Source organism: Grammomys surdaster, unplaced genomic scaffold (genome assembly GCF_004785775.1).
Source record: "Grammomys surdaster isolate TR1022 unplaced genomic scaffold, NIH_TR_1.0 126153, whole genome shotgun sequence".
Taxonomy (NCBI): Eukaryota; Metazoa; Chordata; class Mammalia; order Rodentia; family Muridae; genus Grammomys; species Grammomys surdaster.
The window spans coordinates 5,153,751-5,225,839 of NW_021620961.1; the positions used below are offsets into that span (position 1 = coordinate 5,153,751).

General features: G+C 34.7%; 1 protein-coding gene across 1 annotated transcript; it reads right to left on the minus strand.

The window, feature by feature from the left end:
- Positions 1 to 20,576: 20,576 nt before the first annotated feature.
- LOC114612265 (60S ribosomal protein L9) lies at positions 20,577 to 21,250 on the minus strand. The gene has a single exon (XM_028757234.1). It carries the CDS (start codon positions 21,238 to 21,240, stop codon positions 20,662 to 20,664), a length of 579 nt encoding a protein of 192 aa, XP_028613067.1. The 5' UTR covers positions 21,241 to 21,250; the 3' UTR covers positions 20,577 to 20,661.
- Positions 21,251 to 72,089: the final 50,839 nt, after the last annotated feature.

The following is a 72,089-nucleotide window of genomic DNA, read 5'->3' on the forward strand; positions in this document are numbered from 1 at the left end:
TCTCCTTCCCTCCCCTTTCCTCCCTCTCATCTACACCCCCCCACACACACCTCAAGGCCCATCCTCCTGTCTTCCAGTTTCTATTCAGAAAACCCGAGGCCTCCCATGCATATCAACTGTACTTGGCACATCAACTTACAGTATGCCTAGGCATATCGTCTCCTATTTTGGCGAGACAAGGCAGTGCAGTTAGGTGAAAGAGAGCCAAAGGCGAGTAACAGAGTCAGAGGCAGCTCCCTGCCCTGCTGATAGGAGTCCCACCGGAAGACCGAGCTGCACAATTGAAGCACTTATTTTATATACTAAAATAATATAAGCTTCTACCTTTTCCATGTCATTTTTCTAGGCCCGTGAAAGCACACATATATCCCAGTTAGCCACATGCCCCTGACTGCTAAGCACTGCTTTTCCTTGCATATACTCTGATGCAGATCCATTTTTTTACACGCCCTCCCCCTCGTCATTTCTTCCAGTGTGAATGATCCATTGGCCTGACAGAACTTGTCATCAAAGGGAAAAAAATCTGAGTTATTTCAAATTTCACAGTATTGTCCTCTAGTCTCACCCCCCCCCCACACACACACACACACTGTTCTCACCATGTTGGCGATCAATCCTTTCTTCAAATATCTAACCGTTACTTCAATATCAGAGCATGGTGGTCTTCACTCTTCCAGTAATATCTTTTACCCCTAGCCGTTACACAGCTGAAAACGTTTAAACCTGCAGGACAACCTGATGGTTAACTCAGAAATCTAACCCCTTTTCTTTTCTCTTCATCTAAATTCCAATTAAATTACTTTAGTAATTTTCTTTAGTATTGATTTTTCTCTGAAATTAGTTCACTGATCATAGTACTCATTGGGTAAACTTGTAATTAACATCTTATCTGTTTATTACTACATTCAAAAACTTAACATAACATGATAGTGACACTCTATTAAATACAGAATGGACTAATACATATTTTTCATTGAAAGAAATAATTGAGTCACCACATGGTGTTGCAAGCCTAATCCATGTCTACTGCAAGAATAGTAAGTGCTCTTAACCACAGAGTCATCTTTTCATGCCTCAAATATAAGTTTTAAAACTCAAAATGTCTAATGTTTCAGGATATAGTCATATTATTATTTCTCAGATAAAGTCTGTGATGGCTAATTTTATGCCTTTGGAGTGAAATGAGCCTCAATTGAGAAAATTACTGCCTAAACTGGGCTGCAGGTAATCATGAGGGGCATTTCCTTAAATAGTGATTGACGTGGGAAGGCCCAAGCCATTGTGAGTGGGGCCACCATTTGGCTATTTGTTCTGTTCTTGGTTCTACAAAAAAAAAAAAAAAAAAAAAAAAAAAGCCTCTAAAGAGGCTGCTGAGCAAGCCACGTAAAAAAAACAAGCCAGGAAGCAGCACCCCTCCGTGAGCTCTGCATCAGCTCCTGCCTCCAGGTTCCAGCCTTGTTTGGTTCCTGTCCTGATTTCTTCTCCAAGTTGTCTTAGTCACTGTATTGTACACAGTCCTTAGCAAGTAGAGAAAGAGAGAGACAGAGATATGGAGACACACAGAGACACAGAGAGAAACAGAGACAGAAAGAGACAGAGAGACAGAGATGTAGAGACACACAGAGACACTGAGACACATAGAATGAGTATGTCTATATGAGTCAGAGAGAAAGAGAGCGGTAAAGAAACAGAGCAGAATAACTTTATTCTGTAATAATTCTGATAAACATGACATTAGCATGTACAAAAATAACCGGTTGAATAATTAACTAGTTCTAAGAGATTTGGAAGCAAAGAAATAAAGACATATAACAATACAGATGAATTTAACAAAAAGCAACAGGCCAGCAACAATGTTGTGTTAAGCTAAAAAAAATAACAAAACAAAACAAACAAAAAATACAGCAATTTAAATTCTCTATTCTGCTCCATACTTCTAAAAACATTATTCCAATAAAGAAACATTTAAATAAAGCTTTTATAATAATTAAATTGAAAATTTTATTACTTTCTAATTTACAGAGATTAAGCTGTGCTAGTCTCTAAATAAATAAAATAATGAGTGATTACATTATGTTTATAAATTTGTTCAATTGTTTTTTTAATTGGACAAGATAACTTTTTTCAAAATATCTGTTCATTTTACAATTTTAAAGTCAATTTAAATTTTCTTAATTTAAAATTTCTCATAATATTTTATTAAAGTATAAATAATAGACAATTTTTGTGAAACATTCACAGCTCTCCATTTATATGAAAGGAAAATTCCAACTTAAATTAACATGCAACTGTTTAATAATATACTCATTAAATTATTAACTCAAAATTCAAATTTATTTTACATATTTTTCTCAGGAAAAAAATCAAGACACTATTTTAAAATGTCATTGATTTTTGGTTTCTAATTGAAACAATCTCAAGGTTTAGGGTTTATTTAAGAACTATATGTAGTTTTGAGTAGTAGACACTTTACTATACTGAAAGTATATCTTAGTCAATGTTGTGCTACTTCATAAATATTTTAGTAATTTATAAATACACTTTCTAAAAAATAACATGGACACTCAAATATCTGTCATTTTTAATATTTAAAAATATATGCCATACATTTATGTGTAATATGTTACATAATATATAAACAAATATAATTAAATATAAGACATTTTATATTTTGATATATATTAAAATGACACATATGCAATTATTACAAAGCCAGTATATTTATGTTGTGCCATGTTATTGAATTCACATGTCATACTTGTCTACTGAATGCTAATAGAAACATTCTGGAGGTGCTTGCCTTTAATATAACAGGGTCTACTCTGACTTGCTTCAGCCTTCATGCTCTCTGGATTTGCCAAGGTAATGACTTTAAGCTCTTGTTTGGTATTGCTTACATTAAGACTCTGTAACTCATGTTTTATGGGGATTGGTGCCTGTAACAGATGCTTTGTAAAATGCCAAGGTAGTTTTCTGCTGCAATCATTGAGTCAGAGTTTAAATCCAACATCTGGCATGATTTGTCAGCACCTGAGGTAAATAACGCTCAGTGATTCAGTTGTCTGGCCCAATAAACATACTCATTTGAAAGTGTCATTGAGAGATGTCATGATTTATTACAATTCATGTGTCTTCAAATCGCAAGGTCACCCAGTTTTCAATAGAATGTTTATGCCGAGAACAATGCTAGCAATTCTCACATCATGTTTCTTGTAATCCAAGTACTGGAAAGGCAGACAAGGACATATGGAGTTGAGTAATGAAGGGATACAGAAGAAGAGTGGTTACTTAATGACAGAGAGAAATAAAGTGTCAATCAAGCCAGACTGCTGCTTCCTTGCTTCTCAACTTCCTTCGAATTTCAGTGTGGACCAAGTGACTGGGTCTGACTTAAGTGACAGGTTATAAACCAGTTTACCAGCAATCCTCTTGTAAAAACCTGTATCTTTGAGGTGTGTAATAGGAAAATTCCTTCCAGTGGCATGTTGGATAGAGTACAAAGCATTCAAATGAAGCAGTTTGGTGAAATTGTTAGAATGGAACTCACTTTCATAAGCCAAATAGAAAAAATAGCCAAATAAATGACAATGAAAAGACAATTTCTTCTTAAAAGTAGAGAATATTTATGCCAATAAGTTATTGTAGTGTTTTTATTCTGTAATAATGAATGAAAAAATTTAAAACACTTTACATCACCATGTTGTATAATGGCTATTTTCTCAAGGATACAGGTTGGGACGCACCTGATAGATTATTTAGGTCAATTTCATTGGGATTGTGAAAACGTAGCATTTCTTTGTTCATGTGACTGTTTTATGATCTACAGATAAAACTCCTTCATGGACAAATTTTGGAAGATAAATTCTATTAGTAGTTAAATATTTTTTGACAATCATCTCTCTTCGAAATGGCTATCTTTATTATAATTATCAAAATACTTCTAGGGTTGTCTATGGAGAAATGTTCTCCATGGTTTGAAAATGCAGGTTCAAAACATGCAGTATTTTTATGCAAATTTCTGTCCTGTTGAAACAGTACAGGCTGCAGCTATCTATCACATACTTGCACCAAATTGACACAAATTACAGTAATAAATGCTAAACGTACTTAATATGTATAATGACTATTGTACTTATTGAATGAAAACCATTTTTTACTTCCGCACAGCAAATTATTATTCATGCAAAATGAGCAGATGTTTAGCATGACTCCATCAAACTATTGGGCAGTTCACATACATATACACACTTGTTATGATATTTATTAGTGAATAACTGAATATTTCTATTCCACCAGCAAAATAAACCCCTAGCAGTAAAAGAATAGATTTTCCAATTAAAACTACTTCTGAACTGTTAAATACATAGCGTGTTTAACTATGACTAGTGAGCTTAATAGTAACATAGTTGTCATTTAAGTTGAGTGTTATTAATGGTGCATGTGTGTATGTGTGTGTGTGTGTGTGTGTGTGTGTGTGTGTGTGCACGAGCGCATGAGCGCGCGCGCACGTGTGTGTGTGTGTGTGTGTGTGTGTGTGTGTGTCTGCTGAAACTATTAATTAGTAATCAATTTTAAGCTGCATGCATGAAGTTTTAATTTAATGATACTTGTTTTGATGTTGAATAGAATTTCAAAATTCCCTGGTCTCAATTCTTTATATTTAAATCATTTCTTTAGTCTTGATGAGCATTGAAAGAAGACATTTATTTAATCAATGATAATCCATTAAAAACTATTAACATTTATGATCAGCTATGTTTTCTTGGAAGAGCTCACAATAATTTTATATATAGAAAATTGTTGCAAATTTACCTAAGGGCCAGATAGCTTTGTTTTTTTTTTTCTCCAATATATACCATGTGGCTTTAATGCTACAAGTCAGTAAAGAAACACAAGGAGTCATGAAAGGTTTACCCTATTCCATGATCACTTATAAATCTACCACTGTTCAAAGTCAAGCATCCCTCAGGGGGTAATGACTCTGAAATAGAACTTTGATTTTCAAATCAGTATGTTAGAAACTCTGTAGGCTTCAACCGGAAAATGCTCAATCCTGGAACTAATGCTCTTCTACATTAACAATGGATTACTTTTTATAATCAGCATTAGCATTTCTCAGTTATGAAGTTGAAAGTATAGACCATTCTTCCTGCTACTTAAGCCATTTGCCTACTGTGGATGATAAGAACTAATACTTTCCCAAAATATTTAACACGATACCCTATCATTACAGAAATAAAAAGGTCTAGCAGTTTTGTTGCTTACGTTATTTTTATATAATGAAACTGCTTAGTATTGGAAATTAGCAGCATTAAATATGCACTAGCAGTAAAGACCTCCATTGTTTATTAACTTTGTTAGCATTTTGTCTAGCCTCTGCACCACAGTTACCTGGCAACAGCCAGGTGTGTCTGACTCACTATAAAAGGGGCTGCTGGCCCCCTCCTCTCTCTCCTGCCTTCTTGCTCTAGCTCTGTCATCTCCTTTCTACTCCTCCCTCTCTCCTGATTCCCTTTCCTCCTCCCTCTCAATGTGCTCATGGCCAGCATCTACTCCTCTGCTCTCTCTCTCTGTTTTTCTCTGTCTCTACTACCCTCTCAACTTTCCTCCCCATTCTCTGAGTGAACTCTATGCTATGCTATGCTATGCTATGCTATGCTATGCTATGCTATGCTATGCTATGCTATGCTATGCTATGCTATGCTACGCTATGCTATACTATCTTGTGGCTGGTCCCTCAGGTAGAAGGGATTCTTCAGTATGGGCCTGCAGAAGCACCCCGTTCCTTCACACCTGACTTCACGTCCACCAAACATAGCCTTTCTCTCTCTTTATTTTTATAAAACACAACCAACTTGTTAAGGTTGGACTGCAGAATTTTGAATGTCCACTGATCTTCACTTTCTGGAAGGATATGTGATCCCAGACTCCTAGTAAATGTTCAACATTAGAAATAGCAAATCTTCTATTTATGTTGGATTCTAGGGCCTGTGTCCCTGAAATACTGAAATATAACATTTGAGCTCATCTCTTTTCCTCTTTTAGGACTTGTAGTGTCATTATTCTCCCAACTCACCATGCCACCATTCTTAAATAAATTACGTAGTTCTGAAACTCCTTGCTGAAATATAACAGTAGAAGTGATATTAGAGAAAGCTAGTTAGTGACAAATGAAAGGGTAGTAATACTCAGAATGACATACACAATAAAATGTATAATTATTTGAAAATTTCTGTAAAGGTAAATTGTATTGTATTTGCCTGTTGGAATTGTCTTCTCCAAGGCTTATTGCCTCTGTCTGCTAACCTAGGCCTAGTCCTGGAAGCTTCTGGCCTCCAAACCATCAAACCTAGGCCTAGAATATTTTCAGCCTCTGTGACATGCTACGGAATAAACTCATCCCTTCTTCCATTTACCTCTGATCTCCGGCTAGAGATACACCCTTTCCCTCTCCCTCTCCCTCTCCCTCTCCCTCTCCCTCTCCCTCTTCCTCTCCCCCTCCTCCTTCTCTCTCTGTCTCTCTCTGTATGTGTGTGTGTGTGTGTGTGTCTGTCTGTTTCACTCTCTGCCTCTTCTGAATTGCTCTGTTTGAACGCAAACTAATTCTAGAAATCTGTTCCAATCATCTGGCTCCTTCTCATTCTCTGGATCATTCTCTTTTCTTCCTCTACAACCTTTCTCTGTAAAACTTTCCAGGTAAAACTGCCTCCTCTTTCCTTCCTTCTCTCTCTCTCTCTCTCTCTCTCTCTCTCTCTCTCTCTCTCTCTCTGTTTCTGTAGTTTCCCTTTCCCCTGTCTTCTATTGATACTTGCTCATATCCTATTCTGTCAAATCTTTCTCTAATTCATCACTTTGTCAGCCACTCAATTAGACAAAACATTCAAACACGAGTGATTCCTTCTATAAACTAACTTTATGTTCATTGTTTGGGATAAATGTGTGTACTAAGGGTAAGTCTGCATTCCAGACAGAGGGATTAAATTTGTATGCTAAGGGGTGGGCAACATCAGAACTAGAAACAGGTGGTGTTAGGTTTTTTTTGTTTTTTTGTTTGTTTTGTTTTTTTGTAAACAGCACAATCATGGGGTTCACAGTGTGATAAAATCCTCCAACAAAAATTCATTAAGATTTTCAGACAAGAATTTATCACAAGCAAATGACACTATAATAAACAACTCTATGGAGAACAACTTGCTTACTGAATACCTGTGCTAAAATTATATGTAGATGAAGTTTCATTGATCCTGAAACTTCTTGCTCAAGAAGGAATAAACAGATGATCAAATTATGTCATCTAAAAGATTATTAGCTGCATACTATTTATCACAATCTGTAAAAAATATAAAATAAAATAAATATATTTTTTTAATTTAAATGTTTTACCTGGTAGCAAAGATTGCCTTTCTGTTGACAATTTTTCTAACCAATATTATCAGCCCAATCTTATTCTCTTCTTTACTGGATGAAATTCCACATTCTGCAATTTTATAAAGTAAATTATATATGGTTAATTACTCCAGGTCTCAGATTTTGTGTGTTAGTGTGTGTGTGTATTTCTGTGTGTGAACTTTTCATTCTAAATTACAATCATTGGAAATTCAACAAAATTTGAATTTCCTGAACTTGTAGGAGTTGGTTAATATAAACCTTCACTGTCATCTCACAAGACCTGTACAACAATTGACAGGAGAGTAAGATACCAGACTCATATACAAGAAAGAAACTAGATGTCAGATCACCTACAGATAATAATATGGCAAAAGAGAGACTTCTGCAGTATTGAATAAGGTGCTACAAATAATAACCAGTAAAAGAAGGACCGTTTGGCAATGCTGTAGAATCTAACTTTATTTAGAACACCACTTTCATATTTGAGCAAATGTCCCTACATGGATTCTTACTCCTCCGGGTAGAATGAGAAGTGGCCACGGTAGTCCCCTCTACATCCAGGTTAAAAGCATGGATCATTTAGGAGCTTTCATTACAAGGCCTATAATCAAAATTATAGTTCAGCACAAGGAAGTTTGAAAAAATATATTTTTTGCTAATATTGTTTTTATTTTTTAATTATAATATAATTACATCATTTCTTTTTCTTCCTCTGCTGAGAGCCTCCTGGCCAGGAGAGGGTAGTTGTGTGTGTTGGGGGGGGGTGCACAGTGTAGGACTCTGGTGAAGGCTTTAAAGTCTGAGAGTCTTAGGGCTTTCTAGCTCTCTAATTGTATTGAAATGCTGATGATAAAGTTCTGAAAACTCTTTTCCTCTTTCTGAGGGTAATATACTGCTAGCTTAGGTGATTAACACCTGTAGCTTAACAATGAAGGATTAAGCAATGCAGCCTTTGTTCTACCTCAGAAGGAAAGCTCAGCTCTAATTTTCAACCTGCTAGTCAGAAGTCTTAGGAAGAAAAAAAAGGACACTTAGAGAGGTGATTTTAGAGTTTATTACCAAGTTGTAAAAAGTTTCCTATGAAATATAAGAAAGATCCTAAGCAGCAGAAAGGGAAAATTTCTTCTAAGTGGGGAAAGGGAAAAAATTCTATTCTATCTTTCTCATTTCTTTGTCCTTAGTACTTATACATCTTTTAGAATATATGATCACATGTTACAAAGTTCATCAAAAGTTCTCTCTCTCACACACACACACACACACACACACAAATCAAATCATTAATTGAAATAGAAGTTTACAACAAAGAATGTTTACATGCAGATCTACTAGGAGTAATTATCTGGCTAAACATTCATCACCTGTCTCAGCTCCACAGGTTCATTGTAAATTGAAAACCATAACTAAGTTATTAGTGAAGTTTTGTATAGATAAACTCGGTCAATATTTTATCTTCTGTCCTAGAACCTATAATAAATAGTTAGTTCCCTTTTATGACCTTTGGTTAATTGTTTTTACAACTTTTTGGAATGTACTCTCAGTAGGAAAAAGTCTGGTTACTGTCTAAGAGCAATTTAACTGGTGACACTTGGAAGACTGGCAGAGTTCTCAGTGCAGTTTTTTCACTATCTGAAAAGGACCTAATAGCAGTTCCACTGTAAAACAGCTTAATAACCACAGATATAATTTTAGGAATTCTTATAGGATCATCATTAAATTTAAGAAGTCATCTATATGTCTATATAGAGTCACACTACAAAACAGTACATCATCATGAACCTGCAGAGATCTGCTTCAAAGGGCTGTGCTATTACTTAGTGATTCTCACATAAGTTTAATAATAACAGGAAAAGCATATTAGTAGCAGGAATCTTTCCCAAAATGAATCCCTTAAAACCTTGCTTAATAAGGACACACCTGTCGCAGATTATATAATAATTTGAAGCAGGACATTTTAGGATGATCACCTGCTAGTTATTAGCTTGTCCCATTATGGCTCCTGACATTCCTTTCTTTAAATCCCACCTATAAGTCTCTCCTTGTGCTTTTTCAAATTCATGGACTCTCTTGAATTAATCATGTCTACACATATATTCAACATATATTTTTAACACACACATATAAATATATAATAGAGCCTGCTCTATCTGTATAATATTATTTGCATGTAAGTTTTCAGGGCTGATCATACAATTTTGGATAGCACAGGTATGCTCTTTGTTATAGGAGACTATTTCTCTCACTCTTAGCAATAGTCAGTTGTCTGAAGTTCGTAGTTGCTTGATGAGTTACGTTGAGGGCTTTTGGAGTTTCTATTGTCCACATATATTGCTGTTGTACTCATGTTTAGGAGGTTATGTTAATGAGACATTATGGGTACATATTCTAAAACTGCTAAAAGACACATTCTCACGATACCCTTTTCCTCTGGATCTTCCTACCACTTTGTTCCTTCTGCAATAATTCTCAAACCTTAGATTTGGGAGATTTTTTTGAAAATGTATCCATTGGGAATGAACTCAATTCTTTATTTTGATTAGTTGTGGTTGTCTGTAATGGTTTCTATGTATTGCAAAGAGTTTTCTTGGTGAGGGTAAAGATCATTCTGATCTGTGACTATAAGGATAAATATTTAGATTATTATTAGGGATTATGCTGTTTTATTAAGTGGTAGTTGTACTTTGTCTTCTGAGAACATTAACTGCACTACCTTAGGTAGCTGGATAGATATCTAGTACTAGGCATGATTCCATTCTTTTACAATGGGTTTTAAGCCCAATTAGGGAGGTGTTGATTATTTTAGTTCATAGGCACCAGAGGTGAGTTCCATCCCTCTCTTGGGAAGGAAGCTTGCAAGGGGTCTTCTGGTATCATAAAACCTGGTCCTCTTAGATGAGATATTCCAGACATTCAGGGAAATAGGCCTTCTGTTTGACATGCAAAGTGTCTTCAGCAAGTGGCACATACATTTCACTTCTGCAGGAAAATCAAGGACAATGATATTAGCCTATAGTGTTTCACAAGTCTCTTAGATAACCCTGACCTACAACTCAAAAGCAGGTTCCTCATGCCTGAAGATTTCACTTGCTTTATATTCTTTGTCTTGAGTAAGACCTATGAATGATAGTAACAGAAACCTTTGAATACATTGTCCAATTTTCTGTGACCACAGTAGTACAGAGCAAAAACAAAGTCAGTTCTGTAAAGCTAGTGTTTGTATCTGCTTGAAACTCTTTAAACTGCCAAATAACCTTTAACAAATTGCTTTTTGGATTAGGTTAAGTAAACACAATTATAGTTTTTCCACTAAAGAATATTCTTCACCACAGAAGACACACAGATGGTGAATAAGTATAGTAAAAGATACCCCCTGTTTAATACCATCATGGAAAAAGCAAATTAAAGCAATATCACCACACAGCCATTAGTATGGTTAAAATCCAACTGATAACACCAAATGCTTATGATCATGTAGAACAAGAACACTCATTATTTGCTTGTAGGATGCAAAATTATACCATTATTTGGAAGGGTACTTGGCAAAGATTTTTAACAAAACAAAACCTGACTATACTTTCCAGTAATTTTATTCCCTGGTATTTACCTCAAGGAGTTGAAAGTGTATCTTCATACACAGACTGTATAAACATGGTTAGAGAAGACTTTATTCACAATTGCAATTATCCTAACCTTTGTGGATAATTAAGTTGTGGTATAATAAACAGATAAGTATTATTCTGTGGTAAAAATGCAGTCCTGTCCAATCATTTGACCATGTAAAGGAAATGTAAAGCCATATCACTAGGAAAAAAACTAATCTTAAAGAGAGGAATATTACATGATTTCAGCTATTTTCAGAGCTAGCTTCACAGTGCTCCATGCTAACCTCTAATTCAGGACTCTTCTGTCTCAGTTACTGAAAGCTAAAATTGTAAATATGCAGTAAGCCTAGGAGAAGTATTTTTATCTGTTCTTCAAACACACTTCATCTGTTCTTCAAGCACATGAAGACTTACAGCTGTGAAAATGAGTCTGAGTCTGACAATAGTCCAGACTTACCTCCAAGCATTTGGAATGGTCTTAACTTACAGATGTTTGATCCAACATAAAGAAAATAACCCAAGACTTTAAATTTCAAAGAAAACAAGGTATAACTATAGATTAGTTAAAACCTCTCCAGGCAAAATGAAAGTAACCCAGTAAATCAGAGGCAATAAAAATGTCATTCCTCAGTCTCTTGTTAAAACTGAGTCTCCTGTTATACTGAAGAGAATGGGACACAGTAGCAGAGCTCTGCATGCCATACTTAACATCCTGGGTTCCAGACTCAGCTTGGGAAAAATATCTCATAAGTTTAGTTATAATATTAATGCAGCTCAGTTTACTTTCTTCATATTTCTATAATTGCTTGTTGCCTTATGACAACAAAGGCAAGAATAAATAAATCATGAATTTCGACAGAAAACACAGAGCAGAACAAAATAATAGAAGAAAATTTCCCAAGTCTAAAGAAGGAGATGCATATCAAGGTGTAAAAATCATACATAACTTCCAATATACTGGACCAGAAACCTCTCCATAGCACATAGTAATCAAAACACAAAAAATAAAAGAACAAAGAAAGGCAATTAATGGCTTCAAGGAAAAGAAAGATCAAGTAATATATAAAGGCAGACCTATTAGAATAATACCTGACACTTCAATAGAGAATCTAAAAGCCAGAAGGGTCAGGACAAATGTTTTACTTATGAAATGTTTTCTAAGAAACCACAGATTACAGCACAGATAACTACACCCAGAAAAATTTTCAATCATAATAGATGGATGAAGAAAAACATTCTGTGATTGAAACAAGACAAAACAGTAAAAACCAAGCATTATCTACCTACAAGTTCAGCCCTACTTCTGTAGGAAGCTGATCAAACAAAATCTTCAACCCAAAGGGGTTAATTCTCAAAGAAACCCTTCCCTCCCCAACACACACACACACACACACACACACACACACACACACACACACACATGGAATAATATACACCAGCATATAAGAAGAGGGGAAAGTAAAGACACACCAAAACAAACACTGCTCGTTGATAATTCTCAACATCAATGGTCTCAGTTCCCCCAATAAAAGGGGAGAGATTAACAGAATGTATGTGAAAAAAGAATCTATCCTTCTTCTGGGTCCAGAAACACACATCAAAATCCAGAAAAGATATCATCTCAGGTTAAAAAGATGGACAAAGTAATTGCAAGATAAGGGATCTAAAAAGTAAGTAAGTGCTGATACTAAGGGCAATGTTGATATGAGTTGCCTGAGCTGTCACCTGAGGACATATTGATGTCTGTGGTCTGTACTCTGACAAGAGCCCTGTCTAGGTCCATGGTCCTACTGCATCTACTAGCTGTGTTGATGTCCATGACCATGCTATAACTGAAGGCCATGTGGATATCTGCAAACAAGGTATAAGGGCTATGATGGTGGCCATGGCCTAGGCAATATGTTTATGTATATTATTAGTACTGCCACCAGAAACCATGTTGATGTCCATGGCATATGCTGACACCAGACAGTGAGAATGGCTGTGGTCCATGCTGGAGACAGAAATCATGGGGAAGTCCATAATCTGTTACCACTGACTATAAAGGCCAAGGAAGATAAGGGCTCAATTATCTTTAAGAGGATGGACACTGAGAGTTTGACCATGCTCCAGTCAGTATATGTACAACACAAATACCTCAAGTTGGACCCCCTTTACTTCCTCCTCCTCTTGCTCCTCCTCCTCCTCTTTCTCCTCCTCCTCCTCCTCTTCCTCCTTCTTGTCTTCATCTTTCAGGTGGGAGGATACAAAGGGGCAGGAGCAGACATGATGTGAAATGCCCAAATAGCCAAAAAAAATTATGAAAATAAAGAAGCCAGAAAGTTTAGCCATTTTAATTTCTGACAAAATACACTTCAAACCAAAACTAATCAGAAAATAAATACAAGAAAGCATAGTACATGGAAAGTACATAATCACCTAATAAAAAAAAAATCCACCAAGAGGATATTGTAATTCTTAGCATTACAGACCAGACACTCATGTTCATAAAACAAATACTAGAGCATCTTAAATCATATATTTATTCTTACACAATAATAGTGAATAACTTCAATATTCTACTCTCATAAACAGATAGGCCATCAAGACAAAACCTAAAGAGGGAAATACTGGACCCTTGAGGTCATAAGTCAAATGAATCTAACAAGTATTTAGGAGACATTTCACATAAACCAAAAGAATATATCTTTTTTTACATCACCTAATGGAACTTTCTCCAAAACTGAACACATGCTTGAACACAAGGAAGCCTCACCAGAAAAAAGAAAATTAAAACAACATCATGCTTTCTATTTAACCATCACAAAGGAAATATGATTATAAACAATAACATAAACAACATCATATTTACAAACTCATGCAAACTTACCAACAGAGTACTGAATGAAAGATGAACCTATATAAAATTAATGACTTATTATAGGATATTGATCCTATGAACTACAGTCATATCCTACCTGTAAGATACTGTTCTACAATAGTGGCACAAAGTTAATGTAAATGTTCAATTAATATCTGATTTGGTTTAAATACCACTATATAAGATCACACATATACCTGACATTGCTTGGTTTGCCAATATCATGTGACTGGATAGACAGATCATAGATATAGGGGAAACCAAATAATACTGATATGTTAATGGAATTTTTAAGTAACATGATTCTTAATGACATTCTGCTATACTAATAGGTAAGTGTGTTGGTCATCCACTATCAGAAAAGCTTTCTCCTGCAGTAAGATGGAACAAATATTGAGACCCAATACAATATTGTGATACAATATACAGAGAGTGAGATACTTTAGAACACTCAGCTATGAATGAAATACTTCACTCAAATCCTTCCCCTAATGGATTAGGAAACTCAGCAGAAGAGAGTGTCGAAACAGCCAGCTAAGAGGGAGAATACCTAGGAAATAGGCCTTACCACAGCACAATGCACATATAAACTTAAGAGAGAATGTGACAGCATGCTCAAGACCTGCACAGGAGGCAGTCCTAGAATTGAGAAGAGATGGGTACACATGTTCCCATCTCTAACCGAGAAGCTATCTCTACTTGATAACAACTTGAAAATGAAAGATTAATTTTCTCTAAGGAAGTCTGGCTGCAGAAACACAGCACTCTTAAGGGTAAGTTCAATTCCCAGAAGTAGATGTCTAACACAAAATGAACCCATAGCATCTTAGAAAGTTTATTGTTTCAAAGTGTTACATATTGGCATTTTCTTTCTTGTCTTTTACTGTACAGTTACTCTGTGTAAATGTTTCCAGCTTTGTATCTTATAGAAGGAACCCTTGTACATGAGAATAAGTATGTCTCTCAATTTGTGCCTTTTATTCTGCTGTTTTTGTTTAGTTTTTCTGATTTGTTTTATCTGGTGTTATCTTATCATTATTCCTTCTTAGATATTTGTTTTCTAAAGAGACACAGAAACAGTACAAATGTGGATGGGAAAAAAGGTCTGGGGGAGCTGGGAGGAGTAGAGAAGGGAAAACATTGAAATAAATATATGGTATGATAAAAAACATGCTTTCAATAAAAGAGAAAAAAATAATCATTACAGATTCCCAAGAATAAAATCAATCAATGTAGATACTACAGATTTTGTGCTTTTCTTAAGTATCTGTTATTACTCTCATGGTTGTTCTATTTTAATGAAAGAAAATTATAATTTCAGTAATATTCTATCCTATTAATATTGATGAGAAGTGATAGAATATGTAAATCTCATTCATACTTGTGCTCTAAAATGGCAACTTTAATTAACTCATGGACTGAAAATCCTTATGTGCCCTGCAGCACTTTTCCTTGCAAAGATTATTGTAGAGTCTGTCTACTCTTAATTGCACAGTAACACAGAGTACAGATGGCTGACCAACACTTTAATTTCATATGGTGCAGTGTCTGTCTGAGGAATTTATTACAAATGAGTAAATGAATGAACAAAATGAAGTATGAGGAGGAGGGCATGACTACTCCTAACGTATGGAGATTTTTATTGTAGATATAGGGCAGAAAGTGGTCATAGGGAGGAGTCCAGGCTGAACATGGAGAGCAGACTAAATAGGAAAATGAGAGAAGGGAAAAGGAGAGAGAACAAGAGAGGACCTGCTGACCTAGAAGCATCCAGGGCTGAGAGGCTAAGACATCAGTGTAAACAAAATGGCTGGGTTATACTGGGATTAGGTTGAGGGGCAGTCCTAGAAGTGAGAGGTTTAGGGTAGAGTGCAGAATGAGAAGGGCTGAGAGGAAACACAGGTAATGAAGGATACTGGGAGAGCTGGCCAGCATCCACTTTGTTATGTTAATAGAAATTTTAGTCAGCCACTTGCTAAGACCTAACAGTAAACTGTTCCTAATATTTGTTGTGGACTTTTAGGTCATCTTTAAGAAATAATATGCTATGTTTATGAAATGCATAATTTTTGCAAACCTTATTTTTTTTTAGAAGTAATTAAAAATCTCAGTGTAGGAGCCATTGAGATTCCTCAATGGATAAAGACACTTGTTCATCTGAATTGGAGACTGGAACTCAAGTCACAGAACATGAGTGAAGATGGATAGAGAAGGCAACCTTGTAAGGTTGCCCCCTGAACTCAGCTCTGATAAAATAAATAAATAAAATAAAGTATACTTTTAGAATAAAAGCATGGTGTAATTTTAAATATATATGTATGTATGTATGTATGTATGTATGTATGTATGTATGTATATGGATTCCTGTGTCTAGTATAAACTTTACCTGGAAGAGATTTAGTTTAAGATGAGGTATCCTTTGAGGGAGAGATGGATCAATGGATAAGGAGGGAACTGGGTGGAGGAAGGGATGGGGTGGACATCATATGTAAGGAGAGCAGGGAAGAGAGAAGGGAGATTGACTGGGAGACATGGGCAATCTCTAGGACTTCTCAGAGACCTGGGATAGGGAGAGACCCAAGAGGGCTAATGGGACGACTCTAGCTAAAATTCCTAGCAGTGGAAGATATGGATCCTGAAGTGGCCACCTGCTGTAGCAGGAAGTAATTCCACTGGCATGATAAGGACAGCAACCCACCCACAAAGTTTTTGATCCAAAATGTGTCCTTCTTACAAGATGCGTAGTGACAAAGATAAAGAAGAGTCTGAGGGAATGGTCAGCCAATGACTGCCCCAAATTTTGACCCATCCCATTGGCAAGAACCAATCCATGATATCGTTAATGTAACTCCGTTATTCTTGCAGACAAGGAGCTAGTTAACTGTCCTCTGAAAGGCTTTACACAGCAGCCGATGGAAAGAGATGCAGAGCCTCACACCTGAACAGTAGATGGAACTCGGGGAGTCTTACAGAAGAATTGGGAAAGAGATTGAAGGAAACAAAGAGGACAGGAATTCCACAGGAAGACCGACAGAATCACCTAGCCTGGACCCTTGGAGGCTCCCAGAGACTGAATCACCAACTCCTACACATATGTACCAGATAAGAAACTTAATCATCATAGGTGTCCCTCAAACAACTGGAGCAGGGGTGCCCCTGAGCCTGTTGTCTCCCTGCCTGCCTGTGGATCCTTTCTACCCCTAAACAGACATCTCATCTAGCATCAGTGGGAGAGGGGTGGGGAACACAGGAGGTTGACACTCAGACGGGCCTTCTCTTTCTAAGGAGAATGGGGGCAGGACTTGTCTTAGGGGGTACTGGGAGGTAAGGAAGGGCTGATATTGGGTTATGAAGTGACTAGATAAATTTATTTATTTATGTTTTTAAGAAAAGAAAGAACTCCTATGCTCTTCTCAGAGGACCTAAGTTCAATTTTCTCTACTGCTATTGGGTGACTCAAATTCACATGTATCTCCAGGTGCAGGTGATCTATTTCCTTTGAGTTCTGCAGGTATCTATAAGCAAATGAATATGCCCCTAAATTGACACATATACATCTTTTTAAAACATGAGGTATCAGGTTGAAATTATCACAAATTTTTTTTCAATAATTAATCAAGAAAATATCTTACCTATGTGACTACAGCTCAATCTGATACAAGGGTTTTATCAATTGATGTCCTTTTTTCCCAAATCACTTCAGCTTGTGGGTGGTAAGAATGTGACAGAAGTAAACAAATTTCTCAGACAAAAAAAAAAAACAAAATAATTCCTCCAAAGAAATAAGTAACCAGCAGAAATCATCCATTGACAGCTTTATACTCAAGTATTTCACTTTTAAATCCTAATTTTCCCTTGCTCTTTAATTTCCAAGTTGTTAATTTTAATGTTGCATCATAAAACAGAATAAACATGAAAAATCACACAATATTTTAAAAACTCCAAATTTGAAAAGACTAAGTTCTCTTTAAATATTCAATAATACTTTAAAAGTCAAAGTCTCTTAACAAGGGGCTTCTTGAATGTCAAAATCAATTAAAAATGTTTTCATATTTTAAGAGTGATGAACAAGGGCGATCAAATTACTTTGAAAGCCAAATCTAACCATAAAAATTTGAGTCGAATGTGTGTTATCCACTTAATTGTCAAAGGACTTGAGAAGCTTCTCTCTTCTGGCTGCTGTCCTGACATTTTTATCTTGTTCTCTAGACTTAGGTCAGCTCACTCTACACCTGCTGGTGTCCTTGGTAGACACACTTTGATCTTAATGTCTTCAATACACTGCTCTCTGTAATTAAGGCTGCACTTTCACTGATGGCCTCTTGATAACTCTACATTGTCTCCAACATCACCAATGGTTACAACTCTCAGCTTCTTTCTATAATCTCTTAAGTTCTGAGGTTTCTACTGAAACCAAAGTGCGTTTGCACCAGAGATCAATCCTCAGCTTCACACTGCTTTCCACAACTCTGTTAGTATACAGCTTTCATGTCTTCAAAATCAGCAGCACATGGGAGACTCTTACATATTCGTAAGTTCAGCTATGAGCCTGAGATGCAGCCTTGGATGCCCTCTGGACCATAGCTTCTGTGTACTCACCCTCAGTAAATATTCCCAGACAATTTTACTTCAGTGATGCTGGTATCTTAATATCAGCTGATTTCTCAGAAGCAGCAAATTACCTTCACTTGTCTGGCTAAAATAAATATTTTACTTCAGTGGTGTTGGCTTCCTATTAATCATAACTAATTCTTCAATTCAAGACCAGAAAATCCAAATTCTCAATCCAATGAACGGTACTAATACAGAATTTGAGACTCTCAAACATTAAACATTCCTCTGAAGTATCACAGATCAGGCTTCCAGAATCTGCATTGTTCTCAGAATTATCTTTCGAGTGCTAACACCAGCTCATTAATCTCTAATTACTCAATGGATTTTCAAGTCTAAAGATGCAAATACTTACACAAAACTCAGAAACAACATGCTCTGCTGTTACAACAATATCTTTGCTTCTGTGATTCAAGTTTTTTTTTTTTTTTGACAGAAGGCAGAGAGATGGGGATTTCGCAAAGCCCCAGATTCCAACGAGCCTGGTCTACACAGCAGTGCATAGCAAGAGATCCTTCCTCAAGGTGAAATAAAACCCAAACCTCAGGATATCTTCTGACCTTCTCATGTGCACTGTTCGATGTGCATACACATTGGGGTAGGGGGAATGGAGAGGGAGACAGACAGACAGACAGGCAGACAGGAAGAAAAGACAGACAGACAGAGACAAAAAGACACAGACAGAATGAAAAGCATTATTTTTATTCCTAAAAGTACTCTCACCATGGTTTTCATCTGGAAAATTTATTGAATGAGTTTGTATTGCTGGATTTCTTACCTGTGTAAAAATGTATACTTATACTAATATATGATTTTACATGACTACATAGTTTATATCACTTCAGAAATTTAAAAGGTAATTTTGTTTCATGTTTCTTATCAAAAAGAAAACAAATCTTTAATGAAAAATTTCATCCTCATCTTATAATTATTTTTTATTTTTTTGGCAGTAAATGAATGATATATGTGTGTGTGTATGTGTGTGTGTGTGTATGTATATATGTATATATTCAGATAAACTTTATTTCGTAAATTAAAATTAATGTATTGTTTTAGTACTCATTTTTTATTTTACTTATAAAACCATGTCTCTCTCAAAGAAAGCAAAACCACCAACAGTTTAGATATTTTATAAAAGATACTTTATCTTCTGAATACACTTTGCCCTGGCTACACTTCCACTGGGCATCTAAATGACTACTGTTCATGTTATATAGATTGAATACATTGACAAAGGTCGTGTTCAAGCATTTCTTTCATTACACACCTCATTAATCGGGGAATTGCTGCCTAGTTCTACTTGAAAGCTTTTGATGTTTTGTTCCTTTTTTTCTTTTAAGTAGGAACTTCTGCCTCATCTTCTTTTTGTTTGTTTGTTGTTATTTTAATACTTCTAGTCTCATCAGTTCTCGATGCCCTTAACTCAACTGACACCATCAGTTTGAGTGGTAATTCTTCTCACGATTATGGTGCTAAATTATTATATTTGTTATATAATATTATGGTATGCTGTGTTTGTTATGGAATTTGATCAGTGCCTATGCATGTAAATCCTCATATTTTTTCCTACCATATCTATATGTCTTCAGAAAATTGCAACCAGAAACACAAACCAGTTAGCAACTAGAATGCTTGAGCAACAATTTATCATTCTGTGAATATAATATTGGGAGAAATTATTGGTATTGAAGTCTAGCTAATTTATGATTTTTACCTTGATGTACAATTTTATTTTTAACCTTGATGAAAATTATTTAAAAATTTTTATTTTTAACCTTGATTTAAAATTATTTAAAAATTTTTATTTTTAACCTTGATTTTTCTTTAACCTTGATGTTACTTTTTAACTCTTTTGTTTAATTTGTCAGTTTTAAAGATAAAGATATGACAATTAATGATACATTAGACTCTTTCATAAAACCATGGCCACAGAGAGTTATGTAAAATAAATAAGTCATTGTTTTCTCTGCATTTTCATTCTAGAGTCTTGTTTTTAATCTGCTTTTCTTCAAAGTGATGCTACATAATCTAATTTTATCTCACATAGCAATGTACATGTGTTCCTAAAATAAACCTTGTAGTGCCTCAAGAACTGTTCTGTGAATATTACCTTATTTTTTTTTTCAATATATAAGTCCTTTATTGCCCAAACTGTACTTGTGATCAGGATCTTGTTTCTGGAGCTAGGAATCTGAGGCCTCACTCGTCAGCCTGCTGCACGGTTCCCTTCTCAGACACATAGATGCCATCCAAAAACTTTCTGATATCTTTGTTTTTAACTGTTGTAGCTTGCTGAATCAGAGCCGCTGAATTTGAAACAAGCTCAATATCATTTCCTTCAAGGATTAATTCATCCTTCTGGGCTTGGGAGACAGAACAAGCAACACCTGTCCTCATCCGAACCCTGCGGATGTATTTTTCACCCAAGAAGTTTCGGATTTCAACCAAAGACCCATTTTCCTGAATAACGACGTTGATGGGAAAGTGAGCGTACACAGACCTCATCTTGTAACGGAAGCCCAGTGTAACACCCTTGATCATGTTCTGAACATGACTGCAGATGGTTCTGACAGTGGCCAGTTCCTTTCTGTTACCCCACCACTTGTCAACCCGGAGCCTTTTCTTTTTCTTTCCAAGAAGACTCAGCTCTACGTTGATGTGATTGAAGTCCCTCCGCAGAGTTCCCCTGGGGCCCTTCACAATGACGGTGCGCCCCTTCAGAGTGATGTCGACATTTTCCGGAATGTCGACCGTCTGATTGCTGAGAATGGTCTTCATCCTCGCAGTAGATGGGGCAAAGCGAATATTACCTTATTTTGAAAAAAATATTAAAATTATGCATATATACGCATATGCATGTATGCATATATATGATTAATTTTCTATGTAAATGAAAAGCTGTATAAAATTTGAGGGTCATAGTAAAATAAAAAAAATGTCTAATTCCATGCTACTTTGCAATGGTATTACATAGTATTCTAATTTCCATAATGCCAGTGTATAACTCAGATATGTAATTTATACTGATGACTTTCTCAATATTTTAGGCCATTTATCAACCTATTCTTTCAGGAATTGGGAATTATGTTTAGAGTAATTTTCTTTTATTTTAATTTTGAATTTTTGTTATATCATAATACTCTCTAAAAAAGATTGTAGTACAGCTCTTACCTTCTAAGTATAATATATTTATTTTGATGTGTAGTACCACAAAACTGTGCGTGTTGAACCTCAAAAAATCAGACAAGAGCCGCTCTGATGTAACTCACAGCAGAATCTTTTTATTCAAGCTAGGTTGCCTCCCCTCGATCCATACATAAATGTTGCATATATTCACGTATGTATGTGCTGTACAAATACCTCTGTCTTCCTAAAATTTATGTGTTGAAATATTAACCTTTAATTTAATGGTATTAGGAGACAACATCTTTGCCAGGATTGGAGGTACAAAGAGCTGAGTCCTCCCAAATAATGTCTTGCCATTACAAATGATTCCCAAGGAAGTTCAGTTATTATTTCTGACATACAGCCTGTGAGCTCATCATGAAAGACCTTTGTTCATGAATGAAGAAGGTTCTAGTTGTTGAGAGAGTGAAGTAGGAATGTACTCGCTCTCAGAGTTCATCACATCTAGTTTTATGAAAAAAAATGAAATAAATTTCCCATTTTAAAAATATTTTTCTAGACTTTTTACATTAAATTGTTTCTTAAATTGTATTACATATATATGTAATACATTTTGACTACATTTATGCCCCCAACATTTCCCTAGCTTCTCAACCTAAGACATTTTGTTAATGCATCCAGAACATTGTGCTATGAATAATCTAGCTAACTGTGTACTTTACTAGAACATACTATTTAGAGCCAGAAGGAGGTGTTCACACTCAGAAAATGGTGTGATTGGCTGGTCTAAATGGTGTCAAAAGAAACTTGTGCAAATTTCCAAATCCTATGGCCCAGTTTCCCTGGGGAAGCCACTGAGAAGCAAGGTGCATATAGCCTGAGAAGAATAAATCTGTGTTCCTCCTCTGGCTTTTCATTCTTCTCTTGTTGTTATTAGCATACCCTTGCATGACAGAGGTCAAAAAAGAAGAAATATACCTTGAAAATATCCTGTTCTTGAAATTAAGAGTTAAGTGCTGAAAGTGCATTTGAAGCTAGGTGATTAAGCTATCAATCATCTACCAGCTACTGGAGCGTGGGTTCATTTCTAGCACTATAAGAAAATAATAAGGTGAAAAAAGGGGAGTGGGGTGGTGGGAGTGGGAAAGAGTACAAAACAAGTCATATATAGATCACTGGATTTTCCATAAACAAAAATAATTTAGTAACAGACAAATAATAACCCAAGAGATTTGTTTTTGCAACATGAACAAGATCTCCAGTCTTTGTCCATAAACTTTCTCTTCTCAATCCAGGCACTGTTTGTCTTAACGCTAAAGCAATAAGGTTGGTCTTTAGACCTTGTACAAGGATCCCGTTGGCTAGCCTACCCTGTCCCCTGCTACCTCTGTAGCAATGTCTGTCAAACTGTAAGTCTCAGATCATTTTCAGAGTATGAGGCAGTATTTGTAATTAAATTTTTCCTTACTCGTATTTATAATTGTGATAGATTAGTTAAATTTTCTAATTACCTGTATTTTTATTGGAAAGAATGATATAGACAAAAAAAAACTCTAAAATTTGAAAATGTTTACAATTTTTAAGTGAAGAGCTAAATCTTTCTATGAATTAGCAGCATTTTCTAAACTTAGAAAGATAATGAAAAAATAATAAATTAAGTACAGGCCCCAGCAACTTAAGAAAAATGCCATAGTGTCATACTTAAAATTAAATATATTTGTTTTTCATAAAATTGTTTAATTATTTTTATTTTTATTTTATTTATATAAAACATCAATAATTCAGTAAACTTCAAATTTTCAATAATGAAAATTTCTTTAAATTCTATATTAATTTTTAATATATAATATTAATCATTATATATACACATATATATAGATACATGAGTATATATACACACATGTATATATACCCACATATATACACTCATGTTAATATAATATATATTATATATGAGTGTGTGTTGTGTGGGATGTGTGTGTTTGTGCATGTGTGTGTTGTATGGGTTGTGTGTGTATGTGCATGTGCATGCGTGCATGCATGCGTGCGTGAGTGTGTGTGTATGTGTGTGTTGTGTGGGACAATGGAAAATTTTATTTGTCCACACAATAAAAAAAAGCCTTGGAGTAGTTTATGATTGAGCTTGTTCCTTCATTTTTGCTATCTTGAATCAATTCCCATATGAAAAGAGAATATGGCTACTGGTTTAAAAGAGGGTGTGTGGATGTTTAGTAGTGTTTTACAGAGATTTTCTGTGCTTGCAATTCTACTGGCTGCATTGTGTCTTAGGATCTACATGCACTCACCTACTTAATATCTTACTCAGTCACAAAGGCTCAGAAGAATGAGAACTGGCTTTCTATAAACAATTACCAAAATTTTGATGCTTAATTCTTATATAACAGGCATATTTTACCAGAAATATTTAACTTTGCAATTGGAAAAAGATGGTTTGGTGGGACTAATACAGAAATTAACCAGCTATAAAGTAGAGGGTATAGTTATCCTAAATAATTTCACATGCACAGCAATCGCAAATAAATGAACAATAATAATAGAATTGGAACATTTTATTTGAATAGTGATTACAAATTGGCTGTGTTAGTTTTCTGTTTTAATGGCAAAATATTCAAGATGAATCACCTTAGAGAGGAAAGCTTTATGTTCATTTATAGCTTCAATCAATTGTTGCTTGGCCCTTTTGTTGACGTTGTGATCACGTTTATAGGAGAAGCACATGGTCAAAGTGGGGCTGCTGCTGCCCTCATGATGATCAGAAGAGAGAAATTGAAGTTGGGAAGTCCCAATGTTCCTTTTCAGGACATTGTCCCTAGCTACCCTACTTCCTGGGTAGGTCTCACCTTGTAAAACATCCACACCAGCAGGTGAGCTCAGTTAACACATGGGCCTTTGGAGAACATTTTGGGTACAAATTTTGGCAGTACTTGATTTAAATAAAAATTTCACAAATAAACTCAGCTTTTAGTATAAGATAAACTTCATTAATCCCACAAGAGAGATCACCAACTCAACACCTTGTAATTCACGTTGTAAATTGATGATAGTTTTTTCCCTTGCTTATTTGCATAACATTCTAAGACATGAAAGTTTCAAATTGCCAAAGAAAAATATCCTTAAAATCATTTAAGATATTTGGTTAGAATTTTTCCAAAGTAATTCCATACGCAAAATGGAACCCTGTGGTTTGACAAATGCTCTTTATGAATTTAAGAAGCTTCTACAAAGCAGAGTTAAAAAAAAAAAACTCTGTTTTAAAATGTATTCTTCTCTCATACATTATATCCTGACTGTAGTTTCCTGTCTCTTCCCTCTCTACTCAGTCTCATCACCATGAATTCCACTCTCCCCCAGATCCACTCCTCTACTTCCTTTTAGAAATGAGCAGGCTTCCCAAGAATATCAACTGAGCACAGCATAACAAGTTGCAGTAAGATCGGGCACCACAAACCCTCCTATATGAAGGTTGAGCAAGGCAACCCTGTAAAGGAAAAGGGTTCAAAGAGCAGAGAAAAGAGTCAGAGACACATCCACTCTCTTGGATATGAGTGACACCAATGTATTAAATTATACAACCATAATATATATGCAGAGGACATAGCACAGTCCCACATAGACTACAGGATTACTTCTTCTGTCTCTGTGAGTCCCTAGGAGGCCTGCAAAACTCTTTAGGTACTAATTTTCTATGTATATACATGTTCAACTTTATTAGACAGCATGGATCAGATTTGCAAACTTGAATAGCCATAGAAAAGCAGAGAGAATAAGTATCTATTATGAAGACAGAGAAGTGGCTGAGTGTTTCATGGATGTGTGAAGAAAGCTTGTTCCTAAAGAGAAAAATCACATGAAAATAATATAAATAATGAAGCAAAACCAGTGTTAGACATGGTCAGGCTGTACTCCTTTTATCTCTACTTAGAGAGATTTACACTTAATTCTAAGGTATTGCAAAAAATGATTTAATTATCATTAATTTATATAGAATTGACAACCACATTTTAATATAGATCAATGATATCTAGTAAAAAATGACAATTAGAATAACATATCCTAAGCCTTATTTCAAACATCTAAGTAAGACACTGCTCCCTAGGTGTACTGGTAATTAACTCATCTACAGTCTCAGTAGCATTATTCTGGGTTCAAGTTAATATAAATAAATTAATAAAATTAATCAACTGAGTTATATTGAATCTTTATTCATCTGGGATACTTTTCTCCATTGAAGATAATGTTCATGTCTGATTTAGTATTACTACAATTTCAATTTTGCCTGTCTTTCAACATAGCTCAAAATTTAAACTTCATGTAGCTATAAAATATGGGTGTGTTTGAATGGGGAACTTGATACAATATAATTAGAATTTAATATTTGAAAATTTTCATATTTTTCTGCTCAAATAAAAAATATTAATATTTACTTGTTGCAGAAATTTCTCTGCCAAATCTATTTTAAATATTAGAGCAGCAGGAGGCCTGTAATTGGACAGGAAAAAGGGAGGTAGAGCTAAGAGGGGAGAGGGAAAGACACAGGAAGAGGGAGAGGGAAGGCTACAGAAAATGGAAGACAGACGTGGACTCGCAGGGCTTTAAGTAGCATAGGTAGATACGAAATCTAAAGGTTAGGGTAATTGGGATAACTTTCTAAATTGTGTGGACATCTTGTGTATTGAGATTTTATTGATATATAAATATTACTGGCTAATTATAAGCCTTAAGAGTTTTGATTTTGCTAGGTAATGGGTAATGTTGTGGCTGATCTTGGGGTGGATGGTCCTTGCCTGAGGCTGGTGTGGCCAAGAAGGGAACTTGGGAGCTCTGCTCCCCAAATCCCCCCATTTCCTCACGGAGAGCCTGCCGAGATGAGGACACCCAGCTGGAACCAGGCAGTCTGACAGTGACCACATTAGTGCAGCAACATGCCTGCTGAGCTGGCATCCAAGCCGGATGCATCTTTTTTAATACCTCCTGTCAAGTTTATCTAACATATTTGTTTTGATAGGAGTTATTTTACCATTTACCTGTCGGTTTAGAATATTGATTTCTAATAGAAATAAAATCATAAATATAATCTAGAGAAAAATATGTATATGAATCCAACAGTTGAATTCTTATACATACTAAGTTTAAAATCTAATTAAAATATTTACAATGAGACAATATTACAATACTAGTTTACTTGTCCTAATTTACAATATGATTATTTTCAATCAATATTTGTAATTCAATTACTTACATGGTCATGAAGTAAAAGCCTACTTTAGTTATGTATACGAGGCTTTTTGAGAGTATTTAACAATGATTTGCCTATTTTAATGTATTATTCTATCCTTAACTTCTGCATAATTACATTACTATAATTGTGTGCTATTATGCATCAAATATACGTCTACATGTATATATATTCATACATAATTTTGAAGTTATTTTTTAAAAGTAAAAAAATTATTTAAAATATCAATAATGGCATTGAAAAGTGGTTAAATTAAAAAGAGCCTAAATGCCTAATTTACAAGATAATAATTTTACAAGAGATAGAAAGATTCTATGGATGGATATTCAATGTCTTTCTTTTTCACCCTAATGACTGTATTTTACTTTCAGCATTTCCTGAAAATGCCTTTTTGGTTTGAATAATGAAACAAAATATACAATACCTATAAGCACTGCTAAACAATAAAATTCTCTATATTTTTTTTCTATATTTCAGTGGTAAATTCTGATGTAACAAGAGAAAAATAGCCTTTAATTCTATTGTTTTTTATTTTAAAATAGAAATTATGTACCTTAAATATCAGCAGTGTCAGCTCTTAAAAGATGAGATGTCTCAGAGTTCACTGCTCTTACAGAAAAACTGAGTTCATTACCCAGAAATCTCTTAATTCCATTCCAAGGTGAGTCCAAAAACTCTTCTGGCCTTCATCAACACTTAAGTCCCAAGACACATGCAAAAGTACACACAATTCAGTAAATAAATACATCATAAATTAGTTCTTTACAAAGGAATATTCAATGTACTATAATAGAAATTTTGATGTTATCTCAACAACTGAGATATATTGTAGAGGTAGACCTAAGTGTTTATTAATGTCACATTATTAAAATCCCAAATCAAACTCATTACCAAAGGGCAAACTCATTTTTAAGACATAATTTTTTACACCACATTAACAAGTATACATTTATTTTTTTCCACAGAATTTATTTCCAGGGTAGCAGAATTGGCTTTTAAGAATTAGATGATTTCCTGCGTATGGTCTACCTTCTTTGAAAATGTACATATGCATGAAAGGTAATAAGAAATAGACTGCTCCTGGATGAGAGGTTCACCCTCATAGTCCGTTTCATTAGGTCTGTGTAATGACATTTAACTTATCTTTTGAAAACAAGGAAATGGAGTAGCATATGGTGAGCAGTGGAAGTGCAAAGTGTTCTGTGTCAAGGGTTCCAGGGAGGTGATCTACACTGTATTTTTCTTCTCGGATTCAAGTCCCAATCTCCCTTAATGTTGCAGTAGTAAATAATTTGGTAGAAATTCATTTATTTTTTTCTCTCAGTCATAAGAATACAGCTGTAATTTCTGTTGGTTCACCTTCTTTTGTTTATTTTCTTGTAAGTTACTTGGAGTTTTATGATAATTTCTCTGACTGTAGTGTGGACACCTTGCCTTAGCAAGTATAGTATGCAGGAAAATATAGACATAGGAAGAGGCTAATTTTGCACAGAATGCAGGATAAACAAAGTAAAATTTTAGCCGAAAAACAAACAAGGGCTACAATGATAATCTATATTGTTTTGAGAATCACTTGAAATATCTTAGCCAAACATTACAAAGGATACCTGGCATTTAGTATTTGCTAGTGTATAAGGTCATAAGCCTTAGGGAAAAACCATACGAAACAAACAAACAAACAGAATCAAAAAACAAGCAAAACCCCACTAAATCACTTTTCTAGACTACTATAAATACTTACTACATGCTAAGTTTTATTCTTATACCCACAATTAGTATATCTACAACTTTTCTTCAAACAAGACTCCATTTAGAATAATTAGCTATCATCTGAAAATCACAAGACACAAAATATAGAGCAGGAGATTGTGAGGAGTTCAGACTCAGCAGATACATCGACTTCATAGTTTCTGCACTCATTAAACAAGGAACATCACAAAAGAAGAGGTAAAATTATTGTAAGATTAAAAATACAGGGATGTCTAATGTGAACAATATCTCCTAGAAATTGCTTCATAAAGATACCAGGAAAAATGGAATATTAATGAGCACTTTAATGTGGAAAGGAGAAATTGTGTAGGGGTAGGGTTCCAGCACTAAATAAAGAATTGCAGGCAACTATTGACTGCTTGGAGGAGAAGAATTAATTTGCCTTTTCAAGAAATAAGCTCACTATTGTTTATTCACTAAAGCATAATCATCTTAAAATGATAGACACAAATAAGAAAAACATCCAAAGGGTTGTATTTGTGTGTGTGTGTGTGTATGTATGTGTGTGTGTGTGTTTGTGTGTGTTTGTTTGTGTGTGTGTTTGTGTATGTAACAATAATGAAAGAAAAAGCTTTCCAATTGGATAGTAGGGGACATTGTACTGCTTTGAGGGAAAATAATTTTGAGGGACTAGAGGAAAATAGTACAGAAGGAAAATAATGTTAATTCTGTTTTAATTAAAACCATATTAAAATACATAAATAAAAATAATTGATACTAAAAAAACCTATGATCTTTTAAACCAAGGCACTGAAATTATCTCCTCAATTTCAGAAAATATCCTGGGGGAGGGTAGTAAAATTGTCTATGCAAATAAACTGCTTCTCTACTCTAATTTCTATAATCTAAGAATTATGAAACTAAGATCTATTAATATAGTGAACTACATATTTTTAAATCTATTATTTATCAGATGTAATTGTCATCTTGGAGGCTTACAGAGGAATTAACAACCCTTTTTTGCTCCTTCTGAACTCTAGCCGGCTGGTTCCCCTGAGAACTTCTGGCCCAATCTCCTCTCCAAGCTGAATGATTCAAACTGGCTTCTTGTAGCTTCTGACTGAAATTGTTCTGATTGGCCTCCAATTCTGGAAATCTGTTCTAATCCTCTGGTTCCTTCTTGTTATCTGGCTTATTCTGTCTTTTATTTTTCCCCATTAGATTTTTTAAAATTTACATTTCAAATGTTATCCCTTATCTCGTTTTTCTCTCTGGAAACCCCCATTCCATCCTGCTCCCTCTGCTTTTATGAGGTTGCTGCCCCACCCATCCATCCACTCCTGCCTCCCTGCCCTAGCATTCCCCTGTACTGATTCATTGAGCCTTCGAAAGATCAAGGGCCTCTCTTCCCATTGATGCACAACAAAGCCGTCCTGTCTTCATGTGCATCTAGCTTATTCTTTCTTTTTATTCTCTGGCTTCAACTGCCTCTGCTGAACTGCCCTGATCTTCATGAATTCATGAATAAATGAAACTACACTACATAGTACTCATTGCACTGACTGAACTCAACTCTCTCTTCCTTTTAAAGAGAATTCCTTTTGAGAGTTGTGCATGTTTTATCTCTGACTCATTCTGTCAAATCTTTCTCTGATTCATCATTTTGTCTGTCCCTCAATAAGACATAATTGTCTTAGAATAAAGGTATTTACTAAAGGAGTCCAGATAGAGGGTTTAAAGGTATATACTAAAGGTGTGTCTGTATTCTACCCAGATCCCAAAGACCTAGAAGGTCTTTGGAGAGATTAGTGCAGACAGGTGACTTGATGAAAATTCCTTTACATATTATATTCAGATTCTTGGTGATGAGTAATTTATTTTATCCACAGGAATTGCTTAAAATTTCTCTGCTTTTATCCTCACTGGTGAGATTTAATTCATCTATTATCTATTAGGGACCTTCAGCCTGTTGGTCACCACCTGAAGAATGACCAATTCTGAGCATCGTAAGTTCCCCTTGTAATGCTTCCTTCAACAACTCATTCTAAGAAGGGTTTGAAACATATAATAATAATTGGAGCAGTATTCTCTTCAGCCTTGAAATCCACTGAAAGTTTTTAAGAAAAATCTACCTATAGTTGTAAAAATAAAATAGTGGAGTTGTCAGTCAAAATTCTGTTTGCTTCACAAGCATGAGGGCCTATGTTTGATCTGCAGTCCTTACAAAATTGTAGATGTTGTACTATCCACTCTAATTTTACAATTGAGTGAAATGCCTCATGCTCATTGGACAGCTTATATGACAAAATTTATAAGTTCTAGGTTCAGTTGAAGCCCCTGTTTCAAGAACTAACGTGGAGAGTGGCTGAGTGAAGAACTTTATATTGACTTTTGGTATATGTAAGGATGTGTAAGCACATCTCCAAATGGATGAACACACACACACACACACACACACACTCAGACATGTTGACATTAACTTTATATAAACTGAAATCTCAAGAAAAAAATATATGTGTGTGTGTGTATGTGTGTGTATGTATATACTCCAATACACATATACACATACATTAAAATTGACAAATTATTAAGTTGTAGATGAATTACTTGAAATATAACACCACTGGCATTAGGGTAAAAGAAGTTAATAGTCAAGATGAGAGAATTGTCCCAGAATGAATATTTTTATCACAAAAGGGAAGGCAAGAAGTAAATAAGTATGACAAACAAGGTGAAATATCACTTAAGTAGAGACAATTATCTTTCTAAACTGCTTCAAAAAGAATATACTTGAAGCTGGACTTGCTGTAAAAGAGAATTGTCATGTTGTTTAAAAGAAAAAATGAAAGCTTTTGCACTGGAATAAATTATAGCATTGTATTTCCTGGAGTTCTTAAGATGAAGAAAAATAATAGTGTCCTAAAGCTTTCAGGAAGAGAGAGACTAATTGTGTTTCCAAGGTCCTCTCCAAAACAGTAATTTTATGAATACTTCATTAGATACAGTCATATTAAATAAAAACTGTCATAAAACAAAAATTAAGCTAACAATCATAGAAGTTACATTTTTGACCAAGAACCTTCCTTTCTAATAATTGTAGAAAACTAATCACATAGTTATAAAGGAGAAAATGTGTCTGTTAAAATTTATAACACCCTAAAATAAACCAATAGCACTCATGTTGAAAACTTGATATTAACTTTATATAAACTGAAATCTCTGTGTTGGACAAAAGAAATGTAACACACACACAGACGTATATGTATGTGGACATGTTTGTGTATGTGTTTGTATATGTGTATGTGTATATGTACATACTCCAACTATGTATAGTTTGGTTTGACTAAAATTCTTATTTGAATGTAATTAGACTTATTTTAATGTTGGTTTTTATTTTTCATTTTAGTTTTGAGATTATTTTTTAAAATTTATCCCTTCCCTTTCTTCATTCCATACACGCCCATAAATTCCTTACCACTCTTATGAAAATTCATGGTTTTTTGTTATTTTACTAGTTGTTGTTTCAAGGAGATAGTTTATATATACATATATAGTTCTAAATACAACTTGTTCAGTTCATATACTGCTATCTGGATATATTTTCAGTAATATATATATATAGATAGATAGATAGATAGATAGATAGATAGATAGATAGATATAGATATATGGATATATAGATATATGGATATGTGTATATATATGGATGGATATACGAATATATAGATATATATGGATGATATATAGATATATGATATATGGATGGGTATATGGATATATGTATGTATGTGTATACATATGTATGTGAGTATATATGTATATATGTGTATATATATATACACATATATATGTACATATATATTATATGTGATGTATACATATATACAAAATTCTTGTTTATATATGATTAGGTTTGATCTTCAAGTTTGTTTAGCAATGACATTATGTTTTACAATTGAACAGAATGATTTTACTTATGTTTGCACAGTCAAAATTTTTAATTCATTTAAAATTTCCATTCATAAAGTTCTTTAATTCTCCCCACATTTTAGCAGCTGCCTCCACTGATTCATTCACAGTGAACTAATTTATTAAAGAATACCTCTTTTTTCTGTAGCTTTAATTTTATAATATACATTATATTTTATCTAAAAAAATCTTAAAGCTCATCAATTTTTACATCTTTAAAATGACCATAAAATTACCAATATAAATAAAATTGTAACTACATAAGGACTACAATTACAGACAATATAACCTCTTAATAATCTAAAATGTTTAATTTTCATAAGAATAAAATCTTCATTTCATGTAGCATGAATTATGCCTTTCCCCAAAATACTATAATATAAAAAGCTTATAGAACTCTGAGCTCTAATATATATCCTATTCTACATTACTATTGATTTCAATAGTGCATATTTCATGACGGGTAAGGAAGACATTCTTGTCAGAATGACCTGAGACAGGCTCAGTCTTATTTATGTATTAAAAAGTGGGGAGAGGCAGCGAGTTTTTGGAGCTCCTTGGCAGAAATTGGCCAAGGACAAGGAAGTAGGCTTCAGGAAGGAATCAGACATTAGGCTAGAATAAAGATGTAATTTCAGGTAGGAATGAAAATCTTAGGCTAGAAAAAAGAAATAAGCATCAGACATGAAAATGACTTTTGGCTAGAACAGGGAAGTAGGCGCAGATATTTTGGTCATCTTGATAAGCCTTTAGAAACGGTGATCACAGGAGTGTTCATGTAATTGGGTTTAATGCCTTGCTTGTTCTTTGACTATTTGTGTTTATTGTCTTGCTTGTTCCTTGACTATTCGCATCTATTGTATTGCTAGTTCCTCAACCTAGAACTGACCTGAATACTTGAATGTAATTAGAATGCCATAAAAGCAGATTGGGAAATATAAAAAATAATGAAATGAAAAAAAAGAATTATTCATATACTAAACTCTGTTAGAATACTAATTTACAAGTTAGTATATTTCCTTTTATTTATTGATTATTTTATTTATTTACATTTTAAACGGTGTCCCCGTTTCCATTCTCCCCTCTGCAAACCTCCCAATCCCTTTACTTCTGACAGATTACTCTCCCACCCACCCACTTCCACCTCACCCCTCTAGTATCCTCCTTGGCTAAACAACAGGCTTCCACAAGATCAAGCTCCTCCCCTCCAATTGATGCCAGATAAGGCAATCTTCTGCTACATACGTAGCAGGAGCCATGGAATCACCCATGTATACTCTTTGGTTGGTGGTTTAATCCCTGAGGTGTCTGGTTGGTTGGTATTGCTGTTCTTCCTATGGGGTTGCAATCCTCTGCAGCTGTTGCATTTGTTTCTTCCTTATTTCTTCCATTGGAGTCCACTGGCTCAGTCCAGTGGTTGGCTGTGTATGCCTTTGTCTTAGTCATGTGCTGGCAGAGTTTTTCAGTGGACACACATACCAAGCTCCTGTCTGCAAGCAGTTCTTGGCATCAGCAATAGTGTGGGGGTTTGGTGTCTGCAGATGGGATGGATCCCAATGTGGAGTCGTCTCAGGATGCAGACTCCGCTCCAATTTTTGCCCATGTTCCTTTTAGACTGGAACAATACTGAATTAAAATTTTTTGAGATGAGTGAGTGGCCCCTTCCCTCAACTGGGGGCCATATCTGTCTACTGGAGGTGGTCTCTTCATGTTCTATCTCCCTTCTCCTGGGTATTTTGTTAAATATCACCCTCATTGGGCCCTGGGAGACTCTTACATTATTGGATTCTGTGGCTTTCTAGTGGCTGCTTTGTTGCCAAGCCTCCTGGTCCTCTGAACTTCTTTCTTGTCTCTTTCAATAGCTGGTACTGTACCCCTTTACTCTTCTCCTACCCAGATCCCTCCCTCCCTCTGTCTACCTCCAGTGATTATTTTGTTCTCCCTTCTAAGTGGAATTGAAAGATCTATATTTTGCCCTTCCTTCTTGTTAAGCTTCATATGGTCTGATAGTTGTATCATGGGTTTTCTGAGCTCTAGGGTTAACATCCACTAATAAGTGAGTACATATCACAGGGTTTGGGTCTCGGTTGCCTCACTCAGGATATTTTTTAGTTCCGTTCATTTGCCTGCAAAATTTGTGAAGTCATTGTTTTTAATAGCTGAGTAGCTTTTTATAATTTAATAATTTAAACAAATGTCTATATTTTCATTATAGCTTAATCTTACATGGTAACATTTATAATAATATAACGAACATCATTAATTTAAAAAATTGTCAATATTTTATGAGGTAAGTGAAGATGGGTTTACATAATTAGAGGAAAGCCTCCACCTGCTCCATTTCCTAATCAATCAATAAGAAATGGTCTCACCAGAAGTGAGGTGAATCTGGCAGTAATTATGTTGATGATGTTAATGAATTTAGACAATCTCCATTCAACTTGACCTTTTGATGGTATTAGAATTGATTATGTATTAAACTGTTGCAATTACTGTTTAAATAAAATGCTTTTGTATTTGTAACTGAAATAATCTTTTAATCCTTCTTTTTTTCAGCATTTAGATTGAAGTACCCTGAATACAGAGAAAACTAGAAGGTGATGTGAAATGCAATTATTGTAGACAAAAATCTTCATGGATAAAATATGTCTGATGATGAAACAATGGCATCCATGCTATTAACGGTTTTTCTGAGTTATGTCCATTCAATTTGTCATCCAGTGTGGATTTTGCCTGTTCTTTAGGACTTCTGTGAGACTTACCAAGCTTATTCATTCTTAGGGCATGTTGAAGACTAACTTAAGTCCAATCCTGTCTCTTTCACATTTGTAATGGTACAAGAGATAGTAAAGAGCAGTTCATGATCCTTCAAGCTCTGTTAATGAAGTGATGTCATGCAGAACTGCTTTAGATGAGACAGGAATAGCAGAAGCATCAATGACCAGTACTCCGAGCAAAACCCATAAAACATATGAATTCACACAAAGTCACCACATGCATATAGAAAAAATATTTTCAGAATAATGTTTGGAAAGGCTAAACAAATTAATAGATGTATCAGCTTTATTTTCTACAGTTTAAAACATAATCACAATTAGGATGCAAACAGTATCATCTCAAATATACCTCTCAGCAGCTGAGTGATTCCCAAACTTGATGTGTACTGCTGTCTTCTATTTACATTAAGTAATATGTTCATTTACACACAATAGGCTTCATTTACATTCTTGTGGAGAGAGTCCATGGATCATCTGTTACAGATCTTCCTAGTCATAATGGTGGCCATATCTGGTTTTTGTGTTGTTTTGATTGTACAATAAAAAATTATACTAAAGGATTAATCCTAATTGTCTAGTCCAGTCATTAACACCATAGCATATTATTCCAGTTACTTAGTTTTGAATAGTAGTATTTAGAATTATTTCCATAATTATCTGTATAAGTAATTAAAATCATGTATTGTTTTAAAATCATTTAGCAAATTTAACTCTTGTATATTGTTATTGAAGATTCTGGAAACATTTCTATCTATAAATTTACTCTAAAGTGAGAATACACATGGAGACTGAGGTAGTACACCTTCCATTTTAGAAGATAAATCACAGTGACTAAAGAGCAAATTGGTGGTATTAAGTGTTTCAAAATATGCATTTTAGAGGGAAAACTGGCACATATGTACAGTGTTCCTGCTTCTTGCCTTAGAGAAATATTTATAAAATGAAAATCTTATCCTACTAGTAAGTAACACTACATGCTTCTTTTGCAGAAGAATTTAGATCAGTTCCAGCACCTATGTGGGGTCGTTCACAAACTCCATGTTACTCAGATTCCAGGGAATCTAATATACGTTTGGTCTCTGTGAACACTTGTGCTCATGTGTGATGCTCCCTCAACACATACATAACTAAAAATTAATAAACAAACTTTTAAATGTGCAGAATATATGTTAGTGAATAGGTTATAATATAAGTAAATAATTATATATTAAAAACAAAAGAGAAAAGCGTTCCTTTGGAAAAAGTAGATTAATTATATTACACTATTACTATCTTGGCTAGTTTTATGTAAACTAGATATAAGGTATGGTTATGTGGGGAAAAGAACTCAGTTTAGAAAATAGTTCCATAAAATATTTTCCTGTTGGCAAGTCTGTAGTGCAATTTCTGAATTAGAAATTGATCAGGATTCGTCCTGATCTCTAAGGACAGGTGATCCAGGAATGTGTAAGAGAACAAACTGTGTTTCTACCTTGTCCCTGAATGCCCCCAATTGTTTCTCCCAGTACTCTATTCCTCCTGTCTCCACCTGTTCCTTCCTGTTTCTGTCCCCACCTTTCCCCAATCCTAGTCCATCCACAAATTTCCCCTTTCCAAGGAGATCCATGTATTCTCCCTTGAGGCTTCCTGTTGCCTGTGCCCTTGACTGCTTGCTGCCTGCCCTTGGGGGTTGAAAGTGAGATGGTGCAGAGTCAGTAACACAAACTCCAGGAGCAGGTGAGAAGTGCCTCAGCAAGCTCATCTGAGCACTGCTGCAAAGTCCTTTAATATCCTCCACCAGTGCCTCCATTGATCCCAAGAAAGCATCACTTTTAAACAGTGGTTCTTGATTTTATCATGATTATCCTTTACTTTGTAGTTAATATCCACTTATAAGTGAGTATATATCAACACTCAGTAATATGTTAGGGTAACCCTAGCTAAGACACAGAGTAATGGAGAATACAGAACCTGAAGGTTATATCATATAACAAGTAAAGGGTTTGGGACATCAACTCAGCCACAAATCCTTCAGCTTAAAATATATCGTGATAGCAAGATGTGTTGGAGTAAAGGTCCAGAGATTGTGGGAGTGGACAACCAACGATTAGCTTGAGACACACGGCATGATATGGAGCCCTACCCTACCTGGTAGACCAGAAACCACAGGCTGGATAGGTCAGAGGCCTAGGATAGAAGCAAACACAACTGCCAAAAATAAAAATAAAAAAATAAAAAAATAAGTCGATGAAACGATGCCCAATGGTATTCTCCAATACTAATAGATCAGTGCCTAACTCAGTTGGTAATAGAGAGGCTTCAGCTCTCAACTGATGGAATCAGATGCACAGGTCCCCAGCCGAACATTAAGAGGTGTTTGGGGAATCCTGTTGAAAAGAGGTAAGAATTGTAGGAGGCAGGGGGATCAAGGACACTGCAAGAAAATCCAAAGAATCAACAAATTTGGACTCATAGAGGTTCACTGAGTTTGAACCGACAATCAGGGAGCCTGCATGGGTCTAATTTACACTATCTGTCTATATGTCAGTGTTTTGTAGGTTGATGTTTATGATGCTTTTGCCTGCTTTGAGGACTCGTGTCCTCCGACTGAGGGGTCTCATCTAGCCTTAATATCATGGGAGGTGCCTAATATCACTGCAACTTAATAAGCCACATTTGTTTGACATCCCTGGAAAGTCTGCCCTTTTCTGAAGGGTAATGGAGGAAGGATTGATGGGGAGGGAAGTGCAGAGGGCAGTGGAGCAAATGTGGAGTGCATTCAAGCATTTATAGAGTGTTACATGGAGATTTAAGGGAAAATAAATCATTTCTTTCCCAAGTTGTTTTTGTTCATGATGTTTCATCACAGAACTAGAAACCCTAACTATGTTACCCAAGGAAAAAATTTGACAATGTTATATTAGATGCTAATAGTTATTTTATTTATTGTTGTAAGCCTGATCAAAGTTTACAGTAAAATTATTTAGTAGGAACATACTACTATGTTTTCTCTGAGATTCTATTGGCTTCTATTTAATTGTATCCTCAGTACTTCATTTTGGATTTGATCATACCTATTGTATAGCCAGATATGACTTGGTAAATAGTGACTTTCAGCTTCAGCAGATATGCTCTTACATATCCTTTCTGATATGTATGGTATGTCTTCTGACATAAATCAGAAGTGAAGAGAAATGTGGCTTTGTCTTACATGAAACCCTCAGGTTTTCTTCCTGTCTTTTCCTGAATGTCATTAATTTTTAGCAGAGACAATTGAAAATGCCATGTTTTAAATTTTCTAATTAAAAGATGATAATGATGGTATATAAAATTACTGTAAACTCCTCATATAGTAGACTTTATTATTAATGTGCTACTAATACTATGAAATGCTAAAATTAATGAGCCAAAATTTGATGCATAAGTATATAATGTATAAAAGTCTCTTAGGTGTTCTTTATTTTATACTATGCCCATTTTTTCTATTGCACTTATATATAGAATATTACCTTTCCTTAATTTATCATTTGACCTTAGGCTGTTATTAGCTATAATTTTTTTATTGGATATTTTATTTACATTTCATATGTTGTCCCCTTACCCCATCCCCCACCCACCCAGGAACCCCCTATCCCCTTACCCCTCCTCCTTCTTCTCTGTGGATGTAACCCCTACCTACCCCCCCACTCCCACTTTCCCACCCTCAAAATTCCCACCCCATGGGGAGTCCAGGCTTCATGAGGTCAAGGATCTCATCTTCCACCTATGCCCAGCAGGGCCCTCCACTCTTACATATTCAGCTGAAGCCCTGAATCCCTCCCTAAGTGCTCCCAGGCTAGTGGTTTAGACCCTGGGAGCTGTTGTTGGTTGGTATTGTTGCTCTCCTCATGGTGCCACAAACCCTTTCAGCTCCTTCAGTCCTATCTAGACTCCTTTACTGTTTATTACATAAAAGTATTAACAGCATCAAGCATACATTTTAGTTTTATTTAATTAATGACTTAATTTTAAATCCCAACCATTGTTTCCCCTCCCTCTTGTCCTTGCTGTCCTTTCCCCTCACACCCACTCTCCACTCCATCAGAAGCAGGAAGGTCTCCCATGGATATAAAGCAGCCTTACCATATCAAGTTGCAGTTAGACTAGGTGCATCTTCTTTTATTGAGACCAAGAGAGTTATCCTAGTAGGGCAAAGGGTTCCCAAAGGCAGATGACAGAGTGAGAAACAACCGTTTCATGCAGATATTTTAAAACATTCTTATTTGGTATTTTTTGTCTGATTGTCTCATGATTAGCTTTTATTAATTGTCATTGAACAATAGCCACAGAGCAATTAGATCATTTACATGATATAATGTTATATCATTGGCATGTATCATCATAAAAAGAACATGATTTATAGTCACTAATCACTAAGCCTGCCTTATTGAAGTGGTTTCTATCAGATTTCTCTACCATTAAATTAGTCTCTTGTATTCTATATTTTAAAAGAAACCTGTTATAGGATGCTCAGAAAGTAGTTGGAAGTTACAGCTCTATATTTTCAAACTTATATTCATAGCTTGACAGTGATATTGCTCAGTTGTGTTTCATTAGTAAAATTTAAGCCATGCTCTCATTCATAAAAGAAGGTTTACAACTACTCATTCATACTTAGCAAAATTGGAAACAGCTTCAATGTGCTTCAGTAACCTTAACAAGCTGAAATCTATCTGTACCTATAGGGTTATTATTCTGTGATGAAAGGAAAAGAATAACTGAAACAAGAAAAATTAGTTAGTGGATCAATCTTAAATGTATAAGTGGGAGAAGCCAATCTCACATGGCTATAACTCAGTTTTGTTTACGTGACATTATAGAGAGCAAAATAACATGTATTTTGAAAATACAGTCCTAGTTAATAAGCTGCAGAGAAATTCAAAGTAAAAATAATGAACCATAATGTAATTGATAATTGAGATCAAACCAAGAACTTTGTTCCTATTTTACTATTTAGCTGAATACACAGCCTTCCAAATACTATTTTTTGTTTTACAAAAACTTATTTAGGTGAACACAACAATAGAAAGAAAGCAACATATGAAAATAACTGCAGAAAACAAACTCACTAGCTTCAAGGAATGAGTGAAGTTTTTGAAGCTATAAAGGCAAGATTTTTCTTATATAAACACTGTATTGCAATCACTAGTTCTCAAGAATACACAGGTAAAAAACGTGATAGCTCTCAACATTTACAGAAGAATTTAATAGTTACCTTCATGGATGGTGGATGGTGTAAGCAAAGTTCTTGAAATTTAACAGATGAGATACTTGTAATATCACTTCTCTTACAAAACACCATATCAAATGCACAAAAATATGCAGAAAAGTTTATTACTATAAAGTGCTATCAGAGTTATTATTTTCATGATTTTAGTGTTTTTAATTTTAAATTTTTATCACTATATTTCTCTATATGAAATTCTATTCTCTTAAAGAAATCATTGAATTAATGATGTTTTTCGTTACTCCAGATGATTAAACAAAAGGTATTATACTCTAGGCTGACCTGAAGCTTCTCCATTAATATGCATATGTTTCTTTTAAATATGAATGTTTCAGCTTCAAATACAAAATAGTAGTTAGTGTTTGAAAAATATTCAGTGTTTCAATGGAAGGATTCCTTTGACTGAAAATATGTCTACCAGAGATATGACTTATATTTGATGAGCGAAAAATGAGAGATTCAAATTATCTTCCTAGTTAAATCAAACCTTACATTGGCCTGTTCAAAAGTTTAAAAAGGAAGACAAACACTATTTTTCTTCATTTGCTCAACACAAGAATAATGATTGTTAACATATATTTAGATATTGTTTTAATATCTGATACTTTCACATACCTTATGAAATAACCATTCATGCCTACTCCATGTCCCATTCATCTACCTCTTTACTCTCACAAATTCATGTGTGCTCTCTCTCTGTCTCTCTCTCTGTCTCTGTCTGTCTCTGTCTGTCTCTGTCTCTCTGTCTCTCTCTCTCTCTGTCTCTCTCTCTCTCTCTCTCTCTCTCTCTCTCTCTTTCTCACACACACACACACACTCACACACACTCACACACACTCAATAACCTACTAAGCTTCTGTTAGTGCTGCCAGGCATATGTCCACTGATGTAGGACCAGCCACTGGAACATAGGCAGTCCACCAGTGACAAATGGCAAATGCTTTAAAAAGAATGATGCTGTTTTCTGGCAGCTGTGAACTTCTAATAGTTCCTAACTAAAGTTTGTGCTATCATGAGCTCTTCCCTCATTCATAACGTCAGGTTTTATTTTGTGTAGCCCTTTTGCATATAATAGATCTGATGTGACTTGGGCAATACCCATGGCAAGCCTATATATTTATTGAGGGGTGAATTACAAGTGTATATTTTCTCTTCTACATTTATGTATGATTACTCAGCCTTTGTTCATAATTACAAATGTAGAGCTAAAAAGTAAAAAAATAAAAGAAGAATATATCAAGCAACAGAGAAAAATAGACAATACTGGACAGCAATATAAGTTACAGGAGAAAATCAGGAAATTATCCCTAACATTTCTGTACTTTTTACTGACATGTATTTATTTGTTCTGTAAGTTTTTTCAGTGAGAGTGACATGGAGATTCAACATTGCCATTCCATTTATACCATAAAGAGAAGGGCATTTCAAAGGCAAAATCCCATCAGAGAATACAAATTGCTTCTGAAGTCTTCAGAGTTCAAATGTAATAACCATTTACATGAGCAAAGTAGGGAATATCAGCTGCCATTGAAATTGCATTCACTTAAGGAAGACATCAAAGGAAATCACAGTTCTTACCCCTTCATATGGACTTAACACAAATACTTATAATTAATTCCTTAGTACAAGAAGATGACTGAAGATGCATGCAGCTGCATGACCAAACTGAGATTCCTAGGAAAACACATGGCTTTGTTATGGAACTCAATTTTTGTTTTGATTATTTTGAGAATATTATAATAGTAATTAGGTCCAAGTGTTATTTCATGCCTTAACATAGGAAGAAACAAAATTATATCATAAAGGCAACTTATTGTATCAATTAGATAAAACTTTTCATTGTTCCTAGAAAAATATATAGGAAAAACATTTATGAAATACTATTATATTGGCAATTTTTATCAAAACAGAAGATCTAATTATATCTAAATAAAGATAAAATTAATATTAGCAAGTTTAAGATGTAGATAATGTCTTTTATACATATATTTATTTGGGGGTATACAGAGCACAGAGCTTGAACTCAGGTTATCGGGCTTGGTGGCATGCAGAATCATTATCCACTTTCTGAGCTATCTTTCAGACCAAATCAAAATATTCCAAATATTTCATATCAGGTTACTAAGAATATGTTAGTCATCTTGAGAATATTGAAGAAGAACTCACTCCTTCACAACATAAACACACATATGGACACACACACACACAGAGAGAGAGAGAGAGAGAGAGAGAGAGAGAGAGAGAGAGAGAGAGAGAGAGAGAGAGAGAGGTTGATTGATTGATTCTAAAATCAGAAACTGAAACCTGAAGTTATGGGACTATGATTACCAGACCAAAGAACATTACCTGAGACTTCCTTCTAGCACAGTGTTTCTCAATCTGTGGATTGGAATCCCTTGGGAGTTACATGCTAGTTATCCTGCATAAATTTCAATTACAATTCATAACAGTAGCAAAGTTACAGTTATGAAGTAGCAACAAAATAATTTTACAGTTGAGGTCACCATAACTTGAAGGACTGTTTTAATGGTCATAACATTAAGAAAGTTGAGAATCACTAGCAGTAGATGAAAACATAATCAAATTAGCCTTGAATATCAGATCTCAATTTAGCTGAAGATTTTCTGGAAAAGATCAAGGACATGTCATTGTTCCCTCCTGTAGTAGGTAATTCAAATAAGTACATCAAATGCTTTCGGGGAAAGCAGCCTGTATCAAGACTTCAGAAGTAGTACAGAATACATGTAAAATACAGATTAGCTCGATGAATTCCCTGGTCTTTGTGCATTCTCACTCCTAAAAAATGGACATTTCTTCACAGTGATCCCTTTGTTCCCCGCTTCAGAGTGAACCAACCAAGTCTGTGCATACCAGTCTTCTATACCATAATCACCATGTGTCATCTTAATTCATTTAAAGGAGATAACAAGGGCTTGGAGTCAAAGAGAAATCCAGGAGAGATTCTAGCTATATATTTTTTTCTTCTTATGACATATAAAATTTGAAGTACTAGGAAATCTCCATTATGTTCAAGTTTATTTATTTATTTATTTATTTATTTATTTATTTATTTATTTTTAAATCGCAATTTTTACTTGTTCACACAGGGGTTATAAACACAAAAAGACAGGACATGGGGAAAGGGATGACACCGGAGTCTGGGTGTTCAGGGGGAGTACAGATATCTTCCAGAACAGGGTATCGGCTGGGTGAAGGTTCAGGGGACAGGTCGCTATGACTCTGCCTATGATTCACTTGTCAAGTTTTATGTCTATCTAAAAGTGTTAAATGTAGAGGCTGTCTGGGTACTCTTAACTTTCCAATGTAGGAAACTTTACCATTTTCCTTTTATTCAAATTTTGGTAATTTACTTCTATCGATAGAAGTAAACCCAAACCATCCATAAACGAACAAAAGACATTGGAGAACAAGAGAAATTTACATGATTGTGTGTGTCTAATATCTTGGACTGATTTTAGTATTTGAAGTTGAATCATGTCTTATTTCTTCTTATGTACCCACCAGTCATGTGCTAATTAATTAATATATGTGAGTAATGGCGTGTAAATCCGGACATGATATTCTAACCTATGATGTCGTATCATTCTAAGTTATTTGAATTAACATTTGTGAAGACCTTACAAACCAGGGCTTTTGGCATTCTCCTTTCTACACACTCATTTTTTCCCTATTCATCCCCTACAGTGAGACATAGAAGCCAAAGTTTTATTCTTTAAATAGATCATAGAAACTAAAACTCCTTTTTGCAAAAGCAAACCACAAAACAGAAAGGTCACCACCTCTCTTCTTTATCCTTTGGGGACTCACTCCAGAGGATCCTGACTAAGAGGAAGGCATACTACACAGAGATGCCATGAAAAACCTTGGCAGTCCTTGTGGGATCTCCTTCTCCTCACCCCAGTGTTATTATGTCAAATCCTCTCATGTAGGCGCATTATGTGGCTGACTATTCTTCATCAATTCTAAGCATCAATACAGATAGATAGATAGATAGATAGATAGATAGATAGATAGATAGATAGATAGATAGATAGATGATAGATAGAGGTAGAGAGAGAGATAGAGATAGATAGAGAGATAAATAGAGAGATGGAGAGGGAGGGAGAAGGAGAGGGGGGAGGAAATGGAGATATAGATATATCACCTTTTCCCTGAGTCCATTGTTCTTCATCCCTGAATTCTAGCATAACATTAGATTTTGACTATGAGAGTTTGTTATGCTTTTCTCTCATTAACCCGTCTCTATTTATTGGAGTGTCAGCTGTGTCTTTATGAAAGCTAAGAAAAGAAAGTGCACCTTTTTTCTCTTAAAGTAGTAAAATAGACAAGAATTATAAAGGTAACACGTTATAAAGTTTACACTAGACATACTCATACTCAAAGTGTGAATTTCAGTTATAGAGAAAAGCCTGTTTTCCTTCCTCATCAGTAAATTGGATGTTGGACTATTTGCCTTCTCTGGTCATGCAGGCATTAAGATTTTTTTTGCATGTACTTTCCTTGTGTAAACCATTGCTCTGTTGTTTTCAGCTCCACAAAGAGCTGACTTACTTATCTGAATTCCCAGTGTTTCTCAATTTCTGAGTTACTAACCAGAGATAAGTGAGGGAATGTGGAAGTCAACCCTGTGAAGGAACCAATGGATGGAGAGTGAGGTGCCACAGGCTCCTGAAACTCCTCAAAGAGTCCTGATCTGCCATATATAGCATTAGATCTAAGATAGCTCCTGGCACACTGGTGAGACATCAAAAAGTAACCAAGGACAGAATCGTGGCCAATTCCGTTGTCTTCAGGAAAGTCTTCACAGGGGATGATCCTCCCTCAACTCCTTCCTCAGCAATCATTGGCTACCAGTGAAGCTATGAGTGAGGCTTTAGTCAAACACTTCCTGGTCATGCTAGAATTTGTAATCTTTCCAAGATCTTGTGCAAGTAACAACAGATGCAGTGTGAGGTTAATGCAACAGCCATTGCATATTTGTCCTGCCCATCTTTCAATTCCGTGTGGTTTGAATAGGCTTGGCCTAGGGAGTGGCAATATTAAAAGGCATGGTCTTGTTGGAGAAGGTATGGCCTTGTTGGAGGAAGTGTGTCACTATAGGGATGATCTTTGAGACCATCCTCTTAGCTGCCTGAGTATAGTCTGCTTCTGGTTTTCTTTGAATGAAGATGTAGAACTCTCACCTCCTGTACTGCTATACTGGCCCAGACACTGTCATATTTCCTGCCTTGATGATACCAGACTGGACCTCTGAACTTGTAAGCCAGCCCCAACTAGATAATGTGCTATGTAAGAGTTGCATTGGAAACACTAAGAAAAATTCTTACTTTTTTTGACCCTTCTTTCTTGATATTCCATGAGTTTTGGAGATAAATAAGGAGATCTGAGCACTCATAGTTGCTTATTCTCAGCACTGTAAACTATTCTGAGTTCCTACATCAACCAGTATTTCACTGCAATGAAGGGTTGAAAGTACCACAAATCTATGGAGATGAATATAACCATTTAGGAAACATTTTGACTGCATTACTAATTAACAGAACAGCTATAGAAATTTTCCCACTTTTTGTTTTTTGCTTTTGTTATAGTTTCCTTTTTTTGTTTTTTTTGTTTTGTTTTTTTGTTTGTATGTTTGTTTGTTTGTTTGATTAAAGCAGGGTGGCTCAGTGTGGCTGTTCTGGAACTCATTTAACCGTTCTCACTAGGACCTATGCTCTCCCTGATCTAGGGATTTTATGCAAGTTTTTAGAACTAGATGTGAAATTTTCCTGTAGATTATACTTCTAATCCAATCGAGGGAGTAATTGCTCACCCCCACAAAGAGTCATTCTGCTATGGTAGCATGCAAAGTCCAGGGCTGGTAATTTTTTTTTTATCTCTTTTCTGTCTCAATTGCCCACAGGGAACCTACCAGCACTGTGAAAGCTAGCCAGCAAAGTATTTCCTGATCTACTGGAGATTGATTTGTCTATGTACAGCAACCAAAGTATGTGATATCTTTAGCTCTAGAATCAGCTTTGGGTTAATGGAGGCCACACACAGTAATGGCAATTGTCTATATTATTCTAACTGTTTCATATTCCCTACTCATACACATAAGGAGGTATTATAAGCCTGACACTGAGATATTTCATTAAAACCAAAGTCTTTTAGGAGCAACATTGTCTGGCTATAGAAAATACCTTATGCAGAGTCTTTTTCAATGGGGGAAGGGAGGCCCTTGGTCCTGTGAAGGCTTGATGCTCCAGAGTAGGGGGATTCTAGAGGGGTGAGTTGGGGTGTGTGTGAGGAGAACTCTCTTAAAAACAAAGGGTAGGTAGGGGGAACGGATGGGAGTTGCTGAAGGGAGATCTGAAAGGGGTACATTTCAAATGTAAATAAATATAATAACCAATAAAAAAGAAGAAAATTAATAAAAGCAAAAACAATTATACTTTGAAAAACCCAATGGTAGATAGGTTTTAATAGGCTTGTTCATGCATCTTTAGTTTTGGTCCACTTCCTTCAATCTGTAACATATTCCTTTTCTCACTTTCTGCTTAAACCTTTAGTCATTTCAGGTTAACAGTATAGATGAAGAAGGGTAAGGGCATGAATGAACCACGACAGATACCAAGTTCCAATCTGCATCTCACTTAGTCCCACAAAGCATGAATAATGCCTGCTTTGTGGAAACTGATTTGTTATCAAAGTTTTTAATATTTATTTAATAACTTTTGTATGGGGTGCATAAATATGTGGAAGAAAAGACATGTTTGTGCACATATGCACATCTTCACACATGAGTGTAGGTCAGGGGACCATAGGAAGGAGTTGGTTCTCTACATTATTTGGGGTTTTCTGAAGATAGAACTCTGGACCTAAAGTTGGTAACAGGCACCTTTATCTGCTGAACCATCTAAGTGTGTCCAATTCAGTGTTTTTAATATTCAGAAGAACAAATTCATAGTTATTTATATTTTTCTACTATTTTACAATAAATTATGTCTAAATATTTTGTAAGTTTAAACATAGAAAAAATAAGTATGAAGTCTTTAAAATCTTTGCCAGTGCTTTTTTTTTCATTTTGTAAATGCTTTGTTAGCTGTGTAGGTGGAATCTGTCTTACAAACTAATCCTGGTCTCCTTCTTTTATTCACCATACCTGCATGCAGAAACTCAAGAGGAACAGTCCCATTATCCTGCTTTTTACATTTGTCCAACAGTTTCCATCACCCAATACACAGTATACTGCTTTACTTTACAAATACTTCGTATTGGAGAACTAATGTATCAAGGACACTGAGCCAACATCAGAACAAGACATCTGTTTCTGCTGTCTATGATGAAGTGGCTCAAGTAGTCATATTTTTATATTGTACACTTTGATACCACTGCTATTCTGTAACTACTTTAACTGCCTTTAAGTTCAGAGTAATGAAATAAATTAGTTTTATTTAAGAGTCACTATAGGATGGTGATTCAGATATGACTCTGGAGATTGATTTTCTTTGAACTTTTAACCTTTCATTTTGTATGATATATGACCTCGGGGATATCGCTTAAATTAACTTATTCAAAAGATATGAATATTATAATATTAATCATAGAATTTTTATTATTAAATTCTGTAATGTTCCAATCTAGCCTACAGGATAATATCTTACACAAACAAAGATTTGAATATGTAATAGCTATGATTTTTTGGGGTCTCTTATGTTCCAATGAATGGCAAGGTACTAATGGAAGAATAGTGTGTTAGAACTGTTTGTTTCTGCTTTCAAGTAGGGAATAGCTCAGTTAGTCTGGTACTTTCATGCACAATGTTCTAGCTTTGAAGGCCAGTACCAAACAAATTTGGCATGATCATACACACGTATGATCCAGACATGGGAAAATGGAGGCTGAAGAAGTTCAAGTCATCCCTTGTTACATAGTGAGTTTCAAGCCAGCCTAGAATAAATAATACCTTCTTTCAAATAAAGAAATTGTAAATAAGGAAACTGCTTTTTTTCACAAATTGTGTATTTATATACTATATATACGTATATATTCCTACTCCATTTTTATTGACATTTGATATATGCTTCTCACAAAAGTGAAGAAATTAGTACTCAAATAGAAATTTGAAATAGTTAGTGATTTAATATACATCATTTCTCATTACAAGCATGTAAAATATTTTAACAGCATTGAACCCATGAACTCATGTCCATTAGTAAACTTTAAATTTCTGATGGTAGAGATGATGACCAAGTTTTACATCTTAAGACAAACAAACTAGTCCACTAATGAAGTATTTACTACTCAGAAATCTTGGGATGAAAGCTGATTTTTTTCTGTCAATCTTGTGAGATCTTTTGTTTCCTCCTGATAAATAAACTTCTACAGAGCCTAAAATTCTTTCATAGCATTACATATATTTTGTAAGTGTGTGTGTGTGTGTGTGTGTGTGCTTATACAGCAATAATTTGGGTGAATGTCATCACAATTCCACTTGTAAGAGACTACTTTCCAGAACAATACTATTTGAAAATACTATAAGTATTTCAAGTGTGGAGCCTTTTGAGAGGTACTTAGATCATTGGAGATCTTCCCCTAAAAGTAAAAAGAACTTCACCAGAGCCATTTACTTTCTTCCCATTTTTCGGACATAAGACAACATAACCTTTGAGCCTGCTATATGCTCTCACTAAGATCTGTCACCCTCAATTGTGGTCCAAATGGATGGTGTCACTCTTCTTTAGTTTCATCCTCCAAATTGCAAATTATAGGCTCCATGAATCCTCTGCCTTTACTTTAATTGGTTCATTTCACAATAAATGCAAGACGGGTTAATATAGAACATGCCAACACTGTCAGAAAATACTATTTCAGTTTATGCTAAGAAAATTGTAAAGATACAATCAAATGTTTCAAAGTATAATCAAACAGAAACATTAATGCTGATGGTTTAATAAGTAGAATTATCCTAGCATATAATTGTGCGTTATTTAGAAAGATTAAGTTAAACTGAGTTATTTATTTTGATAATGCCTCACTTACCAATCTTTGTAAATGTATCCAATTATTGCTAAGGGATATGTTGAAATTGAATCTGATTTAGCTGTTTATATTTAAAATATATCTAACATACTTTCATGGCGATGCCCAGGGATGATTATGTGTATTCATATCTTCTGTGCTTCTCGGAAGCAGGCTGCTTTAATGAAATCTTTATGAAGTCCCCATACTTATTAGTTGGAAGCACAATGTGAATTTTCTCAGGGCTTTCCACTTACTTGTTAAAGTGATAGAAATATGATCCTGAAATGGATGTACTGTCAGTGCATATTGTGATGACTCTGTCACTTCTAAGACATTATGACACTGATGGTGTTTAATCATTTAGTTAAAAGTGGGAAGATAGAAACCTTCCTCTTTCACCTTGACAATAAAAGTATGATTAAAAACTGATTAAATAACAAGGACCACAAAGTCAGTCATTTCTTAGTACACACTTACAGGAAGAATGAAATTAACATTTACAAAAGCCTAGTGGTTGGTTATTGATGAATAGAAATGATCTGGAGTACAGGGTGTGCATATGTTAGCCTCATGTGTTGACCTTTGACACCAGACCACATGGAACATACTCATGGCTGCTTAATTCTTGGGAAAACACTTGTGTGATTGGAGAATATCTATCTACCTTGTGATAAAATGAATAACCTCATATATCAGATCTGTAAGTAGGTTCCTAGTTTCTTGTGTGGAAACATTTCATTTCAGATGTTAATCCCAGAAAGCTTTCTTAAAATGCACTCTTGATTTTCTAAATGGTGACATCAACTGTGTGATTGTGCCTGTGACTTCTGTCACTTTAGCTTTTTAGGGTAGATGCAGGGAATCCATAGTTCTATGGAGGCAGTGTGAGGCTAGGAGTGGATTCAGCTGTAATTGGGTTAGAAATAGTCACTCTGATACAAATGGCTGGAATTAGTCATTCACCAATTTCATTGTAATGAAGGCTGAGAAATGGGTCGTCCTGATTTCTCTGTAAGACCATCTGGGTATAAATACAAGTAAAGCGACAATCCTTTTGATCTTTTGTTCAATGACAATTAGTTCTGAAAATATATCTGTCATTTATTATGTAGACTTTCAGGTAACATTAGAAAATATGTTTCTAATATTTTACATTATAGCCTAATATTCTTATGCCAGTATTCCTTATTTTTTCTTAGGTTTTAAATCTAATTAGAAGTATTATTAAAAATTTAAAATATGATATATGAAATGTTATTTATCTTTGTCTCAGAGATTATGTCTGAATTTTAAGAATTGTATTAACTCTCGTGACTTGCTACAGTCAATACTTTTTTATTATTAAAAACAATCCCATGAATTACTTTTATAATTACTTTTTTAAAGTACTTTATGTTCTAAAAGGTAGTTGTGAAACCAGTGTAAGTATACCTCTTCAGGAGGCTGAGGCAGTGGGATTGCAAGTTTGAGGGTCACCTAGACGTTTGAGTGAGATCAAAGCTTCTCTACGCTATATAGCAAAACTCTTTTCTTCAAATTAAAAAGAAAAATAAATCTGTAAGATTTAGGATTTTAAAAATGTTTTTGACTAGATTCATTTTTAATAATCATATTCAAACTTTAATGATATCAAGCTATAACAATGATTCTCGCACCTCCCAAACAGTATATATTTTAAAGTAAATTTAATTTTCTGTTGCCAAGTAGCATGGCTCTAAAAAATGTATTATAATACAGAGAGTAATGAGGTCATGAAATTTTTTATTTAAAAATTCTCCAGACATAAATTATAGAGTGTGTTTCAGTCAGGTTTTTTATTAGATCACAACTATTGTTCAAGTTACTTTGTATTGATTCATGATATTTCAAACACTGCCTTGGCTGAAAACAGTATCCTAATGAAGGAGGTTTATAATTGTATTTTATCATTCTTAAAGCAATCTGGTGTGAGCATTTAGAAATCGTGTTTCTTTCTATTTTAAAGTCAAGTTTTATCAAATACATTATCAACAGGAGTCAGAGGATACAACTGTAAAAATAAAAATTAATTGAAAGTTATCTTCTGATTCACATATTTCAATGTTCACAATATTTCTCTTTATATTTCTCCTCTATTGTTCAGTAGTTTTCTGTATTGTTAAGCACTGTCCCCAGGGAAAATATGATTTCCCTAAACTTTATTTGAGCATGTTTACACATGTGTTTTTCTGCCTTGTATCTGTTATTTCTTCATTTCGTTATGTGGCTGTCATAATCAAACTCATTTATTGCCACTACACTCTGAAGTTTTGAATACTGCAGTTGCTAATCTTTATTCAGTATTTATTGTTATTCTTTGTATGGATACTTTGTGCGATATTAATGTGGTTGGCCTAAAAATCTGACATCTAAAATTCAAAATGATAGAAACATTCTTCAAGGCAGAGTGGTAACTTAACTACGTGGATTTGGCTTTCTGGGATTTCAGGAACTGTAGAGAAGGCTTTTATCTTTTTTGAAATGAGTTTGAGTACTTCAGGTGAATGTCCATGAGACAGGTCATGGTTTTTGTTTGCTAAAAAAGAAAAAAGGAACCACTGAACTCAAAGCTCCAAGGCACAACAAAAATACAATCTACTTTGAATTGCACTTTAAAGAAGCAGACACCAACATTTACCAATGGCTCATACTAACATGAGAACCTGAGAGACTAAGGTCCAATTTAGAAGGAAAAGATAGAAAAGAAGTACTTTCAAAAAGCTGAAAATGTGTGGAAAAGTGATGTCACTAACCTAGGTGAAGAGTTACAAGAGAGGCTCAGAAAATGATTTTAGTAATGGGAAAGTGACATCCTGTCATATAGAGATTTGCCTTACTGTATCATATTGTAAAAGTTTTTTTTCATTTAGACTTTCTACAGGGGCTGTAAAAATGTACATACTGCAAGGATATCCAAAACATACTCTAGTGATTTACTTATAATTTTCAGTCAGTGGCTAGAGGCAAGCAGTAAATGAGCAATATTTGATTTCATGTAAAGATGAAGATTCTATGCCTATCTGAGATATTTTAAGATAGGTGTCAAATACTTCAATAAAGAATATACATTTTTAAAAAATAGTTTAAAGAAAATAACAAAATGTAGAATATGCCGGAAAATTGAGTTTAATAGTTCAACAAACCCAAAACAAATCTTTGGGGGTTGGGAATGAAGCTCAGTTTGCTTGCCCAGCATGCACAAAGTGCTATTTTTGATCTCTACTATTCCATAAATAAAACATGATGGATCACCCCTTTAATCCTAGCATTTAAGAGGTAGAAGTAAGAGGATCAGATGTTCAAGGTAATCGTTGGCTACACAGTGTCTTCAAAATCAGCCTGAACTACAAAAGACCCCTCCTTCAAAAAATGCTTTCTAAGCTGAGAAAATTCAATCAGTCCTTTAAAATATAACTTGGAAATGTAGTTTGACATCCTACCTGTGAGAGGGAGGGAGTTTAATATAGAAGGAAAAGAATTAATGAGGAGCAAAGAACACGTTGATTGATAAAGTCATAAGGAATCCGTCATAAGTCATATATATACTGATTGTAGGGGGTGTGAGTGTGGATATGTATATGTGTATAACATTCATACATACACATATAAATCTATATTATATGTATGTATACATCTTAGATAAAGTTTGCAATTTGAGCTGACAGCACTCCCCACAAGAACCATAGACTCACAGAAACCCCAGCACTAATGAGAAGCCTTCATTTAAGCTTTTGTTCAGGGTAATCCAAGTAACTCTCCAAACAACATAGCCTATTGCTACTGTGTTTGGATACCTATCAGAGTTTGAAGTTTATAATGATCACCATGGCTGTAAAGGAGTAATGGGGCACTCACATACTGATACTGTCTTAATTTGTCTTCTATTAATTCAAAGAAAAACTATGACCACAGGAACCCTTATATAGAAAACATTTAATTAGGGATAGCCTACAGTTTCAAAAGTTTAGTCCATTATCATCATGGAAGCATACAGGCAGACTTGGTGCTGGATAGTTAGCTAAGAGTTCTACATCTGGATTGCCAAGAAGCAGGAAGAAATAGACACAAGACCTAGCTTGGCTTCTGCTATCCCAAAGCCCAGCCGCTGTGATACAGTTTCTTGAATGTAGCCATACCTAGTACAACATGGCCATGTGTCCTAATTTCTTCAAATAGTGCCCTATGAGACTATGGGGTACTAGGTCATAAAAATCAACATGGTTACCTATAGGAGTAACTTATCCAAACATGTCCAGCTTCAATGCTGTCAGGGTTTGTACTGCTAATACTTCCTCCCTGAGCCAACCTAGAGTTTGCTAACATTGCTAAAGAAAACTGACACTGGATCGGGGTATGGAATGAGCCAATGACACACAGACTCTGGGTGTCAGAGAAGTGGCAATAGCAGACTTGCTTATTACAAGAACTGGACAAACATTTATACCCACCTCCCAGCATTTCATTAGTTCTCAGGTAGCCAGATGTGGTGTAATCTCTTTCTCATTGACTCATTCCATTCTCTGATCCAGTGTAAGGGTCTTTAGAAATTCTGGCTAATTCTAGGTTGGCTCAAGAAGGAAGTATCAGGACTTCACTAATTTATGACATCTTAAACACACACATACATACATATATATATATATATATATATATATATATATATATATATATGCATGTGTGCACACAATAACACGCACACACACACACACACAAACTTCAGAAGAAGAGGGCATTAGTCCAAGAGACAATAGAATGTGGATGAATTTCGAGGAGAAAGAAGGAGGAAAGGAAGTTATTCACTGTAGTTAAGGTTGTAATAATTTTCATTTTTTAAAAAATTTAAAACAACAAAGAAAACTGAATATTACAATACATGAGAAACATCTAATGTCATCTTGCAAGCCAAATACCTCATGCTCCTCTACTCCACCCTTACCATAGAAGCTGCAGCTGTCCCCATGTAAAGTCTTGTCTTCTGTAACACCCTGGTCTGGGTACTTTACTATCTCCTCTCAAAAAGTTTTTTTTAATTCTCCTCCTTCTCAAGTCTGTATTTATGGCAAATCTTTCTCATCATTCAGAAAGAGACCACATGTTATGAAAAACTCTGTTGGTAACCTTTTGCTACAAAGAGCTTTGCTTTTTCTCATGGATTTCATTGAAGGTGAAATGTCTTTAAATATTGACATATTGAGCTTTCTGATCATAGCATGCTAATTTAAATCTTCAATGTGACTCTTCCAGTCTTGATACTAGAAATGTCATCTCTCTTTTTATATTTTAGTTCCTTAGTGATTTATACTTCTCTCATTTTGCAAATTCTAATTTGCTACCTATTTGACACTTGAGAAAAGCATCTTTAGCAGTAAGCTCTCTCACTAAGTGAACACATAGAATGATCACACACAGACACACACACACACACACACACTCCAACATTCCAGAAGAGGCTAGATTATACACACTGGCTTCTTAAATGAGCATCCTTAAACACTTATAAAAATTACTACTTGTTTATTATAACACTGCCTTTAGGTATAACGCCATAAAATGAGTCGTTGGTATTGCTAGAACTTTGGCAAAAAATACTCATGAGTTAAATGGAGATAGTAAGACAATTAGGATTGTTCATTTGGCTCTGGGCAGTAGAAACCAAAATGTGGAGTTACCAGTGTTTAATGAGAGGAAATTATCATTAGCAAGCAAAAATCTGTTCCCTGGAAGCTGTTTGAGGCATAAAGCATTTTGTTGTGAATTGTTCATTATCATATATGCATTTCTCTCTCCTGGGTAACAATAAGTTTATCTTATGGTTGCCTTAGATGTCTTCTTGTCCTTCCAAAATGAAATATATAAAGTTACCTCAAATAATTTTAATTAAAAAAATAAGATGACAAATATAAGCTTAAGCTTTCATGCTCATATGAAAACATATAGAGTTATAAATCACAAGAGACAGAGCAAAGGAGTTTTAGTGTGGAGATTAAGTGTGCTTGTTTACACAGTTTTAAGAGAGAGAGACTAAGAGAGGGAGGGAAGGAAAAAAGGAGAAAAGGAAGGAGGGAAGGAGGGTGTGAGGGATGGAGGGAGGGAAGGAAGGAAGGAAGGAGGGAGCAGAGTGAGAAAAGAGAGACTTTTCATTCTTTGGTCTACCCTAGCCCCCAAATCATTGGATAATAATGATATTTGTAAAGTTGGGTTTACTTTATCCAATCTACTAAATCAAACTGTACAATACCAGAAAGATCCTACAGGAACATCAGGAAATAATGTTTTATCTCTTATCTCCAGATATTTTAACCCAGTTTAATTTATACACAATTTGTAGCTATTGTGATTTCTTGAAAACATTGTAGCATCAAATAGTACTAAATAAAGTATCAGTAACATAAGTATGACAAATATCTAATAAATCATATTGTGTTGAAAACTACATTATACATGATGATTTACAGGCTTCAGCTTTGACAGTTTGTCACCATGTGTTGTAGAAGTTTGCAAAAAGGCAAGTTATAGCTTGCCAAACTGGCCATCACTCTGTGTCCTGAGACTCGGTAGAGAGATCTTCCAGATGCTCAGACTTTGTACTAGAATTCTTTATCTTCTATAAGATTCTATTACTTAGGACCAGGAACTAAATCTAATATTGATTTAAAAATTGAAAGAAATACCAACCTTTGATCAAGATTTCCTACAGAGTCACACTTCAATATTTATTAGTGTATAGAGTAGCAAAAATTTAAGAATATTTTTCAGAGATATTGGATTAATTCACAATTTAATAATTTGGAAATATTTAGTAAATGGTATAATATGGCAGGTAAAACTTTAAGGTAAACTTCTATTTGGATGACATATTCTTAATTCTAGAAGCTATGATTTTTAGAAATTCTAACTATAAAACTTTCAATGTTAGGCAAAAGGGAAGGAATCATATTAAGAAGACATCAAAATAATGAACAACAATGACTACACTCCCATATTGGAGGTTACATAGAATGCTTCTACTTTTAAATTATTCAAAATATTATTTCATCTCTACAGAAAAATTAAAGTACAAAATTTGTAATAGTGTAGATAGAATTATAATGAATAACATTATATAAGGTCATATACTGTCAGAAAGAAAATATATTCTCCTTCAGAAAATGCATGTATATGTTTGAATGGTACACATTTTTGAAAGAAAATGAAAGGTATATTAAGTGATTAGGGAGGATTACATGTATGTAACAGATGTTTGAGTGAGAAATAGGACAGGATTTAAACTGCTTTTAAGTTTTAATTTTGTTGTGGATCTCAACTCTTAATTGGAGATAAGTACGTGCAACTATCTTTGAGAGGGAAATTGTTTGAGAGGGTCAGTGTGAAGGTCCATCATTTTGATACTGCTCTTCTAACTGTGTAAAACTTTATCAAGGTAGACTTATTTGGGGCATGATTAATTTTCTGCATGTTCTCTTTTAGTTTATTTTTGCATGCTTTCTACAATATGAATATTAAAAGTTACCCAATGCTGAAAAATCATAATGAAGTGAAAACATTTGTATAGAAAGTTCTATAGCATCCAAAATGATATAATATTGAAAATGCTAGTGAATTATTATAAAACTGAAAGTTGCTAGACTATGAAAAAATTAATAATTCATATTTAAAGTAATGTTATCAACTTAAATGTGTACCAAAATTAAATGAAATTGACTAATTGACATAAAACACCTTAAGTGACATAAACTCTGAAATTATTGAAAGAAAACAAGTAATTATTGAAGAACTCTTCCACTACTAATGAACAAATACAGCAGGACAATTTTGCAATGGCAGTTTTCTTTCAAAGCAAAAATCTGTACCTAAAGTAAAAGACAGGAGAAAAGATGAACAAAACAAAACAAATATCTCCAAAACTCCTTCCTTTTACTTTTCACAGTCCCTTATGAGCTCTGTCTCAAGACACCACAGTATTTGAAAGTGATTGCTGTAGTTCAAAACAGATAAGCAGAGCCTTGCCCTTAGAGTGTACAATGTTGAATGTTAAATTTGATAACATTACTTTAAATTTGAATTATTAATTTTTCATAGTCTAGCATCTTTTGGTTTTACAATACTACAGTGAGTGCCATAAATACAAACTCTTGGAGGAAAGGAATGAAAGGTTTCTGAGAATCCTGAGTGCGAAGGAACAACAGCCTACAATGACTCACTGGAGCTGGCCACACTACACATTTTTGGATTATTCAGAAGACTGCATTACTTGTACATAGAGAGAAAAGACAACATGGAAGATAACTTACATACATGTGATAATAATTCTGTGTAAAAAATTACCTCCTGGTGAGAAATTGTTTCAGGTGTAATATTCTGACTCACGTTGTACACTTGTAAAGTTAAAAGCTAGGAACTCTCACCCCACTTTGTGGGACATGTCTTGATTATTGACCTGTTGACTTTTATTGAACTTTGTGGTAGTTTGGTAGGTAATAAAGCCTTGGATACATACTGCCTTAGTAGGGTTTCTATTCCTGAATATACATCATAACCTAGAGGAAAGTTGAGGAGGAAAAGATTTATACATCTTACACTTCCACATTGCTGTTCATCACCACAGGAAGTCAGGACTTGAACACAAGCAGGTCAGGAAGCAGGAGCTGATACAGAGGCCATGGTGAGATGTTACTTACTGAGTTGCTTGTTAGAGAACCCAGGACTATCAGCCTAGGTATGGTACCACCTACAATGGAACCTCCCACCCAAGATCATTTATTGAGAAAAAGCCTTATAGCTGGATCTCATGGAGGCATTTCCTCAAGGGAGGCTCATTTCTCTGTTATAATTCAAGTTTGTGTCAAGGTAACACACAAAATCAGCCAATGCACATACATATATAATTTTAAGTATATATTCAATCATTTTCATAAATATCATTTATCCAAATCTTTTATTCAGCTATATAAGTGCTAATGTCATTTTTAAAATCAATGTAAAATGGAGTATGTTTCCTTAATAAGTATAATGTACCCCATGTCTTATCATAGTTGATATGAAGAGGATAATATAGTATATGTATAGGATTCATTCACATAGTTTCATATATCTACTGTGGTTTACAAGGTACTACCATGAAGACTAACTCCGACATAAAAGTATGGCCTCCATTCAAATTTTCTAGAGCATCTTTACCCCAACCTTTTACTAGTGTAGGAAATATATGCTAGCTTGGCAAAGCAGGAAGAGCTGAGACTCAAACTCTCCTGTACTCACACACTCAATTACTCCTTTAGTGCTTTCCATCCGATCTTGCTCCACTTCCTTTCAGCATCCCCTTGTGGATTCTTCCTCCCATCCCTGAGCCTTTTACTCTTGAAAGAAAAGCTTGCTCTTTCTTTCTGACTTCCTTCACTCAGGAGATTAAGTTCTGCTTTGCTTTGCTAAGTAAATTATCAGGCAATTAGACCTTTTTCTATTTTCTAAATAGACATTTATAAATCTAATAGTCTCTTCTCTCAGTCTCCTTTACTTAACTTCACATTTTAATTTTTAAATGTATTTTTAATAATTAACTAGCCCAATATATACATACATGTAACATTATACAGAGTAAATAGTTATAATTAAGAATGTGTATTTAAATATATATTGAAAAAATATATGTGGGTATACATATACATATATTTTAATATATATTTAAGAATATGAACATGTATGTAGATATACATATATGCATATAGAAACAATTTATGAAAAAAGATGCCAGAAATTTGAAAAAGAATAATGAAGGATATATGGAAGGGTTTAGAAGGAGGAAAAGGAAAGTGAAATAATGTAATATTATTATAATTCCAAAGGTAAAACTGTGTGTACAGAAATAGCTTATTTATTCTCAATTCATATATTCTACTTATGAGCACATCTAAAATTTTTTCTTGGTGAGCAGCACTTTAAATAAGGTAATTTCTAGTCTTTTTTGGCCATTAATTCCACGATTGGAGAAATTAATAAATACAACCAAAATTAAACATTGTTCTACCTATAATACCATTGTACAGTTTGGATAATGAATCTACATTCAGAAAAATTTTATGAATTGGACAAAATACTTTACAATAGACATTTCTATATGAATATTTTAAAAAAACAAGAGAAAAGCCAACAATAAACAAACAAAAACAAAAAACAAACAAAACAAACATTAAAAAAAAATCCCCAAACGTCAGTGCCAAGCTTGAGTTGCCTGCTACAAAGCATATAATGATTCTGAATTAAAAAATAAGCCTTCATTATTTTCATTCATTTGATGATTCATTCAGCATAGTAGTTATACTTTAAAAATTCTTTCTTTTTAAGTTTAGCTATGATTGGTTACGTCTATCCTCAGTTTGTAAACTTCAAATCAGATTTGTTAATCTTATGCTTCTCCAGCTACTGTGAACTTGAGTTTTTCTGGCAAAGACTAATTAAGAAAATTTTAACTAAAAAAAACTATAACATGAAATATTAATACTATGTTCATCTTTTGATTCCAATATTATATTCCATTTTGTAGTAATGTGTGCCCTACAAGAAGTGTTGGCTTAAGAGTAGAATCAAATATTACAAAGAACAGAGAGATTTCAAGCAACTCCACTTACATAAGCAATAATGCTGATTGATGCAGACACTAGTACATTCTGAAATGCTCTCTAGCTTTATTTGAATGTGAAATGTAGAGCACAACCATGGTGTCCAAGAGAATTTAGAATGTTTTTTTTTAACTGTGGCATCTTGAGAGATACACATATAACTTTACAGAACTACAATAGGGTTTTGAAAATTAAGAACCTACCTATATCACACATATAATTATATTATATAATACACACATATACATCATATACATATATACATGTATATTCTTAGGTATTTTAAACATTGTTATATATAAATTTTCATGTCAGTTATATCACATGTAATATTTTTTCCTTAGTTAAATTTGAGACAAAGTCATACTTTAATTCTCAGTCTCATCTGAAACTTCCAATTATTATTACTGGTTCACCTCCTTGCCTTCAGGAACTAAAAGTGTCTGGCACTATCGCTGGATTATAGTACCACTTTGATTTAATTTTCATTTCTTAATATTTTAAGAACTACTTAGAAGTAAAAGAAACAAGATTGAAATTCCACAGAGTACATGACATTGGCACTTGATCTTGAATGTTGACTTGACAGGACTGAAAATTATGATGGAAACAAACTCCGCACATGTTTATGGAGGATTTTCTAGATTGTGTTGATGATGTTAAGAAGATATACGGTAAGTGTGCAGAGTACCAGTCTGAGCTGGGCTTTCAGACTGTATGCAAATGTGAAACAATGTGAGTGTGAGAAATGACAGCTCTCTCTGCTTCCTGACTGTAGACCATGTGAGAGAAATGGGATAAGCCTAGTTCACACTCTTCCTGCAACAATGGACTGTCTTAGGGAACACTAACCAAGATAATTCTTCATTGCTTAAGTTATTTAGTTAGAAATTGTATGGGAGCAATGATATAATATACATAACCTTATATAAAATATACAAAACAGAGAAACAAATGAAAGTAGAAGATTAACTGAAGGACATCTACTCCATAAAGTAATGGCTCTTAACCTGTGGGTCATGATCCCTTTATGGGCAAAATAACCCTTTCATTTATGGGGACTGCATATCAAATATCCTATATAGCAGTTATATACATCATACCTAAATTACAGTTATGAAGTAGCAATGAAATCATTTTCTGTTTTTTTTTGGGGGGGTCACCACAACATGAAGAACTATATTAACGAATTGCAGCGCTAGAACTGTTGAGAGCCACTGCCATAGAGTGTGACAGGAGATGAAGAGAATAAATGTGGATCTCTTTGTACAGTAACAAATGTATTAACATGAGAATTTGGGCATGATTTCCAAAGCCTTTGAGTAGGAAAATACATATATCTTTGAAAAGAATGAATATTATAGAACATAAGTTACTGCAGTAGTTTGAGTATATTTGGCCCAGAGAGTGGCACTATTTGGAGGTTTGGTCCTTTTGGAAGAAGTGAGTCACTGTAGGCATTGTCATTAAGACCCTTCTTCTAGTTTCCTGGAAGCCAGTCTTCTCCTAGCAGCCTTCTGATGAAGAAGTAATACTCTTACCTCCCCCACCCCCATGCCTGCTTGGATGCTACCATGCTCCAAACTTGATGATAATGGATTGATTCTCTGAATCTGTAAGCCAATCCCAAGTAAATGTTGTCTTCATAAGAGTTTCTGTGATCATAGAGACTGATTTAGTGGTATTTTGGTGAAGAATGTGGCTGCTTATTGCCATTGTTCCAAAAATCTGCCTGAGGCTAAGGTGGAAAGATTTAGATTAATTACTTTGAAAAAGAAGTCTCAAAACAACCTGGTATAAATTCTGTTGTGTGGTTGCTACATCTCACTCTTACAATGAATGTTTTAATGAAAAGGGGCAAACTGAGAAAGGAAAAATACAAAATATATGATTCAAGTATTAAAGCCACACCAGGAAGTAAAATAATGCTGAATCCAATGTTCAAGAAAAGAAACATATTAAGATAGTGGTGACTTTGGGGCAAGATACTACCCAGCTTAGCTTAGGTAAAAGTATGGTGCTAAAAACCTTTAATCCTGCAGGACAAGAGGCAAGCAGATCACTGAGTTCAGGCCAGCTTGATATAGAACAAGTTCCAAGCAGAGAAATGATAAAGTCCAGGGATGGTGGTCCACCATTTTGATCCCAGCATTCAGGAGATAGGCATTCAGTTATCTGAGTTCAAAGTCAGGTTATAATACAAATAATATGATAATCAAGCTCAGACAGAGAATAAAATCATTGAAAACAGAAAGCTAGTGATAATATAATAGAACAAGGGGGGGCAAGTTCCAGCCTCAGCAAGTAGCAGAACTCAGCAACTTCACCCATTTGGCTCTGGCTTTATAGTCAAGACAGGAGACTACTGGGGCAATTGATGCTGGTTAGGTGAAGCTAAGAAATTAGTGATGATTAAGAAGAGTACAGCAACACTGAGGTGAAATCTTCTGGGAAGTGTTTTTTGAGATCACAAAGACACTATGTTCCAGAGATAGCCAAAGTTGTACCCATGTTGTAGCTTTATTTAGTAATGTGTAAGAGTCACCCAGGTGGTACTGGATTTGAAGGTATAAAAGAATCATGGAGAGCAGCTGAGGATTGTCACTGAGATGCCATAGAAGGCCATTGGTGAAGGTGCAGCCTCAGTTGCAATTGATGTCCCAGGAATGAAGGGACATGCAAAGAAGTTGAGGCTTGGCACCATGAAGAGAACAAATGAGAGGGTATTAGTGAAGCATAGTTGCAGCAGAAGGACAAAGAGTATTAGAGATGACAGACCCGTGGAATGACCACTGAGGACAGCAGCAGCAGTGGAGTGGAGTCAACCAGAACCTAGAATACTAGAACGTAGAGCTGGAGACATGACACAAGTCATTTGGAGGAGCCCAGAAGATCATGTATGGATCCCAGACATTGAAACAAGAAGCTCTATAATGTTGAAGTTCACTTAGAGACCCCAATATATTAAAGATGACAGAGACATGGGATAAGTGCCTAGGAAATCTGCTAACAGAGACTAGAACCAGCCTAGAGAAAGAAGTTTATTGCACTCAACAAAGATGAACAGGGAATTGGAGATCTGAAGTTTACTTTGACATCAAACATGAAGATGAAAAGTTTCAAGTTGGCTAGCTAGTTTCTTGTCTTTCTTTGGGGATTGCAGTTAAGTGATTAGATAAATCTCAGAAGAGATTTTAACTTTGGACTTTAACATTGTTGAGACTGCTATAGACTATCGGGACTTTGGAAGTTGGAGTAAATGTATTTTTTATTATGCTATGGCTAGGTATGGCCCCCATAGAATCATGTGTTTGAAGAAGCTTTTGGGGGCCAGGGAGTGGAATGTGGTAGTTTGAATATGTTTGGCCCAGGGAGTGGTACTATTTGGAGGTATAGCCTTGTTTGAGAAAGTGGGACACTGTGGACGTGGGCTGTAAAACCCTTGTCCTAGTTGCCTAAATGCCAGTCTTCTCCTAAAGGTCATCAGATGAACATGTAAAACCCTCAGCTCCTTCAGTCTCATGCCGGCCTGGATATGCCATCCTCCCACCTTGATGATAATGGATTGAACCTCTGAATCTGTAAACTAGCACCAATTTAATGTTGTCTTCATAAGAGTTGCTGTGGTCATGATATCTCTTCACAGGAATGGAAATCTTAACTAAGCAAAGTCCAGTGATCATAGTCAAAGTCCAGTCTCCCATAATCATAGTTTCTAAGGGCTTATCAGGATGATACTGCCTTGCTTGTTCTTTGACTATTTGTGTTTATTGTCTTGCATGATCCTTGACTAATTTGCTTCTCTTGAATTGCTAGTTGCTCAACCTAGAACTGACCTTAATACTTGCATTTAATTAAAATGACACGAAAGCATATTGGGAATTTTTTTTACATGATCTTGATGATCTTAATTTGTAAGTGATATATGTCTAGAAAATATTCTATTTCATTAAGATTTTCCAATTTTGGGGAATATAGGCTTTTGAATTAAGACCCAATGATTCTTTGAATTTCCACTGTGTCTGTTGTTAAGTATACCTTTTCATTTCTGATTTGGATACTGTCTCTCTGTCTTTTGATTTGTTTAGAACTTCAAATAAATTCAAATGAACAGAAAAAAAGATACTACTGTATTTTGACCAGTATTTCTGTAACTTCATGTATTAATAAAGAGCTGAAGCAGGGGATCACTGAAAAAAAAAAAAGAAAAAGAAACCCTAACTAAGACAGTCATATTCAAATAAAAAGTAGAAAGAAAAAGAAAGAGACTCTTTGATGAAATTTGTAGCTATATTATTGTATGTTAATGTTTTCAATAATATGAAGTGAAATTTCTACTGTGTTGTTGGTCTCTCATTTCTCTTCATATTGGTTAGATGTTAATATTAAGTAAAATGAATCATACAATGTATAATTACTGCAAATAGTAATCACCCAGTTCTTCTCAAATGCAAGGAAAACAATTTATTCTAAAGTTCATTTAAATTTTATAATATATGAGAAGTAATTTTCATTTATTTAATTTCTTTAATGCAATAATTACTAAATTATAATTTTATTAATTATCAGAAAAATGGTATAATATATGCTTAATTCCTCTTTCATGCCATATATCACCATTTTAATTTATGAAAATACTGACTCCTGAGGACAGAATTCAGGTTTTGTTTGTTACTAATAAGCAACATCTAGAAGGTTATCTAACACGACAAGAATCTAAATTCATATTAGGTGAATATTTGCTTACTGATTCACAGATTACTCCTTCATATCAAGTATCATTATTATCTTTCTATCCAACTAGAGGCATAGATGAATATCCTGCGGAATTTTCTGAAGATTTTCAACTTTAACTTATATTTGTCTATATAACAAATTGTTTATATTTAGCTTAATTGTTGTTGAGATTTATTATCGTGACATTACTATCTGGAAATTCAGAAACAGTTGAAATGCTTTGTATAGTTTTAAATAGCTAGATCCAACTATATAAATCCATATTCAGATGCCATGAACTCTGCAGACATACTTATCTTTATTCCTCTATATCTATTGAAGGAGAAAAATTGCTCCTCTCACTATTTCTGGCACTTCTATCTTTCATGTTCTGTTAGGGTTGAGGATGATGGGAAATACAAAACCAGGCAAGATAATTATGTAGTGGGAAGAGAAAGAAATGATAAATCTTCTATTTCTTGACATATCTTTGGCACTGAGGCAAAGTTGCTGACAGTTATTCTGGATGCTGGGAATGAATGAGAGAGTTTGTCATGACCATGTTAAGGTGTCAGGCTTCACAGGCAGAACACAAAAATCTTTTCTCTATAAAGTGTTTATCAGCTACAAAGTTCAAGAACATGTCTGTCTCTCACTTTCAGCCTTTGAGATTTTACAATAAAGCAGGCACTGAAGTTGCCAAAAGTTAAAAGATTTCTGTTCTTCACATCTTGGTCATCAAAGGTGGTAGAATTTTCTTTAGAACCTGTGCCTCTTGTAGTTTTGAAAGAGACTCTACAAGTTCATGCTCTCATGATAAAAGAAAAGCCAATTAATATTTTATATCATTAGTTTTCATTATTCCATTAATGATTATTTAGTGGTGAGTTTTGGTTGCATGTCTTGACTTACTCATATTTTCATTATTTACATTATTAGCAATATTCATTAAAGATAAAAAGCAAACAGAAAGAACACAAGAACATCAAATTGATATAATCATATATATATATATATATATATATATATATATATATAAAATAGAAAAGTTTTGGAATATATATGTGTGTGCATGCAAGACATGAAAACTTGAGATGATATATATATATATATCACACACACATACACACACACACACACATATCCTTCCAATTTTTCTATATTTGCTTCTCACTCAATTTTAAGACATTTACAGATACAAATATAGTAAACTTTAAACTATGTCTTTCTTGTCTCTTCTTTTCAAATTAAGTACTTTATCTCTCTTTTGTGACAGTCCCAGTCCTCATTTCTGATCATTAGTAAGTCTATTGCTATCATACTTTTTCAGGAGGTCAAGTCTAGGCAGGAATGTTGGTGAGACTTCAAGGCCATAGCTTCTCTGACATTTAAGGTCACAATCTCACAGAAAACTTTCCATTCGTCTGCTTCTTTCTGACTCACTCTTATGTAATGATCCCCAAAGGAAAAGAGCAGGGCTTTTTTATATCAGGACTCTTGTTTGAAGTGAGGAATGTAGACTCTAAACTCTGCCTAAAGGGCTAGCCCATTTTTGTGAATCTTTCCTTGATTCATTTACTAGGACAGGGGTTCAGAAAGCATTCTAAGGAGAGTAGTTTCTGTAATGCTTATATATATTTCTTGATAGTTTTTTCAAGATTATTATCATCAAAAATATTCTTATAATACATCTCAGTGGATTGAGGAACAGAAGACAGAGGGGTTTTCTGATTGGATCAAAACAAAGTACTCTACAACATGCAATAATATTTTTGCTTTATAAAACTGGGAGCTAGTGTACAAATCCAAAATATGTTCTCTTCCATTGTTTAAACTTTTGCATGGGATTTATCAACCAAAGGGAACCAAAAGCAATATAAATTTCATTTTTTGATGTTCTGTTATAAACAATATGATTCATCTCTGATCCAGGCACCACACTCTAGCAAAATCCAGGCAAGTAGACAACATCTTAGAACCTCTTTGTTCTCAACAATCCTTAAGGTGACTGACTACAAACAGGGATACTGACATATAGGTCATCTTAGAAAAGAGGAAAGCCTGATCTAGTCATATGTTGAAGAATTCTTTGGGAAAATTTAGTGCAATGTGTGCTGCTTCTATGCCTCAATCAAAAGTAGGAATTGACGGAGTATATGCTTGAATTTTATAGGATAAATCTGATCATGGAAGATACACAAGGAGAGAGGGTCTGTTCTGGTATTGATACTGATATTTCAGTAGCTTTCAAGGTAGAAGTAACATTCTCCATCTTTCTACTTAAAATTCCATGGCCCCTCTGAGATATGTGATAAAATCTACCAACATTATGGAGACAAGATTTTTTGGCAGACTATATATAAGCACAGGCAGAATGTAAACACATTCGTGATCTGTTGTCTGCTATTTAAAGAAAGACAACACTTTTTTTAAAAAACTGTATCTCCCAAACAGAAAAAACACATTGTTCTCTGTTGTGAATATAGTACCATATTTTATTTCTGTGAGGGACAACAGCAACAGGAAGTAGCCTTCATTTTGCTACATTTTTGAGGTAATAGACATAGGGCCTCCCATATAGGAGTATATCATCCTTGAAAGCTATGTATTAGCTTGTTGCTGAGCTGCTCTGGAAACAAGTATCTACTGACTCAACATAATTAGAAAGCAGATACTTCTATTTTCTATAGTAACCATTAGACTTCACAGATTACAGGCTGCAAATCTACCAAAAGGAAATTTTATTATGCTCAAGAGCACATCTGACTAACTCTGGTGAGATCACATCTTTATATTTAAATTTTATTCTCTCTCTTAGGTATTTATGACCATTTTTTCTCTTACTATACATATTTTTAAAAAGTTAGTCCCAAGAGTCACATGGACCACTTTCAATATAAATAGGGATATTCTTATTCATGATTTACTATTTAGAAACAAGAGGTACACCAGAAGTTCTTCAATCTAAGTTCTTCCTCTAATGAAATCAGAGGAAGTTAAGGGTATTCCTCTCAGGAGGTATGACACCATCTCTTGTCTATTTGACAATGATCTATGTATCTACATAGCATAAAAAACTACATATATCCATTTGAAAAAACTGTTTTCTGAGTTAAGTATGAACTTAAGAGAGAAAAATGTAAGTGACATATTATGTATATAATGATTGTATGTAGACTAATATACAACCTTTTCAGTGTTTTTTAAAATAAGGAATGTATAGCAAAAATAGAAATGTTGCCATGTTCTTGCTGAGAACAAAACACAGCAAACACAACAAGCTGCAGAGTTATTATCCAGCAATGTCAAATGCTAAGCAAGAATCACTTCACAGTAAGCCAAAGTACCATCACCCAGTAGGAAATTGAAGATTAACACAGAAGAAGCTTATAATCACATTAGTAATGGTAGTTATTACTGCAGCTGTAATAAAATCTGGGTCATTTAAACAAAGAATCTAAAAATTTTAAAGGAAAAGTGGTTTGTTTTCAAACATAGTTGAAGCCATGTATTTTAGGTTTCAAAGCTGTCTATATTTATTTACTTTACAGGAATAAAAGACATCGAATCATTTCTGCATGGCATCAATCTGCAAAGAATATATCAATAAGAAAAGATTAAAAACTGGAAGCTATATCTTTTAATGTCAAATTGATGTTACCTGAAGTAGATTTATCTTTTCGTATAAAAATACCATATCATATGAAATATATGAAATAACGATGTTGGATAACAAGGCATAAATCTTAATGAGCCCCAAAAGAAAAGAAATACGTATGATGACTTTTTGGAATTAGTCTAAATTTATATCCAGGAGAGTATCTATGCCACAGTTCGGGGCAGGAGGAATGGATCCCGAGTCTGCTGGGCTTCTCAGAGTTCCCAGCTGCTGTGCTTGTTTGTGAGAGTCCCTTACCTGTTACCCTGCATGCCGCTGATCTTCTGGAGGTCTGTGGGGTCTTCAGAGGAGCAGACAAGCTGAACTTCTGCCCCAGCAGAAGGCAGAGGCGAGAAAGAACATCAACGTATAAAACACAAGAGGATCAGTTGATGTGGTGAAACAGGAAACTCAGGAACCCTCTCAAAAGTTCCTAGTCCCGTTAAAGTATGAATTAAGAATGGGCTCAAATAGAAGCACAAGGACAATTTTATTAAACTTTAAAAGAAATCCCTAGGACAAGCAAGCTGGGAACCTCAGCTGTCTGGAGGAGGCAAGTGAATGTGTGAGGGGAAAGCACGTGACCAGAGTTGCCCTGCATGTCAGACACATGGCCAGCTAGCATTCACGTGGCAGCAAGAGAGGCTCTACAGAAAGATGAAGAAAAGAAAAAGTGTCAGGAGAAAAGTAGGAAAAGTTAGGTAAAGCATTCTAGGGAAGAAATAAAAGAAAAATTTATATTATTGCAAATAATTCAAAATGTGAGCTGATGTATGATCCTTACACGGCTGCAGCCACTAATCTTGTGCTTGATAGGTAGGAGTGCACACACACACACACACACACACACACACACAAAGACACACCAGACCATGCCTCAAAATACTTTGGTTTTAGATAAAATCAAACTTTTTTTATTTGGAGAAAAGGATAGTTTATAATCAGGTGGCATTCAGTCTACAAACTCCACAAAGTTCTTTTTTTTTTTTTCAGATTGAAACACAATATGGTCTTTCTTACAGTTTTATTTTGTCTCATCTGGAAATGTAGTGCTGGGCATTTGCTTCATGTGGATTTATTTGACTAATCAAATGATAGCCTCAGTATGGGTGAAGTAAGGTTCCTATGATTGGCCAACTATTGAAGGGGCTGGATGTTAGATAAGAAATCATTCAGCTCATATACACACTAAATCAAATTACAGATGCATCCTCATCTGAACTTCTGTTTAAAAATATTTCAAAAGATATTCTCTATAAATTCTAACAATATAATCACGATAAAACTTATTGTAACTGACAACACAGGACAGACTTTTGTTAATATAAATATCAATAATTCCATATCCATTTAAATTAAAATGTAGGAAAAAGGAATACAGAATACATCAGATGAAGAAAAAAAGTCAGTGTTGAGTTGGTAAATTTAAATGTAACCTTGGAAAATGTCTCATTACACTTCTGTGTTCTGAGCTATGTTAGCCACAGGCCTTATTATAGAGGCTTTCTTACTTCCTGTCTTCCCTCTGGTACAGTCTACTTTGTGATAGAAAAGACTTTAATTCACTCTTTGAATCTCTTCCTGATCAGGGGCCCAGCATGGTTTTTGTTTCAACTCTGTACTACCTATATTTCACACAGAAAAAGATTAAAGTTTCATTAAACATATATCAAATTTTTGAAGCATTATAAGACACTATAAAAGACAAAATAGTCACTTGAATCTCTGAAGATTATTATGGAAAGGCCAAATCAATACTGAAATAGATTCAGTATAGGCAAAAGTGACCTAAAAATAAAGGTGAAATAAATAAAAATGAAGTATGATAGACTTCTGTAACATTAACTTCTATTTAAAAAAAGACTTTTAGTCAAGGCTTATTATCTATAAGTTGGAAAGGAATGAGAAGTATGAGGCCATATAACACTGAATATGGAGTTTCAGAGATGAAAACTAAAATCTCTGAGGAAGTTCATCACAGAAATCCATGAAGCAAACGACCATAGAAAGGAAAGTAAATGTATACTGAGAGATAGCTTATCAAATATGAGTATTTAATTTTTTTTTGAGTATTTCACTACAGTCAAGTGGAGATTTATTTTCATTTCATTTAGGAAAAAAACATTAAATCAAGACTAGGAGTCAATACCACATTATCCCTATCTGCTTCAGCAAGAAGAAACTGGTTTAGATCGTATGCTTTCATCTAAATGAATCTAACCTTAACTCGCATAGGATTCATTTCTTCTCTGCCTTTGTGGCCTCCTTTTTCTTGTTTATTTAATCTTTAAATTTCATGCAATAGATATTCTATTGGTATATAAATATTAAATTTTTTAAACCACTTAAAAAGTCAAATACACACACACACACACACACACACACACACCATTCTTACAGTTTCTATAACTACTGATGTTTTAGGAGATATTTCAAATTAAAACCTTAAATTTAAATGCTTATCTCTCTATACTGTTGCTAAAATAATTTATATTCTCCTTAATAGAGGGTGATGTGACCATACTTAATATTTTCTTTAATGACAAGATAGCAAATGATAATCATACTACAATTCACAGACCCAGAGAGGCTAAGTAACTAGGGGCGTTCAACGAATAAAGGCATGGATATCACTGAGATGGAAAAATAGCTCAGGTCTGACTGATACTGTCTTCCTGGACAATAACCAGATGCTGAATAGACCAGAGACCTAGGATAGCACCAAACATTACTAGGAAAAAAGTAAATAAAATGAAATCATTCCTATAGACTAGAGCCTAGCCTAATCTGAGAGGCTTCATCCAGCAACTGATGGGAACAGATAACAGAGACTCACAGAGACTCAAACTCTACGCCAAGCTCAGCGAATCTTGTGGAAGACAGGGATGAAGGATTGTAGGTGCACAAAGGTCAAGGACACCCAAAAGAAAGTGGCCAACAGACTCAACTAAGCTGGGTTTGGGTTCACAGAGATTCAGAGAATGAAGTGGCAGTCACGGAACCTTCATGGGTCTCGGCAAGGTTCTCTGCACAATAATTTATGTTTAAGTTAGCTTCATATTCTTATGTGATTTCTAACAGTGGGAATAAGGGTTGTCTGACCCTTTGCCTGAGCTTGGGACATTTTTACTCCTAGTGAGTTCCCTTGACCAGCCTTAGTAGGAGAGTATGTGCCTATTCTTATTTTAAACTGTTGTGCCGTGTTGGTCTGATATCTTCAGGAGGTGTGCTCATTTTTGAAGGGAAAAAAGGGAGGAACGGATCTTGGAGAGAGGGATAGAGAGGGAGGGACTGGAAGGAGTGGAGAGAGAGGAAACTGAAGTACAGATACGTCCTTTATAGCAGAACATCCTCTCTCCCGTATTTGCTTCAGCAAAACATTCCTTCACAAGTCGGCCTTAGCTTTTCACAACTGTGTCCATTTTAAGGAAAGGATCCTTCACGTGTTTGCCCCAGCAAAACACCATCCAACTGACTTTCCAAACAACCGTTAAGTTTCCATTTCAAA

Coding starts and splice junctions, on each gene's coding strand:
- LOC114612265 (XM_028757234.1), bottom strand. CDS start 21,240: ATGAAGACCATTCTCAGCAATCAGACGGTCGACATTCCGGAAAATGTC.